At 45.3% G+C, this 51,594-nt stretch overlaps 1 protein-coding gene across 2 annotated transcripts; it reads left to right on the top strand.

The window, feature by feature from the left end:
- The first annotated feature begins 3,149 nt into the window (after window positions 1–3,149).
- LOC144718610 (adenylyl cyclase-associated protein 1-like) lies at window positions 3,150–40,756 on the top strand. Of its 2 annotated transcripts, none has more exons than XM_078594002.1 (13): window positions 3,150–3,201; window positions 6,595–6,713; window positions 7,296–7,396; window positions 18,161–18,238; window positions 25,406–25,549; window positions 25,945–26,030; window positions 27,567–27,672; window positions 30,067–30,247; window positions 33,030–33,196; window positions 33,660–33,783; window positions 34,195–34,277; window positions 35,030–35,170; window positions 36,476–40,756. In XM_078594002.1, exons 2-13 carry the CDS (start codon window positions 6,596–6,598, stop codon window positions 36,557–36,559), a joined length of 1,413 nt encoding a protein of 470 aa, XP_078450128.1. In that variant the 5' UTR covers window positions 3,150–3,201; window position 6,595; the 3' UTR covers window positions 36,560–40,756. The 2 variants fall into 2 exon arrangements, with proteins under 2 accessions (XP_078450128.1, XP_078450129.1); XM_078594003.1 differs by having other exon boundaries at window positions 3,157–3,216.
- The last annotated feature ends 10,838 nt before the right edge of the window (window positions 40,757–51,594 follow it).

Raw genomic sequence — 51,594 nt, 5'->3', positions numbered from 1 at the left:
GAATTGTGGGCACACACTCGTGTGTAGCCAGCCCCCTTGTCTCCATTGGACGCCGTGGTTGTTTTCTACCAACCACATTAGAATAATTCCCAGGTCCACCACTTTAGGGAATCTAAATCACACGAGCCAACGCATCTGTGATGCGGTATTCGCACTGGCGATGCGTCGTGATGGATGAGTCGTTAAATGCGCACTACTTAATTTATTTTCACGACCGCTCGCTCCAGTGTGCAAAACCAAGGGCGAAAATGAAATCTGGCTTTATACTATTGAGCAGTGGTTCTTCACCTTTACTGCAGCCCTTTGGTTCGCAATCGTAAAAAAACATGTATAATGTTAATAAATCTTGACTTAAAGCTTGCGTGACTGCAGGAATTCATATTCTTTGGGTCTTTCGGTAAAGCCACGTAGATAGAAAAATAAAAAATAATAAAAATAGGACGTTTCGATCGCAACACAAGCAATCGTCATCAGGTGAAAACATCGGGAGAGCTGCTGAGGCAGGAAAACATTTCTATTTTTCTATCTCCGTGGCTTTACCGAAAGCCCCAAAGAGTTAATAAATACTTCGGTTTGATGAAACAAGCAGTTGCACTTACGTGCCCGTGCTTAATAAAAACAAATTTGGCATGTCTCGCACCCCCAGGGGGTGCGTGCCCCCCTGATTAAGAACCACTACTGCCGTGTCTCGATGCATCCACGTCTCTAGACGCTGTTGACGAGGTGCTTCTTTATAAAGCATTGTTTGCTGGTAGTGGAGAGTCCGTGGAGAGCAGTAGAGTGAGATGAGAGGTAGGCAAGATAGTCCACGGATGATCTAAACGACGGTGAGTGGAATTTTTAAATTGATCCAGGATTGGATTGGGGGTCAGTGGGGGGGGGGTCAGTGAGTGTTGGAGATGCCACATTTGCGTGTGTGGATGAAGAGCAGACTTATCTTGGATCGTCTGGTTCACAAGGACATTACTGGTAGGAATCGTGGTGGTGGGTTACGTTACCAATCGTAGTTCGTGTATGAATGAGCTTCCACATGGATAAGGGACAAAACAATACATCACTGGGCTTGGGATGATGACCGATGGATAAGACTTGATGGAATAACACAACTTGAGAAACCAGGTTGGCAGTGGTGCACACGCGCAACAAACTAAACGCGACGTGATGTGCCGATGTTTTTGGCAGTGACCTTCTGCGAGGCGCGTCGCATGGAGAAGGGCCGTTGCCTGAAGCGTCGGTCCATTGCAGATGTCTTTTCTGTTCTCACAAAGGCAGTGCTCGGGATTTAACGCGACGGGTTTGGTTTCAATTGGTGGAAGCGCACGGTCAAGGCCAATCGTCGGGTGGCAGCCAAGGATTGAGACGCGTTTGCCGCGGGACGTCCACAGCGGAGACGGAGCGATGGGAATGGGTTCACGTGTGTAGGATGGAGGTGGATGGAGGTGGATCGTGGCATAGCCGGACAGTGAAATGGCAACGCTTGGGTAGTGGTGATGGTGATTGACGGTGATAATGACTGCGCCCCTGCACTTGAATGTCCTCAAGGAAACAATATATCTTCCGTGCCGGTATTCGTCGTACGAACAACAACTGCGCTCACGTTCGCGTTGCGCAACGTTGCCTATAAATAAAAAGTCGGGGCGAATAAACTTCCTCGGCAAAAGGGCACGGCCACACACGTGTCCACGTCCATCCGAATTCGGCAGAACCCGCACCCACTCGGCAACTCTCGCCTTGTGCCCTCTTGGTGAACATTGCGCCACGCTTGGTGGAGGCACGCGGCATGTTGCCGAAAGGGGCCCTGGCGATGCCCACTTCGCGTCGTCCTTTATAATTATCCAGGCGTCCAGCTGCCCAGGGAGACGCGGTCACATCTCAAGTCGTGCTTTTGGATTTCATTCAATAGTTTGTTTTTAATCTCCATCACAAAATCACGGTGGCGGGATGTTGACTACGTCGCCCTGTATACAGGAGGCGCCTGCTGCATATTTGGAGTTTGCGTGACTCTCTCCCCGTGGTCGCCTCAATTTGTCTCCCTCCACACAAACCTGTCAACCCCTTATCAGTGTCTGCCCTATTAGAGACCAATTTAGACCTTACTGGTTCACCCCGTGCCCTTATACATCTCAACGTCCATTTTACAAAGTCCCATCACAAGAGAGAAACACACACAGATAGACACATGTTTTGCCCGTATTGAAACGGCTGTACGCCATATGGACCTGAAAACTCAACTTCCCTGTACAAGAATACGGGGTAAACCGTCTGTCTTGACAGCGATGTCCACATCACGTTGCTACCATTTGTAGATTGCAGTGATTCGTATTAGAATATTTACAGAGTAAAAGAGTGTCTATTATAGAATGTTTTAAATAATATAATGCATATCCATTCATATAAAATGGATATGCAGCATACATTACAACGCTCTATGTAATTGACGGGAAACGATTTGCGTGTGAATAGAATTAATGCACAAAAATTATCTGCCAATTAACTGATATTGCTGGACACGTATCCAGGGCCACGTGTTCAGCACATATTTATTTTCGTGTGAGAGTGCTGTTACAAGCAACACATCCGAGTTGTCTTCTCATGTGAAGAAGGTCCATTAGCCGAAGCGTTTCCACTTATATATATGGTATACAATATTTCATTTAAGGCCACAGTGTTAATGGCAAATGTACAGGTATTGATGTTTGCTATTTAATTTCATTTAGGCACGTTGCTTATAGAAACGAGTGTTATAAATATGAATCATTGCCTCACTTGATACAGCTAATCTGGCTGTGACGGTCCCACCTGATGACGGAGACTTGTGTTGCCTCCGAAACGTCGTGATTTTTGTTTTTATTTTATTTTGCTTTCTACGTGACTTTACCGAAAAAACCTAAGAAGATGTTATAAATATCGCCCAAACTGAAGGTTGCCCCGGACTGACCCTGTACGTGATTATGAGCCATAATTTCAATGATCAATTACAGATTGCGTGACACCCTGCAAATGATGACGGGGATTACTGATGACCCCGGGTGGGGGAGGGGGTCACGGGGGGAGGGTGGGGGCCAAGTGACGAGGCCGCTGATTCGTCCGAGCGCTCGCAAAAGGGGGGCGGGGCGGAGTCACATGCCCCGCCTCCCCCCTTCACGCCCCGCCCCTCGCTAGCCGTACGTCACGTGACCGGGAGTAACGGGCGCGCTGGAGGTGAGGTTGAGCCGGGTGAGCGTTACCATCGTTACCATCAATTAGCAATTCTCATCGACGGCGTTACCATCGTTACCATCAGTTAGCATCGACAGCGTTACCATCATTACCATCAATTCGCATTGACGGCGTCACCGTCGTGGCGTGCCCTCTCATGCGCGTAGAGCGTGGCGGAGGTCTTCAAGAGACGAGCATCTTTAGCAGCAGAGAGCGGGCGGGGAGTGCGGGTTGCGTGTGAATGTGCCCATCGGCGGCGGTGGTGGTGGTGCACGTGGCCTGGCACAGGCGTCGTGGTGACGTCACCGCCACTTAGTGGCGAGTGGAGGTTGTTTTGGTTGTGCCCATCGGGGGTGGTGGTGGTGGTGTTGGTGCACGTGGCCTGGCACAGGCGTCGTGGTGATGTCACCGCCACTTAGTGGCGAGTGGTGGTTGTTGTTGTTGTTGTGCCCATCGGTGGTGGTGGTGCCGTGGGTCGAGACCGCGCGGCCTCGTGTCTGCTGCACCGCATTGATTGCAGTGCGACTGACTGACGTGGTGGTTGTACCATGGAGATCGGTGTGTAGGGTACAGACTTACCGGCTGGCGTATCGATATAGACTGTATCGTTATAGACTGCATCTTTATAGACTGCATCGTTATAGACTGCATCGTGGACTGTATCGATGGGTTCACTCGATAAACTGGAGTAGGGGCTATTGTAGTATAGACTGCGGTGTTATGCTGGATAGACTCGTGTGTGTTGTGTGGACTTGTATAATTTTTGCCTTGTGTGGACTATACACTGTAGGGGTATTCTGTAGGACTGGCATGCTTTGTATAGACTACTAATAATAGTTTATACTGAATATGTGTATGCAGTATTTTATATACTGTATTTGTGTACTGTAGTTGCACCATACAAATGTAGCACTGGACTTTGTTCACAGTATACAATTTACACGTATTGCTTAGACTAAATGTGTGCGTATTTTTTCGACTTCTCGATGTACTGACAATACTTTCTGGACACACAAACCATGCCCTCTCTTTATGCGAAATGTGATTCCATACAAGAACACCTACGCCAGCTTATAACAATACAGACTGGCCTGCCTACACACCATCATCATCAGATTGGCGTGTGAGGCACTCATTGATCCTCGAAAGATCGAGACGTCCCATATCAGTGAGCCTGCCCAGTAGACGGGAATGCATTGGCTTGGGACATGTGGCCCGCATGCTCAGCCAACGCATGCCCCAGCAGCTTCTGTGCCCGGATAGAAGGGGGGGGGGGTAGAGGAGCGATGGGACGGGCTCATGTCGCAGGAGGACCTGGCGAAGCGTGGCGGCTTTCTGACCACCGGCTACCCTGTGGTGTCACGATCGGCCTCTGTGGGGAGATTGCTGAGCGTTCAGAGACAGCCGTCCCCCCTCGGTGTAACAAAGGCGGGTGCGGGAGCGACGCAACAAAGAACAGAGTGGTTGTTGGAGAAAACACAGCAAGGTGTGGGCACGGCGGTGATCACAGCTGGTGCCTCTGCCAGATATCCAAGTTCACCCATAAATGCCCGGGCCAGTCTATCCTCCAGCGAGCCTTGATGTGGCCTCGAAGTGCACAACGCCTTTTGATGTTGTTGATCATCTAAATGTATTTTCCACAACTAAAACAAATTGTCTGCCCAAATAGTCTCATCTTTGTTGATGCCGTTGAGCCTGAGGTAGAAACATTACATGTCTCTTGTACGACCAGTGTATTTAAGAGACAGCCAGAATCAGAATATGTATACTGGAGGAATCCGATGAGCTGTGAATCTCTAAATCTTGACTTGAAGCTTTCGTGACTGCAGGAAATCATATTCTTGGGTCTTTCGGTAAAGTCACGTAGATAGGTTCAAAGAAAATAACAAAAAACTACAACGTTTCTATCGTAACACAAGCGTTCGTCATCAGGAAAAGGAAGACGACCGCTTGTGTTGCGATCGGAACGTCGTAGTTTTTTGTTATTTTCTTTTAACCTATCTACGTGACTTTATCAAAAGACCCAAGAACTGTAAAGCTCTGTTTCACAAATGTCCAGTAACTGACTTTTCCACAAACAGGTACTCTAATCACTTCTTTACTCCAGAAGAATGATAAACCTAGTCAACGCTCCACTGGGAATTTGAACGAATGTACTCATAACCTTCATCGTGGTGTAGTGATCCAACCACAGCAAACCTGACCAGATCTACACACAGTTTACAAGTGCTGATTATACTGGCTACATGGATACCTTATATAATGGCTACATATTAGGGCATCATTCCCATTAAGACGATTGCTTATTTTTGGTCCGATTGCTTGTAAACATGTGGGGGCGTCCTCATTGCCACCAATGGATGAACTGCCGCCAGGTTGTTTTAAAAAATATCTGATGAGGTTTGGAAATCATCAAGATGGGAATGATACGCTAAGTGTCTATGCACATGCTGTCGACTGTTGGACTTGTATGAGGAGTAATGTGGGGGTGGTTGGTGATGGTTCATGAACTGTGCTATCAATGCGTGACGACCCACAATAGGCTCCTGTTCATGATGCACAACCACGGTGACATTTGGTGTCAGGATTTGACCTTAACCTGCCCTAGGTCAACATATCCTTAATACATGAGCTGCACCTGGTGTCGCGGTGTCAGTGTCGTCGATGTCATCCTCGTAACCGCTGTGTGTGAGACAAAGCCTGCTTTGGTGGTGGTGGTGGTCCCACCAGCGTCTTGCATGTGCCAGCCAGTGCAGTAATGCCTCCCACGTGCCTGCACAGTATATCATCTCGATTTATTTATTTATTTTCAAGCTGGAAATTTACTGCCTGTGCAAATATTGTGATTTTGTCTTTCAGGAGTTGAGACAATATGTATTAATACCGTGACTCAGCATTTGTTTGATTCAAAGTCACTGACACCTTTGTGGATAATAAAATGTACATTTTATTTCCTAAAAATAGGCCTGGGTCTTAATAGAATGGCAGCCAATATCTGCTATGACGGCATAACCATCACATAAACATTGGTTAACCAGTTACAATGGAGCACAGTGTCTTAGTTTCCAGCGTTCTGTGAATGTGTGGTATGGGGTGCGGTGTTGCAGTGGGCCACAGTGCTATGATCCTGGAAACCTGGGTTATATTCCCAGCCATGGATAAAATCAGTAGCACATGGTATCTGAAATTGTCTTGGACCTTCCTGTGTTCTGCTCAGCTTTACAACAATAACCGAGTGCGGCGTGTCAATATCAGCACTCAAATTAAACACACCATCCGCTCACGTTGCCCTTAGTAGGTGCTTGCTAACAGCATTATCATCTGCAAGGTGAACATGGGTAGTGTTTGCCTTTATTATATGCATTACAATCTTGTGATGTGTGAAACTGGGGCCAGGATGGCAGACCTAAATCAGCTGGTGGAGCGGCTGGAGATTGTGGCACAGAGGCTGGAGGCTGCCTTCCCTGGAGGAACTGGTGGCCCCAGTGGAGATGCAATCAATGGCATTGAAGAAGGTATGGCCAGAGATGCATTTGTGTTGGGAGCAATGTTTGCGATAAACGGTTAAATTGGGATTTTTATTGCACCTAAATGTGACCACATTGATTTCATCTAATGGAAAAGGCTATTTTATGAGCATCTGCAATTGAATATGTCATTGTAAAACACTTTAAAAAAATACATTGCCACTTAACATATAGTAGGAACTGTAAGTAACTTATACATTGCATAGGAATACAGGTGAAAAGAATATATTTTTACAAGTGGGTTGCAAATTGAAAAAAAAAACACTTTTTGGGAAATAAAATGTGAATAGAATTTAATTTATTAATCTATGCTATGTAGATCAACACGTCTTGTTTAGCTGGAAAATAAAATCCACATCAGTGAGGACTAACTGTTCAGTACATCATAAAAAAATTTGCAATTGGATTGAATTATAAAGTGAATGTGTGCTCTGGTGTTTTAAAATGCCACTGTGTATGTATATGCTCTATTGTGTGCCACTGTTTGTGCTGCCCTTTGTGCCACTTTATGCTTCTCTGTGTGCCACCGTGTGTGTGCTGTCGTATGTGCCAACGTGTGTGTCACTGTAGAGGTGCCGCCATGCGTGGAGGCATTTGACAGTATCCTGGCCGGGCCTGTAGCCCAGTACCTTCGCTACAGCCGTGACATTGGCGGAGAAGTGGCGAGCCACGTGAGTAGCAGTTATAGACATGGGTGCATTCCAGTGAGGAGTGTACAAACACCAAACACTTACGGGTATCATGGTTATGTGATCACTTTCCCACTTTCGCAGAAAATCATTCAAGTATGATATCATCAAGGAAGCCTCTGAAAGGCCATTTTTTTACTCTATACAGTATCTTCATCTCAATTCCATTATTTGGGGTCAGATTTTATTTTCAGCATCTTTCAACTCTTTCTGGTTATTTTGCCTGCCTCCACATTACCCCGGTTCCTTCAAGAACTCTCTGCAGTATGGCCAGTTTTATATGGTTTTCCTCAGTTATTTTCCCTTCTTTTAAAGCCTTTCTTCACAAGATGTTCTGACTCGTTAAATACAAGCAGAGCCCTGCGGGTGTAGTATACATTGTTCATGATTGACCGTTGGGAGGTTGTGTGTGTGTTTATTTGAAGCACACCGTCCAACTCGACATCGCGTGCCTCCACTCCAACTGTAAAACGCAGCAGTTGCATTTGAGCATTGTTACACATTCCATAGCCCATGTCGGTCTTACGCTGGGGCTCTCGGGCACTGCTGGCATTGGGCATGAATGGTGTGGAGGCCCTTTCCTAAGTGACGTTCGTGGTACATTCTTATTTTATTTGTGGGCCGATGTTTCAAGGTCGTATTGGACAATGCCATGTGCATATTTAAAGTTCTGTTTCAGTAAGTATGAATGTACACGTAGAGCCTCTTTGTCATTCCACTGCTGGATGGAGGCTTCCCTTCACCATGCAGCATGCTGACTACTGTAGGTTGGTGAAGGGGTGGAACATAGGCATATGAGCATACTACAAAACGACAATTTTTGCTGCAATCCCTCTGGACAGTATCGTCCCACAGCAGCTTATAACAATACCTACATTAGCACTATACATATAACTTTCCCCAAGTGCAGCTTGTACTGAATGTTGTACTCTTATTGGAAAGTGGAACGTAAGTATATCCATTGCCCAGGTTCGATCACACTGAAGTAATGTGTCTTGTGAAGGCCAGGGGAAAATGGAAAAACATTACAACATCGTTTTTCTGGGCTGGATCTTGAAGCTACATATGTCCTTTCTGTAACTACAGAGTCAAATGCTTCACCTAAATATATTTTTTTTTAATTCAAGTGTAAGATATTACGATGTTTATTCGAGGATTGATGCCTAGTGAATGATTGTGAGAAACCCTTCCTGTTGTTTAATTTTGAACATTACCAAGACCGTGTGTGCGTGATTAACATGCACATTGTGGGTCAAACTCAACTTTCCACTTAAACCACGCCTCGGTGATCACTCGAGTACCCTGCCACGGTGCGTTTCGAACAAACAACACTTGACATTTTAAAGGAAAATCTAAGGTAAATCAGAATTTCCCTGATAGTCATCATTACATCCATGTTCAGATATTCAGTAGCTTTAGCAAAGTCTGATAGGCAAATATGCTAAGTACTCTCTGATCATCTCCACTTATTGGTTTCTTTGAAAATAAGTAGTGGCTTATCCCTCTTCATTGCAGAGACATAGTTAAATCTTTAACTTAATTGTCAGCTTTTGCAGCTGTAGTCAAGAGTCTCAACGAAGATCAAAACAAGAACTGAAAAGTGTACCTCGCGGTTGTAACGACGATACCGACATTTTGGACATCAGAGAGAACGCTTTTAATGTCCAGAGATGTTCTGGGGTTTTGCCGTATAATGGCACCCTTTATGATGGCGAGCGCCGTAATCCCTGGAGCGGCAGGCCGGCTGGGGTGAGTGCCGCGTGACAGCTGCACCTCGCCACCAGTTTCGGCGCTTGAGATTAAAACCTGGGCCCTGTCAGCTGGTGTCCGCTGACAGACTGACCGCCTGCATAAAGGAGTTTATCATTGCACAGTTGTTAAGACGTGTCTACAATGACTGCTTTTCCGTGTGTGCAAATTGGCTAGTGTTACTTGTGGTGTGTTTTTTTACTTTCCTCCTCCCCCGTATTAGAACAAGCACCATGTGTTCGAGTTAGTACCCAAGAACATTTTTGTTGAACTCACAATAGTCGAATAATAATTTGTGTTGTAAGTCACAACAATTAAGTTTAAAACACACCAATTCACGTGTTTTCACATACAAGGATAATATAAAAAAGTGACACATTTTTTACTGTTTGGCCGTGTCGGGTGGTGGAGAGTTACGACACATTTATGAATAACGCGATCTGGCCCAAAAACTTATATTATGAATAATATTGGTCGCGAAAGCCTACGTGTTAAATATGTGAAAAGTAAACTTGAATTGGGCATGACCAGTGTTTAGTCAAGCAATATAATTTTGTGATTAAAGGAGGGTAGATTTGTACTATAAAAATTAATAAGTAGAGTCAGATTCATCTCGTCCATAGAGCATTTTGTGTCAAGGTCACACTGCAGTCCGTGTTCATCCTAGCTATATACTGTGTAGGGCACTGTGTAGGGCACTTGTAGCAGTTTTAATTCTCATACTCAACTCTGTGAACAAACATGTATGCAAGTGGTATGTTGGGCTCAGAAGAGGCAGGGCTGGTTCAAACTCCAAGGATTGTTGCTTTAACTTATTTATAACCATGGTGCATGTAGAACTGCGTATAATACTACATGTGCACTCATTTTGGAAAACATGTTGGCTTTATATAAGTGTCTATATTAAATCATATCTCAAGATGTTACACAGAAACAGTGGACATACATTTTCACAGAGAGCGGCGGTCAATCATAGGCAGAGGAAAAAAGGAAGTCATTAAGCCTGGACTTGAACGGGGGCAGGGAGTGAGCAGCGTGGACAGCAGGGGGATAGGAATTCAGGTCATTGGGGGCAGCAGAGGAGAATGAGCGACCTCTCACTGTGTAAAGATAACAGCATTTTTGATGGGCTCATTGTCAAATTCCTGCAATCTGTTGCGGTCGAAGATGTTTGTCTCTGGTCAATGTCCTGTCTGTGGGTCCAAAGGTGGATGATGAGGCCGATGTGAGATCGACAGAACTCTGTCTCAGCTCAGGCGCCGCGTGTGTCCCGGCGGGATGGGGGACCCTGGCTCGTTGATTCGGTCTGCATTGCCCACAACTCAACAGTGCGCCAATCAACCAACGTGTAAATATGGGAGGCAAATAAGCACTCAAAGTTATTATATCAGTTTAGAAATTGTAATCTTTTTCTATAATAATCGGTGTTGTATAAATAATGAGAAACATAATTTTTCCGATTTAAAGCTTTCGTGACTGCAGGGATTCATATTCTTGGTTCTTTCAGATGGGAAATAATAAAAGTCAAAATAAAACATAATTTTTTTTTATTACTTTATTATTACTTTACTATTTCCTTTCTATGTGAATTTACCGAAAGGACCAAGAATAAGAAACATAAATGCTTGGTTTTATGGAACTATATGAGGAACACCCTGGAACCCACTATTGTTTTGCAACATTTAGCGTGAAGAGTACATTCCACTCCAATATTCCGTATGCCACAAACAATGCGCCGCATGTCACAAACACATTTACCAAACTGTAAAATAGGCATAGAAGCGAGCATTCATTCGCTTGCACACACGCGCACAAATGCACAATGCACAGTGATGGAATTGGTTACAAAATGCTACATTTATAACTGCTGCCAGGAGTTCTCACTGGTTGTCTGACTGTCCAGGATTTAGCAAAAAATGCGCGTGTGGCACGGGCATGGCCAAAATAACATCTAGAGGGAGAAAAAGAATGTGGTGTATAGCGCCGTCTGCACCTGTTCACAACTACTTCAACAGCAGTGCTTTAAATGTACAAGTGACTCCTTTCTTGAGGTTATTGGAAAGCTTGAGGGTTGGTGAAAGTTTATATGGCAAGAGATTGGTTAAAAGTGAAATGCAGCCCTGGCAAGAGAGGCTTAAGCTTCAGCAGGTGCCCCGTGAATGCCCGAGTGTTTAAAACGGCACTTTTCAAAGGCAGCTCATGTTTTTCTTTCGCACGTTTGATGTGTCATTGTGAGAGAACGATGTTCACGATGTGTATTGTTGTGATTCTGTGTGTTTAATTGAAGCTTTCGTAGATATTAATGCGTGGAATACAGCAATCGTGTCATGCTCTAAATGGTGTTTGTATGTTGTTTTAGCTAAGACAATGTGGCAATTATCAATTGTAATGAACGTGTTACGGTTAAACTTTTGGTTTTTAATGAAAGACGGCTCTTTAGTAGATGGCAACAGTTTTTATTCATCTATTATCCAGGTGTTTGTTTAGAGGGTTAAGCTGTTTGGATCATGGAGGAGAGATGATGTTCATTGTGCATTTCTGAAATTGGATGCCCGAAATGTATAGTGCTGACACGTGTGAGATCTACACATACTGCAGTCGTCGAAGCTTCAGCTTAGTACGTATGTGTACCGAGTGTGTGATCACAGGTGCTACACATTGTACTCATGGGAAGCCACATATGTGTGAAGAAAACATTTTGATCCATTTTTATTGTTTACACCACAAAGTGGAAAGTGTCAAAGCTTTTTGATGTTTGGCAATTTTATTTTATTTGTGTAATTTTGCATTGAATGGATTTTGAAGTCTCCAAAGAAAGCCCACATGTGTGGGATTAACACCTGAACTGTGTAGTTAGATCAGAAACCTACTTGTACTGGCTTGTACATGCACATCATTAGCACTCGATTTAGCAGTCTCGCATGCACTGAAGCTCCATCTTTGATCCACCAACCCTGCATCCCAGGTTCGTGAATTACAGACATATATTTACAGATATATATAGAAATCACAATATTAGATATACAGGGTGTTTCAAAAAGATGGGCCCAATTTGAAATCGCTATATCTCTGCAACCACGAACCGCCCATGAATGAAACTTTTACCACTTGAAAAGGCGGGGCATAGAGAGGGCGGGGCATAGAGAGGGCGTGGCATAGAGAGGGCGGGGCATAGAGAGGGGGCGGGGCATAGAGTTTCAAATGATTACCGCTCGATGCCTCTCCCGGCGCACAAACAGCCCCTAGCCTCAGTCATTCGCAAGACGTGTGACCCCACAACACAAGGGGCGTTTTGCGTTCTGCAGTTCAGCAAGAATGAATTAGTAATTACGGTGCAGCGTGCGTTTTAACGGCGTTTTGGCATTGATCTGCCAATGTCAAAGAGCATTCGTCGTTGGTACCGATAAATTGAGGAAACGGGCTGTTGATGTAAGGGGAAGAGCACGGGGCGACCACGCACCTCAGAGGAAAACGTGAGAAGAGAGGCGTTTAGGACGAATTCAACTATTGTCTCGATGTTGTCCGTACAGCAGGTGGAGGGCACATATAGCATTTTTAAAATGGTTAATAAAATTTGATAACTCATTAAACCGTTTGTAACTTTTTGTGTAATTGTAACATGTTGCCGTCGTGAAATATACTGCTTTGAAATTGGGTCCATCTTTTTGGCCCAGGTGGCTCAGTGGGAGAGCGAGCGGCTCGCAATCAGAAGGTTCATGAGTTCAAATCCTGGTTGGGAGTTGACTCATCCCATCATCCCTTTGGGGTCAATATACAGGTACAACTTTCTGGGGAAGTCAACTGTGGTTGTCCTTTTTCTTCTCGCCCCTGCCATAGGAATGTGGAATTTTTCCACCTGGCTCCCGGCTATACGGAGATGAGCACCAATGCCTCGATGCTTGTTTGAGCAGGAAATTACGTTGATTTTAGTAGAACCCAAGCCGTTATGCATGCAAGTTTTAAGAGCCTTGGTAGACCTTGGCACAATTTTTCGTAAGAAAATAGTTTGGTATATTTAAACGTTCCTTATATCATGGGTACGTTGATTATATATATTTTTGTGACACTGCAGGGATATTTAAAGTTACTTGGTTAAAATGTCCCAAGCTCCAAATCAAGCTGTTGCATTTTAATTAATAATGAGACATAATACTGGTGGAGACCCTCGGCACGAATGTTCCACTGGATTTGTCACAAGGCCAACAGCGGTTACTTTGTGAACAGCTGGTGTCTGGAAGGGCTTTCGGTAAATATTCCTGGAGTATTCCAACACGTTGCCTCCAGTCTCCCTCTTTCCTTAAACCCATTCCTCCTTAGTGCAGTGCACCCCTCCTCTTTCCTTGGCGCCTGTAAAGTATTCGGGCCCCGATCAGAGAGAGAGATATTGCCACCCGTCAGTGGTGGTGACTGCCTTAGCCATGTATGGGTGCTCCTCCCGAGTGCTGCTCCAAAGCCATATTTAGCCGTGACGTGAGCAGTTGCCAAGGGGACACGGGGTACCTTATCTCGATGTTGTGTTTTTGTCATGTTTTTCATTATCGTAAATGTACAAGCATTTTGGGAAAAAACTTGCGAAGTGCTTAAGGACATTAAAACCCACACACAGCCAACCAGCGGACGTTTCATTGACTTTCCACAACCGCATCTATTATTTGGTCACAGTAAAGTATTTATGTTTGGAGGACACAATTGTGTTTTTTTGGGGAATTTTAGACGAGCCTCCTACGGCACGTTGAAAGTTAAATTTGATGCAATATTCACGATTGTAATGCAATTGTAAAAAATGCAGTGCGATATTGATGGTTAATGTTCATGCGAAAACTTTCCATTTCCCATGTAACTAGTCCACACATCCATAGTTACCAGTGAGGTCAGTGCAAATCGTTCATGTGCATTTGTTTGATTTATTTTGAGGTTTATTTAGGTCATTACAAGATTACTGCTTGAATAACAAAAGTTACATCTATTGTTTATGCCCCATTGAATCATCGTTGTGACTCGACCCCCTCCCGCGATGTATCCCTGCTGCTGACTAACAACTTGCTTTGTAAATTAATCCGCGCACTGCTGGGTCAGCAAGTGTTTTGTGCGCGATCATATGCATGGAAAATGTGTGTTCTGATACCTGGATACAATCAGCTGATCCTCCACGGTAACTCACTGAACGTGTAGCAGCGGTTGGGCATGGGTTCCACTGATGCGGTGGTGCCAAACATTACATCATATAAACATAATTTTTCCACTTTACCAATTTACTTTATCAGTTTTTTTTGGGTAATAACTATGTAACGTTACATTGATTCCTCGATTTAAAAAAATGCATATTTTTTCAATCGCGATACATGCATCAAATGTGTGTCTATGAATTGATTTATTTCCAATTCATGTAAGTTATAGGTACATTAAATGGAACTGGCACTTTTAATGGCTGAATGAAGTGAACGAGACAAAATAATCGATGCATCAATTGTAAATTACCCTGAATCCTGACTATTCATCAAGTGGCGGTGGTGGGGTAAGGAATCGTGACATCTCTGCTAATTATGCTTTTTGGCGGGTTGCTTAATTCTATCCACATGACTTGGAGGGACATTCCTGGAGGATGCCCATAGATTGATTGCAGGATCACTGAAAGATGGAGACACTGAATAAAGTTGTTGTTTTTATATATTTGCGAGTGATCAAATGCCTTAAACTAGCAGAACAATCAAACTGGATTCTGAAATGTGATCACTATTTTGCCTGTTACATTATCACAAAGACATAAATATTCCCAGTTGGTTCTCTGCATAGTGACAATAAACATAATCTGATCAAGGTAGGATGCATTACAAGGTAGTCACAGTACCTTGATTGCCTTAATTAAAAATGGAGAGTTTAGCTGTAGGTATGGTGAATGAGTTGGTTAATGTGACCCATGTGAGAATTGCTTTACATAGAACATTCGCGTTCAGCTCATTAGGAGTAAAAACAAGATCGGTGAGAGATGTGGAGTGTTGGTGCAATAACGCCTCTCAGGCAACTATGCAGCCACGAGCCCTCACTGCAGCCTCGTCACTGCTAAGCGTGAGCGCTTAGATTTCTGTTAGATGTAACAGGGAACGTCTCTTATTAGCAGCATCACTGTAATTACCGTTGTTAATTGAAAACGAAGACAAAACGCCTCGTCGTAGCTGCTCTCGTGGGAGAGAGTGAAGAGAAAACGTCGGTGGACCGGCTGATCTTGCCCAGGGATGGCGTGCGCCGAGCATGGCTATGTAAGGCGACGCCCACGCAGCATGGAGAGGAGTTGGCCTCGTGACGCACTTGTCGGGAGCAGCAGCAGCGAAAAGAAAAGATCAGCCACCGCTGAGATTCACAGAGCCACGGGGTCAGGGCCGGGCCTTGAATCAACGCTCGCCCGACCCTATGAACCTAACACGAGGCCCACTGAGCTACAAGTAATAGCTCAACGAAGTGGCGTATCATGTGGACATTTATAGCAGCCAAATAATCGAAGCGCACGTTGATTATAAATGTGGAGGGGAAAACACCAGATGACTCGGAGACAAATCCACGCGACCACGGGGAAACAGGCGTGCAAACAGCAAATATGCAAGCGTCAGGGTCAGGATTAAACTCTTGACCACCTCTTGACTTAAAGCTTTCGTGACTGCAGGAATTCATATCCTTTGGGTCTTTCGGTAAAGTCACATAGATAGAACAATAAAATAAAAATGAAAATAAAGAGAATAAAAACATTTGTATTCACTTTATTTTCATTTTTATTGTTTTATTCTATCTACATGACTTTACCGAAAGACCCAAAGAATATGAATCATGACCACCTGATCAGTGGCATCGACGATGAGCACGGTTGGCTACGTACGGTGCAAAATAAGTTTTTCATATATACGGAACGAGAGCTCATGAATTCAGACTGCAGTTTCATTCTCATGCAACAAACAAGTGGATCAAGTAGTGATGCTAATGCAGACGCGTCCTGCGATGCTGATTGATGTGTCACGACAGCAAGAGCATTGTTTTCTTCATCCATACACAGGCTGCTCCCCCCCCGTCCCCCTCTCACGAGCAGAATAATAACCATGAAGCAACTACAGCACAAGCAGAGAAGTGCTCAGCATCCACACTTTCACTTTGAATCGTGACCCCAGCCTAAGCAGTTGACATTCTTGATACACACACCGATTGCTGCATGTTCGCCTCGACTCTTTACGAGTTATGTTCTTTTGTCGTGGATCTTTAGGCTCGCGGAGTGAATGAGATAGGTGATACAAAGAAGGTGGGCAGTACATGTGAGCTAGACAGTACAGACAAGACACACAATGCAAATGGGATCGACAAAACATAAGAAACGGATGCTACAAACGAGAAAGACTAAATGAGGCAGACGGTACAAATGACAGACGTTACTGACAAGACGTACATGAGAAGGAAACGAACAGTGCACAGTATACACGAGATTGACTTTAGTCCCACGGATAAATGCCGGGTCGTCAGAGATGTCTCTGTACTCAGCAATTTCAACGCAGGAAGTGATCACAGGCTGATGCGATGCAAGTTACGCTTCAGCAGTGCCAAAGAGATAACAAAGTAAGTTAGAGACGACACGGCGGTTAATATCGAAAGGCTACTTCATGAGTTTAGCAGATTTAGATTGATTCGAAGCAGAAATTCTGAACAGTGCAGTTAAAGTGGTAATGAAATTAAAAAGCAAATGGTGAAAACGTTACTTGACACGACAAAAAGGCGTGTTGAAGAGAAAGATCGATAACGAAAGTGCCAAACAAACAATAGAACGCACAGAACTCGGCAAAAACAAAACATTATATTCCAGTGAGGTTGAGAAATTAACCGCATGAACAAGAATGAGAAGGACTTATTTCATGTCAAAATGTGGCGTAATAGCCCAAGTCTTGCGGACTTAAGATTACTCATAGTAGTGAACTTAAAGTTAGTCATAGTGGGTCGCTGAGCGAAGTGATCACCAGGGAGACCTAAGCAATGCCAAGGATCGCTTTTAAAACGATACAGGTGCGTTTGTTTTGTATGAAAGCACACAGTTAAATTGTTTGTAAGTTTATTCCAGTGTAAAGTGAAACACGCTGTAACCCAGTTCAGAAACACCCTGAATGTGTCTCCTTCCATTGGCTGAGATTACCTTCACGGCTTCCCCCACTAAATGTGTGACTGGCGTTCAGTTGTTGAGTTGTTACTTTGTAACGCTCAAGCCTAGGCAAGCCTATTTATAGTTCATAGTTCACTTTTGGAGGAGGTGGCATTTGGTTAAAAGTGACCTCTGACCTATTGTAGAATTCTAAAGACTTTCTTGACATTGATAGCTATTTGCTTTGCAAGTCAATAGCCTGCAACAGGCTTATTGTACACGAAAAAACCAACAGAAACCTGTGCCTGGTGCAAAGCTCATGCACCTGATTGCACTTAAACAGCCGTGCCCACAGACGGCAGTGTTTGGAGTGGTGTTTAATGGGTGAAACTGCAAATGTGTGAAAGTTAAATGACTGTGTGGTACCTGGTTCATTTAATGTCCTCACGAGAGCAAAGTTGAAGTTTTTTTTTTTTAAATGAATGAATGCGATGTTTGCCTTCAATGCCACTCGCGGATGAAGCCGCTCCGTGTGGTACACGCACAGATAATCTTACACAGTGCGGCGTCGGTCGGTGTCGAACACTTCCTCATGGCCGTCCGCTATCACCTTTACTGCCTCTGTACACAAACGAGAAGGTTGAAAGTTCAAATGCCGGTTCAAAGGTTGCCTGAGCTCATCATCCCTTTCGGGTTGATAAAATTAGTATCGCCGTGGGAAGTCTGCACTGGTTTTCCTGTGAACTGACTGGGTCTGTCATGGGAATGTGGTATTTCCACTGCTGGCTTAAGGCTCTCCAATGCTCATTGCAGCACGTAGACACGTATCCTTGACTTTTGAAGTGTAAGATATAAATAATCTCGTTTCTCTTCATGTTTCTTGTCTTCAGGCCGAGATGGTAAAAACAGCTCTTCATGCGCAAAGATCGTTTTTGGTGACCGCTGCCAGGTCACAGCAGCCTTCCGAGGTGAGAGTCGTTCCCGAAGGCAGTCAGCTGCTTCTTCCTCTACCCTAGGTTATTCGACGCTTTACGCATGTGCTCTGTGTTGATGTTTTACCGCAATTACCGGGCACAATTATTTAGATGTTAATATTGGTTGATTCCATAAAACACTGAATGATGTAGCACAAATGCATGTCGGTTAGCCTTATCGATAGCTTTGCTTGTCATCTGCGTGTGTGTAAAGCCAATGTAAGTCCAGTTAATTATAAGTCTTTGTCTTATTTTACTCGAAATACTTAGCCTTGTAGTGAACTATCGAGACCTTGGTCAGCAAGGCTTCTGAAACGTAAGTGCAGTTTGTCTTGTACAGCCCAAAGCTGTAAACAGCTTGCAGATGCAGGGGCATATAGCTGATTGGGAAAGATTCGAATTCCCAAGAACACGATCTGCACTGAGTCTCCTTTGTTAGCACAGGTAAGTGAATCCTTTTGAAACATGACTTGTGATGTTACATGGTAAGATGAGCACAAGTGAAGAAGCCTGCACACCTGCTACATGGAATGGCCTCATGTTATTTAATACCGCTCGGTAGGATTCACTGCTACGGGTAAATATTGTGCAAGTGCATGCATAATATAAGAATGGCTGATTCATGTTATATTTCTAGAAATAAATATACGAGTTGTATTATATTAATGCTTACATCTATACATTTAAAAAAAAATGAGGTTATTAACTGCATTGGGTGAGTATTGTACAAGTGTATGCACCGTGTAAGAAGGGGGGAGTCACTTGGGATGGAGTGTGTTTTTGTGGGTGTTTTTTAGATTAACAGGTCATTGTGAAAAAAGTATACTTATCCAGTTTCAGAATTTAATTTATTATGAAAGTATAATTTTACAAAATACGGTCTAAAAATGATCCATGTATACAACAAAAGCTTTCGAAGGAGGTTCTTGTATGAAAATGGTTTGCAACCTGGCCGTACAATTTATATATATTTAATATTTTTTTTAAATGCATGAATTCAGAAATGAGAAGTTACATTCCCTTTGCTCACAGGTACTATAATTCTTTTTAACCAATGGGCAGCTGATGCTTATGACAGTGGACTCGATTAAATGATACTCTTCTTTAGCATGGGAAAGGAATGTCTTAAATTTGCTTTGTCAGCTTACCATTACAGCCACTCTGGCATTAAGCCACTTGTGCCCTTCAAAGGGTTAATTGGTCTTTTCAAGCTGTCCCTCTGTAGCACGCCACCTTTCCATGACTGTGCCACGGAATGCATCGCAATGTCGGCGGCGCTGCTGAATCCGGCCTGCACAATGCCAGCAAACGACAAACGCAATTGAGCCGAGCGTTGTTTACCTGTCCATCCACCGTGTCCCACTTTCCCTTTCAATTGAACCTCCTTGCAACCACCAAGAAAACGTTCCCCTTTGTGTTTTGTTGGAGTCAAGGCCAACTTGCTTTCTGATGGATTGAGCAGGTAATTAATGCTGCCATACTCTTTGGATGCCACAGCTTGGCAAACACGGCACATTTTTTGAGCACATCCATCATTTTTTAAAGATATATTTTCTGTTAAGTCTTGGACATGTGTAGTCCCCTTCTCACCAACACGATTGTGGAGGTTTAATTGATGAAAGGTCCCTTGAAGATGGATTCACACCTACACACCATGGAACTGAATGCACAGTTACAAACGCGTGTGCATAACAAAAAAATGGGTGTGCCTGATGTTGTTTGCTCAAGGCCATTTCGACGAACTCATGTTGGTCACGACCCTGCGCTGACAGGGGTACTATATACCACACAGTATGTGAACATTAAGAATACTGTTCAGGTCAGTATCGGTACCGGATTGTGTATAATTTCCTCATCAAACTACACTGATTTTAGCCACATGTACAATGCACCATGGCCTTGAACCTGAAAGCGATACATCTAAAGCGATACATATAAAGAGATGATGCATGGCAGCAATGTATAGGTTATCGAGCTCTATACCCCAAATAGAAATACGGTAAAGTCCAGCGTGAGGGTTGTTACCTTTTCTAAACATTTTTTTTCTTAATCACTTGAGCCCATCGGTCTATTGTGTCAACTGTTGATGCAACGGCAGGAAGGACGTGTTTGCTCAAGAGGAGAAAAGGCCACGGCTGAGCGCAGCTGGACGAACCATCCGGGCCTGCACAAATAAGCCACGGGTCGCTTCATTGTACCACAAGATTTCATTAATTAATTTAGACCTATCGCTCGCCTGCAGTAAAACAATATGCAACAGTCAGGTATTCTCTCGTTGCGTATTGAAAAGCAGAACGGGGCCCTGCGTCGCCTGTGCACACTCCTCGGCGGGGCTAAACGAGTTCACCTGCGCGTGCCCGCACGCTCGGACGCAGGCGAAATTCGGCGTGCCCGCGAGCGGCGACGACTTTGTCTCGCGCACCCAACGCCAACTCCTCTGGCACCACAATACCCCCCACCGTCCCCCCCCCTCCCTTTCTTTTTTTAGTCCGGAAAGGTTTAATCTTTTTTTCTGCAAGAAAAAGTGCTTGTTGGGCCAGAGGATATTTAAATGCCAACCGGCGAGTGTAACAGGGAGACAATGGGCTGTGCCAACACGCTGAGATCATTGCTGGCCCCGTAGAGAAAACTGTTTCTCTGGGACGAGAGTCGTGGAACGGCCCGGGCTGCGGGGCAGTGGCCCGCGTGAGAGTTAGCACCGCTTTGTGAGCACCAATAGCTGCCGACGATGTTTTTACTGGAGCTTAGACCGGAGAGAAGCCAGAATTGTTAGGATGCCATGTCAAAGTCGAGCTGGCAATATTATTCTAGGCAATTGACAGTAGCGCTCTCAAAATAGTCGCTCCATTTTTCCAAATGGATGATGTTCTTACGCTTATGAAGTATTTCTTTAAGTCAATTCAAATGATGGATTGCACTTTTTGCTTTTACACTTCATCAGTTACGAAGTGCAAGGTTTTGGTTTTTCACCTCAAGAGGCCTTTTCGATTTTTTTGGCCAAATTTTTTTTTCTAAATTATCTCTGGACTCTCGCCTCTTTTTCCAGCTTCCACATAGATGCTCGACAGGACGTATCCTGACGAATCAGTAGATTCAAATTGGAAATACCAAAATAATAAATATATAAAATATATTACTAATCAATGTTATAAAATAATTAATATACAACATTCCACGTGAAGTTTAGAGATCCATGAGTGAGTGCACTGTTGGGCTAGGCCACGTATTAAGAATTTCTTTTCTCAAGCTTTGGCCATCCACGTCTGTGGACATCTTCAGATATGCACAGGTCAGGCCACGTGTCTGAAAATGCCCACAGGAGTGCGTGGCAAAGGCTTGAGAGGATAAATGCTCAACATGCAGTCTAACGCAGTACACCACACTCGGATTACGATAGGCCGTGAATAACCTCCGTGCTAAATTATAAGATTTACAAAAAATGTGAATAGCTTTGAATACATGTTCGTTTAAAATGCAGCAGCCCCTGTGATGTAAGAGCTTTTGAGCAAGAGCCAAGCCAATTGTTGGATGCATCCCATCTCCTATTCTCCCATGCTCAGCACCAATCCATGTAACAAGTCATTGATGAAAATAGATTCTTATGGTCATGATACTTGGGCAGAATTGTATACGCAAGAATTTATCGTGTGCAGTGTGTTCACATTGCATGGAAATGTTACATGAGGCCAAATAGAATTAATGAGACAGCATGATGGAATGTACAAAGCACATAATACACATGAGACATTACATGTATTTAAAAAACATCAATTATAGCATTCAATTGTCACATGTTGGGAGGGGACGGTGAATTGTTATATGTCCAGAAAACGACCCACACAGTGTATGAATGTAAACTCAATGAGTGCACTTTATCTCTCGCAGTGCACTTCACATTGCGACTTGATGGGCGGCGTTCAATCGTTGGCACCATCGACACCCGCACACCTGATGCTTTTGCCAGGTCACGTCGTGGTTACTCATTCTGCACCCATCTTTCAATGTCTGCTCTTGGAGGAGCCCGCTGTGTGGCTTTGGCTCTTTCCCTCGGTGGCTGGTGGCACTCCAGTGCCCATCTGTGTAACCTGCCCCTCTCCATGCTGCCTACTTGGGGGAGTGTGATGTGACAGTCCTAATGGCACTGAAGTGATTCCATTATCTCTGTGGTGGGAGCCTGAAAAATATCTGTGCCACCTCTTATGCTGCGGGGACTCATTATCTGTGCAATATATGATGTAGTTCGGGCTCAAGCATAGGTGGAAATAGACTGATTTAATACTTGGCTCCCTTTTCTTTGCTTTGAGACTGGCCTTGCCACCGTTGTTTATTTTTGCTCAGCTGGTTTTGCAGAGGCAAAGTATTTAGTTCAAGTGATTTTAACATTGGGGATAGATTTCAGAACTTCAAAAGCAAGGGAGGGTTGCTGTAAAGGATAAGACTGCTGAGGTGAATAGAAGCTTTTTAAGCACTGCTGTGTGTGTTTTGGTCTTGGTTTCACGCGTGTTGTCTGCATATCCACCTACGGTGGCTTGTGATGTGCATGGGTGAGCTACATGCCTGTTCGATTTAATTAAAGGATAATAGCTGTAGTTAAAAATGACACCTGGAGTGCCAAGCACGATGAAATGTAATGTGTTTGGTTTTGTTCAGTTAACTATTTAGTGATGTGAGTTTTATGCTTTCTGTTGTCATTGTTTCTATTTTAATTCACCAGCACTTGTAAATATAGCTCATTGAGTCTTGAAAGCATTTCTTGGCTTAAAATCAAACAAAACAAACTTTCATTACCCGTGCATTGTTACAATAATAATAATCGCTCCTCGCTCTTGTAGAGAGAGCGGTAAGGCAGCCAGGAGGTGGTGAGCCGATGCCAATAATTGCCCAAGCTTAACGATCCTCTATTTATCACGATGTTTTCGGACAATTCGTGAGTGTCTATACATGTGGGAGGACACAGGAGCACGTGGATAAAACCCACGCGTGCGAGGGGGCAACACTCTATCCCATACAGACGGAAACAGATGGAGATGAGTCCACATTGGCTGGACCACTCTCGCATAGCAGGTCAGAGTATGGCACCTCGACGCCCACGGGAAGGGAGTGTCAGAACAACTGTGTGATACACGAACCCTTGCTGCTGCCTCCACAGGGCTGGACTATAGACGTTCGCCTGCACTGCTCGGGGACAGGTGGTGCTTTCTTGACTTCCAGGCAGTCTGAAGGCCCCTGTTATGTATGTATTGTATACTCTTAGAGCTTTGAATCGAAAGAGCAGGTTTACATTCACGCGTTTGCATTCGGTGTTAAAACAAAGGGCATGGGCGTGTGGAGGTGTTCCGTGACAACTGCCGTGGACGGGGAGCGTGTAAAGGTGACCCTTTGTGTCAAGGCAACGATTATAATGTCGATGCAGACATGTCCCTAGAAATGACCTCCCTCAACAAAGTTGCCCCAGGAGGGTGCAAATGTGGCCTGGTCGGATAGCTCCGCCGATGACCGCTACGGTGGCTGTGTATTGGTCAATGCGAGTGCTTTTGTGTGAATGCAATCTCACGACTCCAATAAGCACGGATGGCAATGTATGGTGTGAAAGAAGTTCAGCATACATACAACTTTAAATATAATGCGTAATACCTAAACATTCCGAGATAGAGCATATGATGATTCTATTTATATTTTGGCAACCGCCATCCTTTTGTGGACATTTATCATACGGGGTTGTGTCCTTATTCGTAAAAGGGAGATAGGATTCGCCTTATAAGGGGATATAAATGTAGATAATCAGCCGTTTGCCTCTGGGGAGTGTGATGTGACAGTACTAATGGCACCAAAGTGATCCCGTTATCTCTCCTGATAGTGCAACAGCCAGAAGTGCCGTTCATATCGGCACGGCACGTTCCATTGCTTTTCTATCAACCTGTGACAAAAATACAGGAGATTAACCCCGAGTGCTTTAAACCTTTCCAACAGTTGTCCGTGACAATCTTTAAATACGCTTAGGTTACGAAAATATCAAAATGAAATGCACCCGAAGATCTGTGTGTGTGTGCGTCTCTTGAAACACGGGCATGTGCACTGTTGTAAGATACAGCGTTTTGTCTTATCAGCGTCGTGTCAAGAGAGAAAGAATTGCCCATTTCAAGCTCTCGCTGTGAGCAAAGCAACGTCACTTGCTATCAGGAAACCGCCTCGGGAAGATGACCTCAGAACCACTAAAAGTGATTTTCTGTAGCCTCTTATCCACACGAGATGGTGCCCATTTCCATGCACGCCCTGCAAAGTGTTCATCACGTGGCAATCAGACTTCAATGTCTGATTGCCACGTGCACTCAGAGCTGGAGTTTGCCAACTTGAGCCACCATTGTGCAGTCATTGATGGCCGAGCTGAGACGGTCAACTTGCTACACCTTAGAAACGAAAACCTAGTTTAATCACACGGGGCTGAACCCATATTCAAATCCAAGATGTCAGGATTGGCAGCTGTTATAACCTTCCTGAGCCAGCCGTGGTACAGAGAATCAACTCTCTTTGTCTGCCAGGCCCTCCCCAAGTCTGAAAGCTAATTGTGGTGACCTGTCCCTCTTGCGTTTGCCTTCATGGCCATGCGTGGCCTCCTTGGGCAAGTCTAGGCATGTCCATAAAAAAATGTAATTACAACGAATTTCTGCACTCACATCTATGATGTTAGATTTTTTTCAAGACTATTTTTGTTCAAGAATATACTATTATGTTAACGTTTTTCTGCAGAATGCAAGAGCACTCTCTGCCTACATATAAAAAAGACTAATCAGCACCTCTTAACCTGCAGCGCCAAAGCCTCTGAGGGGTTCCCCGGGCTGTGGGATGGTGAACGTGTTGGATTCATTTTCTGCGTCAAGAGCTGCGCCACAATGCGGCTCAAAAACACACACAGCCCTCCTTTTCTACCGCACAGCCGGGTTGTTTTTCCACTGCAGAAGCTGAGCCATGCCGCTGACACCGCAAGCAATGAACACGTCATGTTGTGTGTATATGACACGCGCACGACTGGGGAGCGGGGGAAGAGGTGATGTGCATTCAACTCGGGGGATGGCGTCATTATTTTCCTCAACGAATTACCGTCGTTGCATGCGATTGCGCCGTCATTAACGAATACATTTGTGTCACCCTCGCTGTCTCAAGATGGCCCTGATGCAGCTCTTGAAGCCCATCTCGGAGAAGGTGCAGGAGGTGCAGGGACTGCGGGAGAGGAACCGCGGCAGCGTGCTCTTCAACCACCTGTCGGCGGTCAGCGAGAGCATTCCTGCACTCGGCTGGGTCACCATGGTGAGCGGGATGGCCTGGCAGCACCTAAAATGAATGTCGTTTGTTATACAATCGGTGTCGTTTCTTCCAACAGGCCACATTGGGATTAAATAGGATAACAATGGATGGGATTTTAATTGTAGTTTTTTATTATTGTGGGTCATTTTTAAATGTTATATTTGGGCTGAGTTACTATACGAGCGTTCAACTCTTGCGAATAACGTCCCACGTGTTTGACGTCCGCTTTCATCAGCAGATGGGGCGCTTGGTCGAGTTCCTTGCTTACGTTTCATAAACACCGTGTGCCTCATAGGTGCAGCTTAGACAACACCATGTTTACGTTATGTTCACTTTCGACCACAGACTGCGTTATTTATCTTTTGTTTTGTCCACTTTTCTCCACGTCCTGACCGCAGGCCCCCACGCCATCGTCTTACGTAAAGGAGATGAATGATGCGGCGATGTTTTACACAAACCGCGTCCTGAAGGAGTATCGCGACTCGTGAGTAGCGGCGTCACACTCGCGTCGCCTCGAACGGCGGCACAGCTGCTGCGGTCACTGTAAATGAGGGTTGAGAGCTCACATGAGCATCTTCTGTTGCCTGCGTACGTGCACCAACTTTATATATGACCTCATGGTGGGGCTCAGAGCTGGGAAGGGCCTTGTGGAAGTCGACATCCTACAGTAGATGAATCACGGTTGATGGTGATGGTGGGAACTCATTGAGACAACAGTGTCTTGCAAGGCAGGCCTGCCATGTAAACGAATGCAAATGTGGTTTGTAATATCGACACAGAAGTAAATCGACAATACAAGCATAACATCAAGATGAGAAATTTACTGTTTGGCAAAGTAAAATAATACATTTGTATATATTTTAGAAATGTGCATATCTAATTTATAATCTCCTGTTAGAATCACTAAGGATGATAATTTGGAATATTGTCTTCACGAGCACTTCATTTCATAACATGGTATTGGCATTTGTTAATTCATTTGAAAGTTCAGTCGTTGAAGTTATTCTTATTTGTACGTTTATTTACCCATGACTTTCTTCCAGGAGGGTCCTATCATATTTCTTTCTCAGGAGGTGGCAATGATTGTTCTGTAGATTCCAAAAGAGTGCTTGTAGGTCTTCTATTTCAAATTGGGACCGTGGAGTTGAGCTCTGCTGTCTTCTTGTCTGGAGCGCCCTCCAGTGGGACAACTGCTGCTCGATCAATGCAATCAGTCTGCTCCAATTTCACTCCCAAGCCCCTCATGGCTTCACCTAAAACACATTGTTCTGAGATGCCAATATGCACCCTGCACTTCAGCTTGCTTACCTTTGAATGGGAAACGTTGTCAGCCATTGCACGCTGAGAGATTGATATATTGAGACTTAATTCTAGATTTGAGATCTAGATTGATAGATTGAGACTGATACCTGTCACATGATGACTACAAAAAGAACATTTGAAAACTGATGTTTCCAGATGTTGATTAAGCTACAGTTTACACGTTTAAGAATTTATATGTACGATAGAATGATACAAAAAAACTTCCATTAATTCATATTCAAAGCCTAACAATAACACGACACACAGCACGCTGTACAAAGTTAACACATGCAGAAACTCTGCCACTGCTCTCTCGCTCCCTGGCTCACCTCGTGTCTGCGTTGCAGAGCGTGTTGTCTTGGCGAGCTGGACTCGTGCAGGTCTCCATTGAAGTAGCCCGAGGCTGATTTAAAAAGGAATATGATATTCAGTTCATCCATAGTAACAACAGCATTTTAATTCCTTGTGGTAAAAGTTCAGTGGAAATATAATTACGGGTATTGGTATGTCAACTGTACACCCAGACATCGTGTGCAATTTACCGAATTTGTATGTATTCTTAAGATAATATAGCCAATAACATAATGTAGATTTGTTTTACTAAACGTAAGTGCCATATTCGTGTGCACTTTATGCTTTGTAAATGTATTGGCAACCTACTGTGAAATATTGTTGTATCGATGCCACCAGTTTGCTATGTGTGCGCTGTTTGTGGTAGTGACAAGAGGCACGTGGAGTGGGTGACAGCATTCCTGGGCATCTGGAAGGAGCTGCAGGCCTACATACGAGAGTACCACACTACCGGCGTCGAGTGGAAAGATTCGGTACCTTTCTTATCCTTCATCTTGTGCCAGCCCCTAATTGTATTTGCATGCCCCCTATAGCCTGCCATGGACAGTTTCAGACAACCTGGGTCATGTTGGTAAAAAGGACAGCTTCATTAAAATTTGTGGGATTTGGCAAGATATGGAGATGCTTTTGGTTGATGGTCATTTTGTCAGTTTATTTACAAATATGCCCAGTTTTTTTCTAATAGTCAAATTATTCACCACACACACTTCTATTTGTTTTTGGCAGGCAAGGTGTAAATTGGGAAATAGTAATTGTGCTTTTAATAATTTGGTGAATTAATAATAAACCATAAAACACTTTAGGCAGCGGACTTGCCGTTTCGAATTTGGAAGAAGTAAAAACTCATCGTGGAAAATGACCGAACATTCACCACATAAAATATCTGCGTTTATTCAGGCTTTCTGCTTTTAAACGTAAAATAAAGACAGCTGCCAGCTTGGCTGTTGCAAAGATCGTTTTAAAGATCAAAGGAAAATAAAATCAGGTTCTTTTTTTACAGACACAAACGACGAAAATTCTCAGCACATTTTTTGTTTTCATCCTACTAGAGTGAATGTCGTTTTTTTTCCCTGACATCCAACATGAGGCCCTGAAGTGGCCACCTGCCTGGCGGGTGGCCTGCCACTGTGGTCTCGTTGTACAGGGCCACCAAGGAATTCAGTGTAAGGGCTCAGCCCTTTTGTGGATGAACTGGCAGTTTGGACAGGACAGCTGTTGATCAGTTGCGGATTATTTTTTTTTCGGCTCTCAGCTGTTCAGCACTTGCTCTTAGGGGCCCTCGTGCGCAACAGCTGAGTAGCGACTTCAGCCTCCAGCGTCGCAGTCATTAAACCATCGCGAAGGTGGTTTGGCTTTTCATATAAATAGCTTGCGTGACAAAGCAGCAGCTTCGCTTGCCGAAACTATTTTTCATTGGCATTTGTCGTAAATTATTTTGAGTTCTTTTCATAGCCGTATACTGAACGTCTGTCATTTTTCTATCGCTTGTAATGTCGTGCGGGCATTGGTAATAATAGCTCTTGGAATAGCAGGGTGGCAACCTGGAATTTTGAAATCGCTGAAATGTGATGCTTGCACTTAATACTAAACCTCTGCGCTGTACCTCCGTGCTGTTATCTGAGCAGGTTATGTCCATCATTGTGACCGCATATTCAAGGTGTAGTTTAATGCAGAGAGACTTAGTGCGAAACAAGAACATGTCTGCGATATTTGCGTTGTAACAAACGGAAGTCAAGGCAACATAACGTACATGCTGCTAATCGTGATGTTACATATTTTAGTCAAAACTGATCTCGGAAGGTACGGTGATCGGTGTATTCTTATAATCGTGAGATTTTTTTTTTCTCCTTGGGTTAAGCATTTATCTGAAAATAATGAATTGTGACATTTCGCAAAATGAGTAAAAAAAAATACTTTTCACTTCAGACAGTCACAGCCTTTCCCCATTAAAAGATTTGCTCCCCTTACAGCGCTGATGCGGCATGCCGTCAATTTAGTGTATTATTCCTTCCACTCTTTCTGTCGCTGTGATTGATTGCTGACGTGTGGTTTTTTCCAAGGCCGTGCGTGAAGCTACTGGAAGTTCTTTGACCCAGAATTGGCCGTTAAGCTGTTTGCCAGTGTGTGTGTGTTTTTTGTGTGTGTACGCCTTCTATAGTGCTTTAAAAGGGCTAAACTCTGCACGTGTGCGCATTATGAAACTTCATAAGTTCCATTTAGTGCAGTGTCTTCTTACCACAGGTTAGCTTTGTATTCATACAACTTTAGCAGTTATGTAGTGTCTCCCAAACATGTATAAGAAACATTATTTGAACAATGTAGAATTATAGACGGTGAATGACTGTAGAGTCACTGCTATTTTGACTTGGGGTTTTTAAAGGTATATTGTTACTTTATTTAGGCTTCCCCTTGAGGGAGTCCTGTATTATTTGTGAAAAACCTAGCCACATGTGTAAATTGCAAGTAATTTGACAAAACCTGGCTTTCATGAAAGCCAATTTTTTATATATATATATAATTTCCTGGGCTTATTATGTGAGAGTTGTCCTTTGTAAGTTTATGTTGGTTTAATACGATGCAAATCTGCAGGCATTGTCTTCAATAACAGTGCTGCTATTCAGGATCAGCTGTGCCGTATGCTGTACAAAGAAAATATAGAGTATTTTTGGCTCCGTATAGAACAATTAAATATGCATTATGCTTAACAAATGGTTTTGTACTGCAGTAACAACAATGCTGCACATTTTGTATACAGACGGTCCACTGAAATGTAATATCGGTGATGCATTACAGCGGCCTGGTAGGCCACGTAGCCTGTAGTGAACCCACAGCAGGCAATCCGCATGTTCCTCTCTTCTCTCTTGCAGAACCCAAAAGCAGAAGAGGCAACCTCAGGTGCACTCTCGACGCCTCCTCCTCCCCCTCCTCCCCCTCCACCCCCGGGTCCCCCGCCCCCTCTGCTGCCGTCCCTGGCGAGGCAGGACAGCGCGACGGGAGACCGCTCGGCGCTCTTTGCCGAGATCAACCAGGGCGAGGGGATTGCCAGAGGTATCGCTTCCACCTTGCACAGCTGATCGCCCGTCAGCCTCCGGCGACGCGTCACCCGTGGGTCCCGGCCATTAACACGGAACCCTGAGGACGTTCATCATCATTATCATCATCACGTCAGTCTGACTCTGAGCCGCAGAATTACCGCTGAATCCTTAGAATTCTCGAGGGAGTTTCGTCTCTTGACAGGAGGGTATCCCAAGTGTGTTAGTGATGTTCAGCCTGACTCTCTGAGCCTCGATGCTGGGATGTCTCAATAGGGTCTTAAAATAAAACATAGTGTGTAGCTCTTTGTCAAGCCACTGTTGGATGATGATCACCCCACGCCATTTCGGTGACGGGGGTTGATTGGCCATACTTCACCACGCTGGCCAGTAAAGGAGAGGGGGTAAGGACTAGTAGAGATGCCCGCTCACTGCTGATGTTAACCGTGACTGGAAATCAAACGTAGGTCGCTGGGTTTAGAGTGCAGTTCGCCCAACACCTGCTCCAGTGCTGCTCCCTTTACAAACACTTAAACACGATAAAAGTGTCCGTCAAATTGCTCACCGCTGACATTCCTTCTTTTTTTTGTCAACGTCCGCTGTTATCCCATGAACACCGATATGATAATGTAGTATTCGCAGCGATGATTGTGGCGAGCAGTTGTCTTTGTCTCCAACATAATCCGTTCCCTTTTGCGTACAGATACAACGTGTGCAGTCTGGAGAGTTTTATTGGTATATTACCATGCAGTTTCTTCCTCACATTCATGTACATGCAGGTTTCTGAGACTCGTATAACGCACATAGTCAAGGCATATCACATAAGCATTGATAAATCATCAATTTGTATTAATTTTACAGTATTATTGAGTCAATCCTAAAAGACCAAAGTCAACAATATAACGAAACATCGTTCTTTGGGAAATCTGGTGATGGCTGACATCTCTTACAACACACCAATCACTTTCCAAGGTCAATTTGCCACAACCGCGGAACATTTGCTGAACACTAAAATTAAAATATTACCTTTGTTGATTGTGTACCGAAGTGATAGCAGAGATAGTGGAGGCATGCGATGCTTGTGCAATTAGGGTTTATTGTGTTTGTGAAATGGGTTAATGCCTACACAGGTGCAGGCATAATGCACGGCAAGGTAAGGTCATTTCTGAATGTCCGTGTTTGTTATATAATTGCACCTGCGGTGTGTATAAGGGAGAATGTGTGTGCTTAAAAATACATTTTCATGGTCCTGTAGTTGTTTATCATGATGCTATACTGCTTAAACACCTAATTACACATGTTAAGGGTCATGTAACAATAAGTTATACATTTCTGTCATGCTAACATATGAACTAATCATGAGGGCTATTGATAATGACAACTTAATATCATCACACTCACATTCACTTCCTTTTAACACGCTTGGCTGGGACCAATGACGTAATGTTCTGTTCACGTGACAACGTTTGACCATGTTGGGTGGTGGAGGGCATATGACACCATTTGGCGTGAGACTCAAGTGATCTTACCCAAACACACAATTACGAATCCTGGTCACGAGAACCAACGTGTTAAATTAGGAAATCACTTTTGTCTTGTGTCCTTTTGACAGTCAATTAAAGATTATTTTTAAAAAATCTGTTTTTCTTTTATGCATAAAACTAGTTAAAAAAAAGTTACGATGAAAATTAAAGCATCACTGTTTTATTCTGTGTAATGTTTGACTTGTGTTTGATGAAAGTATGACACGACTCTGTGGCTGAAGCCCCCTTGCGAGCTTGTGGCCACGCAGCGTGAACGGGGCTGCCCTCGTGTGTCACCACGCACAATGGAGTCGCGTTCTTTGACTTCTGGCGGGAATGTTGACTGCGAGCGCGGGTCTTTAAAATATTTAGTCATCTTAGTAAAAAAAAATGCACACACTCGCGCATGTGTGTGGGTGTGTGGGTCTTGCCACTAAGCCCAGTCAGACTTGACACATCCCCGTTCGTCATCGCGCCCTTTATGACTTGTTTGAAAAGTCAACCGTAGTTTTGATCGCGTCTTGATAGAGGCTTTAAACCGTTGCTAGGGAGGGGATAAAGTACTCGCCACGTGTAACAAAATACTTTGTGCGTCACTATTTAAATGTTTAAAATAACGCCTCTCGCTTTGATAATTTGTACAAGGTCTACACCGCCGCATTGAAAGTACGAGGACTTAATAGGAGCAACGTGTCATTTTGCACATGTCTGCAGTGAGAAGGACATCATTGTGTGATGCCGGTCTTAGCCACGGCTCGCTACCCCACGTGTGGCAAGCCATGGTAATCCAGCACTTTGGAATCAAGGGTGTGTGGATCACGTACATTTGAAAAACTCGCAAAGCTGCTGGCCTGCAAGCTGGCCTTGATATGGCAGTACAGCAAATGGGGTTCTGCAGCCACCTGGGCAGATAGGAATCTCTAAATAAACACCACAGGTCGTTAAATATGAATGTTCTATGATGTTTTGTCCGCACTAAGCTACGGATGCAATACAATTTTCTCAATTGTGTCACTGCTGCTGTTTTGTTAACTCGCGTGTTTAATAACTGTGCTCACATTTACCTGTTGCCTGTGATTATTGGCACACAGGCATGAATTGAGTTTTCATCACTTAAATATTGGACCATTTTGACTTTTCAAACGTTGCTGCGAGTTGTAGCTAGTGTGGAACGAGGACAGAATGTGTTAACAACCATAATCACAGCAATCGTTATTATAATAACAACGACGACGACGAAGCCTGACTTGGTTGAAACTCTCGCCGGTCTCTCAGCGTTGAAGCACGTGTCGGACAAAGTGAAGACCCACAAGAACCCAGGCCTCCGTGCGCAGGGCAGCGTGAGCCGGGGGGACAGTCCACAGTCGTCGCCCCACAGGGCGCTCGCCGCTCGGAAACAGCAGCAGCCCGTGCTCGAGTTAGAAGGCAAGAAGTGGAGAGTGGTGAGTCGTCACGACCGCCGCACCCCCGTGCCACTCGATTCCTACAGCGTCGGTTTGTCCGCACAACGGAGAGGAGTCGATGTGAAACGTCTCCCCTCGGCTCCGGTGAGCATTGGTTAGCACTGCCCTCTGCCTGTCGATATACTCAGCAGTAGTCAGTGGTGGAAATTCCACATTCCTGTGGGAGGGACCAGACACGCACCTCCGCACTTGACCTCCCAGAAAGTGGATTTGTTTTGCCGAGTGGTTGAGTTAACCTCTGACCGGGATTTGAACTCCTAATCTCGTGACCGATTGCGAGTCGAACGCTCTGCCAGTATCCGCATCCGGCCACAATGTAACACAGCGGTGATTCTAACTTGTTATGTCGCAAGCTCTTGATATGCTGCTATCAGCTATCTATCATTTTAACGTGCCCGTATGTAACGGCGATTTACCGAGAGCGTCGGGTGCGGTTTGCCAGGAGTACCAGGAGAATGCCGAGGGTCTCCTGATCGAGGACACGGAGCTCAAGCAGGTGGTGTACGTCTTCCAGTGTGTGAACAGCATGCTGCAGATCAAAGGCAAAATCAACTCCATCATCATCGGTGAGCTCCTGAACAGCCCAATGCAACACGTGAAAACGAACTAGGGGGATAACGCTCTTAACCAACGCTGGCACGTGCACTTGATTAAACTGTAGGGGTATTGTCATATCTTTTTACACGCACTTTGATTGACATTTTTTCACTCCACTGCTGGATGAGGGCCTCCCCACACCGTGCGGGTCATGGGGGTTCTTTGACCATACTTCGCTGCGCTGGTCAATACGGGTTGGTGAAGGTTGCGAGCGTAGATGTTGAGCTTAGAAGTACACTACAACAATGGATTTTGTTTCATTCCCTTTATCCCAAGCGATAGCTTCGTCGTGATACTGCGTTCTTGTCATCGAAGACCATGTTTTGGTGTGCATTGGTCATGCTGTGAAGTCATTTGTTACCATTGCTTCGTTGTTGCAGATAACTGCAAGAGGTTGGGGTTGGTCTTTGAGAACGTGGTTGGCATCGTAGAGGTCATCAACAGCAAGAGTGTGCAACTGCAGGTACTCGCATGTCTCCTGGGAATCACACGTGGATTTCTACACATTTGTAATCACTTTCTTGAATTCAAATGTAATGTTTGTTCCCAGCTAAATGAATCACTTTAGACCATTTCAAGAACAATGTGCAATATGCATGAAGCACTTTTTTGCTGTTTTACACACGTTATATATTGAGCTTTCATCATATTGGGTGCAGCAATAAAGTATTATTGGCTCGTGCTGTTAGGTTATCACTCAAATTGAAAGCCAGAAAATCTCTTTTGGTAAGAATTGGAAACACAGGGTTATGTGATTGTCACTCTTTTGAGTTGCAGTCTGTTGAAATTACTGGGCGATAAATATTCTATTGTTTAAAATATGTGCAGTCTTATCAAACTTGAGATTACATTTGCCCTAGAGTCATGTGTAAGGAAAATAATAGGTATGTATTGGCAGTCCAAGAAAACTATTTCAACGAATTCATCCTCCACTGTGTTTGCCTATGAAATACTACATTTCTTTGTCAAGCGCTAAACTGAAATTTGTTGACTTTTTCAAAGTCTTTTTGCAAATAGTTTCTATTGACCTCCACACTATCTGCCACTGACAAGTATTAGTGGCGAGAACGTGATGCACAATGTTTCAGTTTCTGTTTTTAAAGTCGAAAAGTTAACACGAGCGCCCCGCGCGTCGCGTGTCACGCTCGTGTCACCCTCGCGAGCGCTCCGCTTCAGCCTTGACGATGACCCTCCCCCCCCCGCGCCGTACGACAGGTGGAGGGGAAGGTCCCGACCATTTCCATCAACAAGACGGACGGCTGCCAGGTGTTCTTGAGCCCCCAGTCCCTGGATTGCGAGATCGTGAGCGCCAAGTCCTCCGAGATGAACATCCTCGTTCCTGACCACGACGATTACGTGAGTCTGTCCGTCATGAGCGGCTCCTTTCTCTCGCGCTGTACTCTTCGGTGCGTTCGTAGGAGGTGGGGAGACATTGTTAGTCTGTGTCGTTAGTTTTTGTTGCAATGAGCAAGTCTAAAGCCAACCGTTGTGTGGTTTTTAATATCTTAATTTTAGAACTTTCGTGACTGCAGGAATTATTATTTGGTTCTTTCGGTTAAGTCACGTCTAAAGATAAAATAATAAATTAAATTAAATAATAGAATACGACGTTTCGATTGCAACACAAGCAATCATCATCAGGTATAATGAAATAGCGACATAAAATCTAACCAGAAAACTATAGACAGACATATTAGCAGACAGATATTACCAAGATACATAGCGAGAGCAACACAAGTAACAGAGAGGGGTGATCGTCTCTGTGTGGTGGCCTTAAATAGACAGAGGGGGGGCGCAGGCAGAGAGGGAGGGGGGTTAGAGAAAAAATTAGCATATCAATTGGTGCTGCAAGAACGATTACACGGCAAGCAAGCCTGAAAATCAGGAGAAAGACACACAAAAATTAAATAACCTAGTAAAATTGTGTGTTGACCGACCCTCTGTGTTGTATTACATTACATTTCGATATTTTACTAGGTTATTTAATTTTAGTGTGTCTTTCTCCTGATTTTCAGGCTTGCTTGCCGTGTAATCGTTCTTGCAGCACCAATTGATATGCAAATTTTTTCTCTAACCCCCCTCCCTCTCTGCCTCCGCCCCCCCTCTGTCTATTTAAGGCCACCACACAGAGACGATCACCCCTCTCTGTTACTTGTGTTGCTCTCGCTATGTATCTTGGTAATATCTGTCTGCTAATATGTCTGTCTATAGTTTTCTGGTTAGATTTTATGTCGCTATTTAATTATACCTGATGATGATTGCTTGTGTTGCAATCGAAACGTCGTATTCTATTATTTAATTTAATTTATTATTTTATCTTTAGACGTGGTTTTTAATATATTGATGAGATGGAGCGATGAAATACGTTTGCGTGCTGGTGCTCTGCTGGATGTGCTAAATCCCAGGATTGTGAGAGGTGTCGGAGGCTTGCGGAGGCCGTCATCCAGCAGTTGATTAATCTTGGCAAACGATGACCATTTATTTCATGAACTTGAATTATTTCAAATTACAAATGTGCTTTTTTTTGACATTCCCAAGTCTCGAGCCAGCCAATTTGTTTTCACTCCATATCGTTCACGACATTGAATGTTTATTAGAATAGGAGCGCAAGTTCCCTCTTTGAGTGTAACCTTGTCGAATGCATTTTCTCTTTCCCCACAGCGAGAATTCCCAGTGCCCGAGCAGTTCAAGACCGTGTGGAACGGTCACAAGCTTGTCACCGAAGCCTCAGAGATTGCCGGATAGCCGTGGGGGGGTCTGTAGCAGCCAAGGGAACGTCTCCTGGCTGACAGTTCTGCAGGCTCTGCGTGCACGGTCGCGGAGATTTGATGTTCTTTCACCACATGCCATTCAATATTGCTCCTACCACAAACGTATTCATCATGAATTACTTAAACTCTGAACAGGTTAAACGAAGTAAAGCAAATATAGTAAGAAGTAAAACGCTCAGGCTGATGCCAAATAGGATTCAATTATGTAATGATATCATATATTATAATAGTTGCATCGAAGCTAAACCTTCATTGCTTTGTAAGCAGGTGTAATTGAATATAATTTGAGGTTTTCCACAGCTGTTGTAGAAGTCAGTAGGCAGCTGAAATGTACGATTATCCATCGGTGTAAAACTCTCACCTGCAGTGTCATACAGATGGTCGCGAGGTCATACTTTACGTTAACGACTACGTGTTTAGTGCCATAATTATTTAAGGAAATTATCTGCAATGGTAATGGTTGATATTGTTGTGTACATATCTATACATCTACAGCGAGTAGAGGCTGGCCAGGCAGCTTAGCGTCGGAGCCAGCGGCTCACAGTTGGAATTGGCTCAGCCCATCATCCCACCAGGGTCGATAACATAAGTCCCGTGCAGAGACTCACCCCTGCCATGGGAATGTGTAATTTCCACAACTGGGTCAGGGCTGTAGACGAGAGATGAGCACCGCCTGAAATCACTTTTATTTAATTTCTGACAGCTGGCAAAAAAAACGAGCAACTAAAATTGTTAGGCCACAGAAAGGTTCTTATCATAAATGCTCGCTTTTAAGAATGTAAACGTTTGATATTCTTATTCACAGATGCGCAAGTGAAAATTCAATGGAATTGAACCTTACTCGGGAAAAAACAAACACGTGCATTGCTCATCCTTTCCACCGATAGATTTTTGTGAATACTGAATGGGAATCGGGAGGATTTAAAATCGTATTGCTTAGACGAGGGTGGGTTTTTTGGATGTTCTCAGTTTGCATCGAGCACAGAGGCAGCGCTATCGGATGGAGGCGTTTGGCGAGTGCAGCTTCCGCTGGGATGCGCACGGAGAGCGCTCGCGAATTTGGGCAATGCCCTATCAGTAGCTCGGGAAGGGAATGGGAGGGATTTGATTTTGGTCGTAAAGTGATCCCCCGGACTGTAGCGCTGATCTTAATCAGCCCCCTTTGAATGCGACACTTCCCCCGTAATGTCTGGCCGTAGGCCACAGTTGGCGAAAGTCGCCGGTCACGATGTCGCCATTCGTGTTCATTGCAGCCCTGGTACGTGGTTCTTTTACACCAAGCACGGTTGGCTACGTACAGTGCGAAAGAAGTTACAAGCAGCTCCTTGGTGAGCGAGCTGGCATAAATGATGTACACGTCGTGGGGAGAGAGTGCTGTCAAACCCATTTTAAGCTTACAAACCAAATTGCTGAACATGATGGAGAAATTATTATGTCATGGTAATGTAATTCGTTCATGCATATCAAAGGCGAGATGGTGTGTTCAAGATTCACTATTAATGTATCAATCAAAATAGTTATAATCGTATAACATATGTAACCATCGTGGTAGAATAATCAAAAGTCTTAAACTGGCAGTCCGGTTTTTTTTCCTTCTAGGCCACCATCGACATCACTGCCATCGTGCAATTTGTGCCAGCAGCCATGCGGTTTGTCAGCTGAAGCATATACATGCTTTACACTTTAAAATGGTATGCTAATCATTGCCTTTGTGTACTGTTAAACACAATAGTCAGCTCTTACTCTACAGAACAGCTGATGAGTCGTTTTGGCAAAACGTTGAAACAAAGTGGAGTTTTTTTGTTTGACGAACTACAAACAACCTTGCACATTCATGCATCATGCAAAGCGCGATTTGGAAAAACGCCAGCTGTCCATTTGCTTGTTGCGTTGTTTACGCACAACTACTGTGATGATTTTAACGCGTTGTCGTCGGCTTTGTTTAGTCCCGTGTGCATAGCAGAGCATGCTCTGCTACATTTTAGACGTGCGACCATTGCGGCGTTATCCTTTTGAGAGTTTTGTACCGAGCATCAATCATTTCGTGTTTTGGTGGTGGCGCACTCGCCCGCGCCGCCTGCTGGCTGCGTCGCGGTGTCGCACTGAGCTCTTCACGATCTCGGTGCGATCCCCGGCTTTGCCATGGATGGCCTGCGATTGGCCTCGCGAGATGAAGTTGACATGCTGGAGGAATACTGAGTCACCCCCGTGATTGTCAGCGGGCTGCGTTGGCCGAAATTGGATATCCGCCTGCCACTCTGTGCCCGGCTGCGGACATTCCTCCACCATTGTGTGCGTGTTGGCTGCGGCTGGCATGAGTGGGGCAACTCTGCTGGGGTGGTGAGGATGGGAGGACCTCGGGAGCGGTGTTCGGGGCGGTTGGCACAGGAGAGATCTGTGTTCTGGAGGATTTAGCTCGATGCAGTTATGCCTGTCCATATATCGCTTGCAGACGATTAAGGATTTGTAGAATTCAGCATGATCACTGAAGACTGAAAGCTCATTATTAAGCATGGATACACTTGAGTAAACTTGCAATATGCTAGACATGATGGGCTTATAAAGGGAACGATTAGTGCTTTGCACATCCAGTACAGTATAACAGTACTCGTATTAACTTTGGCGTTGCGATTGGGTAGTGTGTTCAAGCTTCCATAGAGGGCTTACGCATTTGGGTTATTTAAAAAAAGCTCACCACACTACATGCTTCGAAACGTGGGAACTCCTGAAAGCTTTCAATTCGGGAGCCAATTGTACCCGACAAAAGCCAGAGTGCAACTTGACGTCGCCGTTGTTCCTCGCGCTGCTCGCAAGCCGCTCGGCTCCGCCGGGAAGAGGGACCCACAGGGTGGCAATCTTCCCGGTCGAGTGTTGTCCACCGCGTCTGCCAAGCGGCATGACCACCACGTGGCATCGAGCAGATCAAGTAACGTAGACTCCTCGATTCCCGGGTTCCAGTGCAGCGTGCAGGCAAGAACATGTTTTGTTTATCTTACCACTTTACAACATGAACATTGGTCGGCTGTTTCGCGGCAATGCCTCTTCTACAGAGCACGTGAAATATTCGCATGCCTGTAAATGGGGTTGCCTCGTCAATAAAAACTTGGAACATGATGGGGAAAGGAATATCAAGGAGCCAACGAGGGGAGAGCTGCCTGGACATGCATTGTATTAAGTGGTATTCAGTGTTACTATTACTGCTGTATTACTACCCAACTACCACATACCGGCACGTCTAATGCCCGCAGAAAACTTACACATGACAGATTTGCCAGGATGATTACCTTGGGAAAGTGAGTACAGGTTATGACCCATACACGACTACATGTTTGTTTAAAGTCACTGCTGATGAAGATGCTTGAAAGGGTTTGTTTTCCTGATTTCTGTACATCACTGCCAACCGAGACACGTGCGTTTATGTTCGTTGTAACAAGCAATTATATTTTAATGTCAGCCAAATTTGCGGCAAGGCAGTCGTGACCTCAGTACAATAGTGGAGCTGATTTCATGCGGCGGTCTCAGTTTTGATATTATAAGTTCAAAGTGGATCGCCTTACTTACTCCCTACACGTGTGTGCGTAGGATGCAGTTGAGTTATATCATTTATTTTTCAAAGGCACGTTTACAAATAAATATATTTTGCAACAGGCACCCACGAGAACACACAAATAAAACTGTATATGCCTGTGCACAGATGCTTAAGACCTTAAACGCGTGAATAGTCGGTGACCAACACAACGACGCCCTAGCCTCCTCTAGCGGTGGATTCGGGTGTTGCATCAGACGCCACCGTGGCACTAGACCCAGCCACACCTTGCCAATGCCTCTCTCGGTCAATAATGATGGGAGCGATGTCAGTGCCACTGCTGTAATTCACACTGAGCCACATCGCCTCAAGTATTCATAAGGTATATTATTACATGTCCTTGTGGTATACGAAATCACGTAAGAGCACAAATGTCAAGCTGTTAGAGATGCGGTTCTGCACTTAGCATGCATAGTGCTTCTGTCGTGCGCGTGGTAGCGATAGATGCATTGCAACTGTTTTAGATTGTAGAGGAGGATGTGCTTCTGCACCTGTAATGTGATTGTGGTCTTACTAGCTTGACGAACGAAGCCGTAAACGGACGTCTGTGTCGTACGCAGTTGAGAATAAAACATGTTGAAATAATCTTGACTCAAAGCTTTCGTGACTGCAGGAATTCATATTCTTTGGGTCTTTCGCTAAAGTCACGAAAGACATGTTTCGATCGCAACACAAGCGGTCGTCATCAGGATGACGTAGATTTTTTGTTCTTTTCTTTGAACCTGTCTACGTGACTTTACCGAACGACCCACAGAATATGTTGAAACATTGTTATTGAACAAGTGTTGCGGTTCTTTGTTTATTAATTTGTATGCCTCCGAAGCATGTCCATGAACGGTTTTGTGTGGGGGTTGTTTGATCATCCTTCACCACGCTGGTCAGTGCGGGTTTGCAGGGAGCATAGACGGAGGATGTGAGTCGATGACTCTATAGCAGTGTCGTTTGTTACACTGCCCTCTGCTGTACACCACGCCACTAAGCAACCATTACTGATTTAGATTGTCTCGAGATGGAACCCTCTGGAGCTGCCCCGACTGGAGGCCCTTCCAGCAGCAGTGGCGTGAGCGAGATATTGCAGGGCTGCGCCTCCACCTATCTACCATATGTGGCTGTTACGATGCATAACGCACAACAGTTCATCCGTTTTGCATCAGACTAGACACACTCGCAGTGGATTGGCGTTACATTTGAATTTCATTTCTTTAGAAACTGCATTTTGTGTTTAGTTTGTTGTCCTACCCCCGCACCTCCGATTAGCACGGTTGGCTACGTATAGTGCGAAAGACGTTCAACATACACACACATACATGAGTAAGTGCGGTTGGACTGCTCCAATTTGAATCGCTCAATATTTTTCCGTACGCTGCCAGGCTAGCTTGGAGTACGGATTGTTGGCGTAAGGCACTACCACGAGAATACTGCACAAGGAATGTCCATCTATAATACAGCAATCCTAGATTATGTGTTCGCTACGTTCCCATAATGTTATGAATCGGGATATCGGGGACGACCTGGTGCCAAAATAAATCCAGAAACATCGGCCCGGACTGTTCCAACTGAAGGTTTGCACTGGTTACAGTCCTTGACGGTTCCTAGGAAGAGCCCTGAGCGTTTGGTAATCTATCATCTATTGTCAATGATAGACCATTCCTTTAGGACTGAATTAAAAAAGACACTACTTGATAACTAAAGCTATGACTTCTCACAATTTAATTTAATTCCTTGCTTAGATATTTTCGCGCATCTTGTGATGGCCATATTTTATAGATTGGGGGAAGAAGTCTCGAATTGTGAGAGGTTACAAAATATATTCTAAATACGCAAGCCTACCGCGAGAGGGCAGCAGAGCTTCAGGTTGTAACATTGTTGTTATGATTAAGCTCACGCTTGTTTACCCAATACATCCTCACTGAGTCTCTACTCTTTTCAGAAGGGTCGTGCCAAGGTTTGGCAGCAGAGAGAGATGTGTTCGCCTGCTGCTGCGTTATCCCAATCGAGTGATGTGCGGGTAAATATTCCGCAATGGGATGTTTGGCCAATGCCAATTACCTTTTTTGTGACGAGCTAACAACATCATTTAGAGCACCACACGACGGCATGAAGCAAGCCAAAAGTCTTTGTCATGTTTGTATCTGCTGTTTTATGATCACAACTTTAACGTTTTATTATATTAATAACGGCCGATCGGAAAGTCGCTTGCGGTGTAAAGTGGATTTGTTCCCACCTCTTTCAAGATGTCTGGCCAAGGTGGAAGAGTAGGCCAAACACCCTCCAGATTGGCGCTCAGAAGGCATCTGGAGTGGAGGCGCTTCTACCAGCAGTGGAGCGAGAACGCAATTGCAGTGCTCCACCTCGACATTTGTAAACCTCAATGTCCGAAACTCAAAATGCTCACCATTTGGTTGAACAGTTATTCGAAAATATATCTTAAAATAAATATATATACGAAACATTCCAACGAATCTGAGTTTTAACGCAGCATTCTCATCGCAACATTGGAAGGACAGTTGAATCGCTGATGTTATTTCTGAGCACTTTCCTATGCTACCGATATTGATAAACAGGTTTCTGAGTGAAATGCTTACATTGTACTCGACACGATCGAATTAGCTACGCGTTGCTGCCAAGGAATGCATCTTCAAGAAGGATTGACCGGCCGCCATGCAGGGCGTCATTGTGTTTGGCCGTATGGCTCTGTGTTTTGAGGCCGCTTATGTAATATTCTCATCGTCATGTGGAAGGAAGGGACATGATGCGTAAGTGATGGTGTGTGACAGGCCCTGGCAGGTGTGCAGGCTACAGTTGGAACGTCAATGCCAACATGCATTTCTCTGTTGAAGTGATTTTAAAAGGATTTGACGTGTGTATGTGTAGCATCAACAACAGCATATACGATTCTTTTTTTTAAATATATATTAACTTAATTTCTTCGTACATTTCACCTGGAAAATCTCTTGAGCTGAAACATCTGCTTTGCACGCGTGCACAGGGTGTCACGCAAACGCGTGCAGACAGGCGCACGCCACATTTTAGTATTTAATCTCCCACCAACACCGTGTACGTTCATACGATGTCAAATACAATTATAGAGAGCCAGGAAGAGGGGGAAGACGGCCGATGCTGTTCGCAAGCTCACCCCACCGCGGGCAACACGCACGATGTTGATCTGTGGTGCCACGTCAGCTTCAGCTGTGAACCGCAGAGTTACTACATCAACATCGTGACATTCAAAATCAGCGACATTTCTAGAATGTTTTGTCATTGCATGCGTTCCTTAATTCTCCACAATATTGAAATTCTTCCAATTTAAAACCAACAACAGCATCTACCTTGTAGTTAACCGATGGGATTATTTAGGCAGCACGTGGCTCATTACAAATTCAATCAATACAATTATCCTCGTAATTAAGATAAAGCGAATAGGTTTTCTTCTAGTTTTGCAAATCTTACGGCTTAAAAAAAAAAGCGGCAATGGCTATCGCTGCGAACGTTGCTGCTGACAGTCGCCACGAGGCAACCCAAGGGAGGCAGCTTGGCCGCTCGATTCGTCTCCGTCTCCCGAGCGGGAGACAATCGCCCTCCGAGTTCATCTCATTCGGGGCGACCACAGCCCACAGAGCAAGTCGGTCGGCACCTGGCGGGGGGTGGGGAGGGCTGTGGGGGAACTCGTTCCCGTCTCGTGGGATTTTGACCACGACATGAAGCGCTGCCTATCGCGTGTACCTACTGTGTGTACCTGTTGTGTGTACCTGTTGTGTGTACCTGTTGTGTGTACCTATTGTGTGTACCTACTGTGTGTACCTGTTGTGTGTACCTACTGTGTGTACCTACTGTGTGTACCTACTGTGTGTACCTGTTGTGTGTACCTACTGTGTGTACCTACTGTGTGTACCTGTTGTGTGTACCTACTGTGTGTACCTGTTGTGTGTACCTGTTGTGTGTACCTGTTGTGTGTACCTGTTGTGTGTACCTACTGTGTGTACCTACTGTGTGTACCTACTGTGTGTACCTACTGTGTGTACCTGTTGTGTGTACCTACTGTGTGTACCTGTTGTGTGTACCTACTGTGTGTACCTGTTGTGTGTACCTGTTGTGTGTACCTACTGTGTGTACCTACTGTGTGTACCTGTTGTGTGTACCTGTTGTGTGTACCTACTGTGTGTACCTACTGTGTGTACCTGTTGTGTGTACCTACTGTGTGTACCTACTGTGTGTACCTGTTGTGTGTACCTGTTGTGTGTACCTGTTGTGTGTACCTGTTGTGTGTACCTGTTGTGTGTACCTACTGTGTGTACCTACTGTGTGTACCTGTTGTGTGTACCTGTTGTGTGTACCTACTGTGTGTACCTACTGTGTGTACCTGTTGTGTGTACCTACTGTGTGTACCTACTGTGTGTACCTACTGTGTGTACCTGTTGTGTGTACCTACTGTGTGTACCTGTTGTGTGTACCTACTGTGTGTACCTACTGTGTGTACCTGTTGTGTGTACCTACTGTGTGTACCTGTTGTGTGTACCTGTTGTGTGTACCTGTTGTGTGTACCTGTTGTGTGTACCTGTTGTGTGTACCTATTGTGTGTACCTACTGTGTGTACCTGTTGTGTGTACCTGTTGTGTGTACCTGTTGTGTGTACCTGTTGTGTGTACCTGTTGTGTGTACCTGTTGTGTGTACCTGTTGTGTGTACCTACTGTGTGTACCTGTTGTGTGTACCTACTGTGTGTACCTGTTGTGTGTACCTGTTGTGTGTACCTGTTGTGTGTACCTGTTGTGTGTACCTACTGTGTGTACCTGTTGTGTGTACCTACTGTGTGTACCTGTTGTGTGTACCTACTGTGTGTACCTGTTGTGTGTACCTACTGTGTGTACCTACTGTGTGTACCTACTGTGTGTACCTGTTGTGTGTACCTACTGTGTGTACCTGTTGTGTGTACCTGTTGTGTGTACCTGTTGTGTGTACCTATTGTGTGTACCTGTTGTGTGTACCTGTTGTGTGTACCTACTGTGTGTACCTGTTGTGTGTACCTACTGTGTGTACCTATTGTGTGTACCTGTTGTGTGTACCTACTGTGTGTACCTGTTGTGTGTACCTGTTGTGTGTACCTACTGTGTGTACCTGTTGTGTGTACCTACTGTGTGTACCTATTGTGTGTACCTACTGTGTGTACCTGTTGTGTGTACCTGTTGTGTGTACCTGTTGTGTGTACCTATTGTGTGTACCTGTTGTGTGTACCTGTTGTGTGTACCTACTGCGTGTACCTGTTGTGTGTGCCTACTGTGTGTACCTATTGTGTTTATCTGTTGTGTGTACTTGTTGTGTGTACCTATTGTGTGTACCTACTGTGTGTACCTACTGTGTTTACCTGTTGTGTGTACCTATTGTGTGTACCTATTGTGTGTACCTACTGTGTGTACCTACTGTGTGTACCTACTGTGTGTACCTACTGTGTGTACATATTGTGTGTACCTACTGTGTGTACCTGTTGTGTGTACCTACTGTGTGTACCTACTGTGTGTACCTGTTGTGTGTACCTACTGTGTGTACCTGTTGTGTGTACCTGTTGTGTGTACCTGTTGTGTGTACCTACTGTGTGTACCTGTTGTGTGTACCTGTTGTGTGTACCTGTTGTGTGTACCTGTTGTGTTTACCTACTGTGTGTACCTGTTGTGTGTACATATTGTGTGTACCTGTTTTGTGTACCTATTGTGTGTGCCTACTGTGTGTACCTATTGTGTTTATCTGTTGTGTGTACCTACTGTGTGTACCTATTGTGTGTACCTATTGTGTTTATCTGTTGTGTGTGCCTACTGTGTGTACCTATTGTGTTTATCTGTTGTGTGTACCTACTGTGTGTACCTATTGTGTGTACCTATTGTGTGTACCTATTGTGTGTGCCCACGGTAAATTTGAACATGACGTCATTTTTAGTTTGGCAAGACGAATAACTCAACTGGGAAGGCCAAACAAGAGACGGCTCCAGCACATTTAAAGCTTCTCCACGGCGTTTCTTTTCTGCATTGTTTTCTGAACATCGCCCTTTGTTCCGCAGTCGTTTTCTTACTGAGCAATTATTCTTTTGCTCTGGCACCCGGAGATGCACTGCATGGGAGGAGCGCTGTGAATGACAGTGACGAGTGGTGGTGGGGTGGATGAGTGAGTCCAAGTTTTGGTGAATATGTGTGTGTGTGGTTGAACCACATGCGAACTTAGGTGACCAATCGGTCCCGATCTTTTTCATTTGCAAGAGTGGAATGGCTCACCAATTTGACACAAGCAAAACAAACACAATTAAATAGGGCAAGTATGCAAGTAGGAATCGGTACAAAAACACATGAGTCTACTCTGCATTGTAATAATTTCATAGACATCTAAATTAATGTGATTGCCAAGTCACCAATATTCAGTCTCACTTCCCCTTGCTCTTTAATTTTCTTTCGTTGTCTCTTCGAAGCTCCTCGCCTCTATCGCGTATATCTTTCCGTACGAACGTCTTGAAAATCGACGTGACGTTTTCGGAATACTGCATCACAATGTTCCAACTGGGTAACATCGTTCCGTGCGATTATTTGTGTCGTCTGAAGGCTGGCGCTGGATCTCAAAGTAACGGCGTCTCTCAAGGCGACCTTATTCTTTGCTCAGTTCCGTTTCCCCGAGTGAAATCATCGCCAGACTCATTTTAGCCCTTAGCAGATTCGATATAGCTCAATATTGCCTGACACTCGCCCATAGATCCTCATCAACTTTCTTGCCCTCCTTCTCCCTCCGCGCTGCGGCTCTCTGGATTAGATGTTGCTGTCCCTGGCCTCGCCGCACGTAGAATCAACGTTTGCGGTGTACAGCGGAGCCATTCTAACCAGAGGGCGTCTCGAGGCATCTCCACCCAAGAACGCGCTGCGCTCTCAGGCCACAACATTTAAAAACGAGGCTCTTTAAAAAGAAAAAGACACAATCTGGCTGGAGCGACGCGAAGAGTTGCTGAGCGCTGTGAACCCAAAGACCGGCACCTGATGCCCGCCCACGACACGCATCAGCGGCGCGCAATATCTAAACCGATCGGTCCCGATCCCCAAACACACTTCACCAGCGTGGTGAAGTATGGTCACGCATCCCGAGTCACCGACACTTCCCCTCTCCAGCCCATTACCATCGTTAGGCTGGATGTAAACATTCAGGGTTCATTGTCGGTGTAAATAATAACGCTAGAAATTGACGCAGAGCACTTATCCGCTACCTTGCAACTTGTCATTTGAGAGCAGAGCGTCTTCCGTAACCAGCTCGAACGATCGGTTCTGCAGTAAGTCAGCCTCCATAATTGATCTAATGGACCTTGCCTCTTATAAAATGTTTCCCCCTTTTAAGGCAAGGGTTATTGACGACTGGGTTGGTGTTTAATGGACCTTGAAGTGTCATAAATATTCTGCGGGGCTTGGCCTAGGAGAAGAGGCTCTGCTTCTAACGAATCGAGTGGCTTATGTTTAGAATTCATGAGCCACAAACGATCGTCAATGCCTCTGCTGCATCTGCAGTCTGCGCAGCGCTGCACCAGTGAGACCCTGAGTTGAGACCTGAGTTGAGACCTGGGTTTAGATCTGGGTTGAGACCTGGGTAGAGACCTGGGTAGAGACCCTCGGATGAGACCTGAGTTGAGACCTGGGTTGAGATCTGGGTAGAGACCTGGGTAGAGACCCTGGGATGAGACCCTGGGTAGAGACCCTCGGATGAGACCTGAGTTGAGACCTGGGTTGAGATCTGGGATGAAACCTGGGTTGAAACCCTGGGTTGAGACCTGGGTTGAGATCTGGGTTGAGACCCTGGGTTTGCTACCCGTGATGTCACCCGTTCAGAGGACATAAACATGGCATCGTCCCAAACCCTTCAAGTCTCGTGAAGTCCTCTGCCAGGAATGTTCCCTCACAAGGTGATGCAATGCTTTCTGTGAGAGGTGCAACTGGATTTGTATTCGGCGAATGACACGCGGGCGCTCCTGCTGCTGCTGTGGCCGTGCACTCACTGGGATTGTCATGCAGAGAGCCCCGGCGCATCCGCATATCACACTGGGGCCTGGAAAGTAAAAGTCGACGGCAGGCGATGCTTAGGGGGCAATGACTCCTCTCCATTGCACGTAATTAGACAGGCCAGAGAGTAGATAAGTTGGAAACTACACTTACACCATGGGCCCTGATGAATATCGCATTTTAAAAAATGATGATCGATTACCCGTATTTAAAATTGTATATTAACAGTTACCTCACAGTAGCCACTAAATAACAGATCCACCCTTCGACAATGAAGCATGAATTACTGTATAAACTCACTTGTATAAAAGTAAACGTATGCAATGTCACCGGCACAATGCCTTGTGGGTAAAGCTGCTGTGGCGAGGTCGATGGGACGCGACGCGCTCCTCTCCTCGTCCAACCCGCTGCCGTTCGCTCCGCGCGACTCACAAAGCGCCCTGCTGACTCACAGGCGAGATGCCCCGCCGTGTGATGTCATCCCCCCTGTGTGGACAATCGGCCGCACGGCAGCGTCCAGCTACGTTTGGTCGGAGGTCTCCTGCGAACGCGCGCCCCCACTGATGAATTAATCGTGGCGCTGCAGCTGCCCCTTGTATCCTCCAGCCACGTGGTGGTGGTTGTTGTTGTTGTTGTGGTTGTTGTCAACGGGTTAACAGACGGCGGTGGGGAAGGGCACTGCTGCGTGTCGCTGCCGAGGATGCCACGCGTCGACGTCGGAGTGCCTCTCTCTGCTCGTGCGGGCAGCGGGGGTGCTGCTGCTGCTCATCGCCATTGGCAGCCAGAGTCGGCGGTGGAGACTCCACGTTAGTGTGCTGAGGCCCAGGCCATAGCGTGGTTAGTGTGCTGAGGCCCAGGCCATAGCGTGGTTAGTGTGCTGAGGCCCAGGCCATAGCGTGGTTAGTGTGCTGAGGCCCAGGTGATGGATGGGCTCTCTGCCGTCCATCGCCGCCCCTGTCGTAGCCGCTCAGGCCCGGGGGACCTGGCGCAGTTGCACCGCACTGCGTACTCGCCCGCTGCGTTACTCGGATAGCCACTGCTGGCTTTCCACAAAGTGGTACTCATTGTATCGACCACAGAGTCATCAGTTGATGGCGGTGACTCATCATCTCAGTACAGGTTTACAGAGTTGTATGTAACTGGCACGAGTTGCAAGCTTGTGTGCCAGTGACTTTAATAACGCAATATATTATTTTTCTATTGTGTTTAAGCAGCATAAAGAGAAGTGTTACCCTGACGAGTCATAGGGAAACCAAAGTGATCATTCGGCTCCTCTGTGCCTCGTTAGAGGCTTTATTCGAACTGCGTTGGCCGATGGAGCGCGTGTTCGTGTGGACGGTGCTGGCAATCGTTGTGGCGTTATCGTCGTGCGGGCGACGCGGCGTGTCCCCTCGACTCGAGGAGAGTTTCTCGCTTGGGTAGGTTGCGATCTGCGTGGTAGCCACGTTGATACGTGGAGCTGTTCCGTGCGAAAGAAGAAGTTCAACATACATACACACATACATCAACAACAACAACCGCCATTCGCCACTAAGTGGCGGTGACGTCACCACGACGCTTGTTGCAGGCTATGTGCACCTTGAGGCCACGTGAAGTGTCGAACGCCCGCTGGCAGGAGGTCACGGGGCAGACCCAGCAGGTGCCACGGGTCGACTGACTGAGATGACCGAGATGACTGGCTGATGCACCACCTGTGCTCCCTTCTGTGCCAACTTGCTGTGCTTTAGCCACCCGGCGCTCCGCTCGTTGTTGTGAGCGTCGTTCCTCCGCCCTCCGTTGTTGTTGGAGGGCGACTGCCTCCAACTGCCCAGTAGCGTCCTTCACGAGCCTCCTTCCACAGAGGCCGATCTTGACACCGCTGGTACCAGTTATCAGCAAGTCCACTCAGCTCCACGTCCTCCTGTACCACATCACTCCATCTCTTCTCTAGCCCGTGCCGCGCCCGTTTAGCCCCCTCGATCCGGCCGAACAAAAGCTGTTTCGGCATGCGGTGGCTGGGCATGCGGGCTACATGACCCAGCCAACGCAGCCTTGCCTGCCTGAGGAGCTCACCGATGAGACTTTGCCGAGATTTTTCAAGGATTTGTGAGCTCACACAACCCAGCTTGGTTAAACCCAGGATGGAACGTAGGCCAGCCTAAATGTTTCCAACACATACATACGCACATATACAAAGATCCCCCATATAGCCTTAACAGACTGTAGGGACAAGTGCTGTTAGCAAGCACCTATGAAGGCCGGAACGGTACACGAGGGGGTGGGTGGCCAGCACCACGCTCGACCGCCTTTGTCTCCCCAGTGGCGATGTTTACACACCGCACCAGGTACTCATTTGAGGCTGAGTGGACCTAGGGGAGGCCCAGAACCGGTTCACATAATCGTCACTGGGTGTTTGCCGTGAGCGGGAATCAAACCCGGGTTGCCAGGTACGTAGTGCAGCGCGCTAACCGCTACACTACCGCTTCCAATTCACACACATACACACGTACATACACACACACATACACACACATACACACACATACACACGTACATACACACACACACGTGCGTACGCTGATGAGGAGTTGTACGTGCGAGCGGCGACGTCAGATGAAGGACATTGTAGACGCGACGCTTACACTCGGCACTCGCAAAGAGTCAATTATGGGTCAACAAACCTTGGTCTGCGGTATATTTTGTCAAAATGCCTCATTACATTTTTCATCTAAAAATAAAGTCTCATATTTAAAGATAATTTTTTTTGAACTTAAAACTGTGTGAATGAAAGTATCTCTTTACCAAGTGCGATTATTGGAGTGCTGTGATTAGAGTGGACAGAGGTGTGCCCCATTACAAGTACAGACGCTCTCTGCCTTATCAAGACCACCAGCTCAGAAGAACTGAATGTGTTGCCGTGTTGTCATTTGGACCGCCAACTGATAGAGTTGAGAAAATGTGGTCGTGCCGATCACGGGCAGCGGTGAATCAACGACACAATCGCAGACCGGTACCGTCCTCGTGGGGACCCATCAGTCCAGCGGAGTCATCAATGTTGGTTGCTGGCGTGTGCCTCGGGGAGCCGAATTTTACAGAGAGGGCTTTTGTGCCTTTACACTTTGGGGACCTCATTAGCACCGCCGAAAGGCATCTCATTAATTCAGATCTGTACATGACTAGAACACCAGCCATCGCAGCAGAGGTATGGATGCAGGCTGTTTCCTTGTCGTGAACAGAGTGGGGTGGAACATTGCTGAGCGGTTCAGCACAATCCCTCTCGCTGATTCACGTGAACAAATGTTGCTTTTAATGCGAGAACAGTTCGGGTCTCCGAATGCTGCACTACTATTTATACTATTTCATACTATTCATACTATTTATACTATTCATACTATCTAATGCTATTTATACTATTCATACTCACGAACGT

Source organism: Lampetra planeri, chromosome 5 (genome assembly GCF_965212315.1).
Source record: "Lampetra planeri chromosome 5, kcLamPlan1.2.h2, whole genome shotgun sequence".
Lineage (NCBI taxonomy): Eukaryota > Metazoa > Chordata > Hyperoartia > Petromyzontiformes > Petromyzontidae > Lampetra > Lampetra planeri.
Note: the sequence above shows the minus strand (reverse complement) of the source record. Positions and strands in the feature narration are given on the sequence as shown.

What these genes read in the sequence shown, in the direction of transcription:
- LOC144718610 (XM_078594002.1), top strand. Translation starts at nt 6,596, where the DNA reads ATGGCAGACCTAAATCAGCTGGTGGAGCGGCTGGAGATTGTGGCACAG. An exon ending in CACTCGGCTGGGTCACCATG is followed by an intron (nt 25,550 to 25,944) that starts GTGAGCGGGATG and finishes TCCTGACCGCAG; the next exon opens with GCCCCCACGCCATCGTCTTA. An exon ending in GCAAGAGTGTGCAACTGCAG is followed by an intron (nt 34,278 to 35,029) that starts GTACTCGCATGT and finishes GCCGTACGACAG; the next exon opens with GTGGAGGGGAAGGTCCCGAC.